The sequence below is a fragment of the Cervus elaphus genome, chromosome 9, assembly GCF_910594005.1.
Source record: "Cervus elaphus chromosome 9, mCerEla1.1, whole genome shotgun sequence".
NCBI lineage: Eukaryota > Metazoa > Chordata > Mammalia > Artiodactyla > Cervidae > Cervus > Cervus elaphus.
The window spans coordinates 108614808-108686896 of record NC_057823.1 but is presented as its reverse complement, the minus strand read 5'-3'; the positions used below and the strand labels follow the sequence as shown (position 1 = coordinate 108686896).

The window sequence follows — 72089 nt, the reverse complement described above, 5'->3', positions numbered from 1 at the left end:
CTCAGCAGGTTGTAGCAGAACAATTTGTTGTTGTTGTTCAGTTGCTCAGCTGTGTCTATTCTTTGTGACACCATGGACTGTAGCCTGCCAGGCTCCTCTGTTTCCCACTATCTCCAGAGTTTCCTTGAATTCATATCTATTGAGTTCAGTTCAGTTCAGTCGCTCAGTCGTGTCCAATTCTTTGTGACCCCATGGACTGCAGCACGCCAGGCCTCCCTGTCCATCGCCAACTCCCGGAGTTTACTCAAACTCGTGTCCATCGAGTCAGTGATGTCATCCAACCACCTCATCCTCTGTTGTTCCCTTTTGCCGCTTTCAATCTTTCCCAGCATCAGGGTCTTTTCCAATGAGTCAGTTATTCGCATCAGGTGACCAAAGTATTGGAGTTTCAGCTTCAGTGTTAGTCCTTCCAATGAATATTCAGGACTGATCTCCTTTAGGATTGATTGCTTTGATTTCCTTGCAGTCCAAGGGACTCTCAAGAGTCTTCTCCAACACCACAGTTCAAAAGTATCAATTCTTCAGCACTTAGCTTTCTTTATAGTCCAACTCCCACATCCATACATAACTACTGGAAAAAAACGATAGCTTTGACTAGATGGAACTTGTCAGCAAAGAAATGTCTCTGCTTTATAATATGCTGCCTATGTCGGTCATAGCTTTTCTTCCAAGGAGCAAGTGTTTTTTAATTTCGTGAGTGCAGTCAACATCTGCAGTGATCTTGGAGCCCAAGAAAATAAAGTCTGTCACTGTTTCCATTGTTTTCTATCTGCCATGAAGTGATGGGACTGGATGCCATGATATTTGTTTTTTGATTGTTGAGTTTTAAGTCAGCTTTTTCACTCTCTTCCTTCACTATCATCAAGAGGCTCTTTAGTTCCCCTTCACTTTCTGCCATAAGAGTGGTGTCATCTGCATATCTGAGGTTAATGATATTTCTCCCAGCAAGCTTTATTCCAGCTTGTGGGTCTTCCAGTCCAGCATTTCACATGATGTACTCTGCATAGAAATTAAATAAGCAGGATTACAATATACAGCCTTGACGTACTGTTTTCCCTGTTTGGAACCAGTCCATTGTTCCATGTCTGGTTCTAATTGCTGGTTCTTGACCTGCATACAGATTTCTCAGGAGGCAGGTCAGGTGGTCTGGTATTCCCATCTCTTTCAGAATTTTCCAGTTTGTTGTGGTCCACACAGTCAGAAGCTTTAGTGTAGTCAATGAATCAGAAGTAAATGTTTCTCTGGAATTGTCTTGCTTTTTTTATGTTCCAGTGGATGTTGGCATTACTTTGCCAGCATACGAGATGAGTGCATTTGTGCCATAGTTTGAGCATTTTTTGACTTGCCTTTCTTTGGGATTGGAATGAAAACTGACTTTTCCATTCCTGTGGCCAATGCTGAGTTTTCCAAATTTGCTGAAATATTGAGCGCAGCACTTTCACAGTGTCATCTTTTAGGATGTGAAATAACTCAGCTGGAATTCCATCACCTCCACTAGCTTTGTTCATAGTGATGCTTCCTGAGGCCCACTACCTCGCACTCCAGGATGTCTGGCTCTAGGTGGGCGATCACACCGTTGTGTTTACCCAGGTCATTATGATCTTTTTTGTATAATTCTTCTGTGTATTCTTCCCTCCTCTTCTTAGTATATTCTGCTTCTGTTAGATCCATACCATTTCTGTCTTTTATTGTTCCCATCTTTGTACTAAATGTTCCCTTGGTATCTCTAATTTTCTTGAAGAGATCTCTAGTCTTTCCCATTCTATTGTTTTCCTCTATTTCTTTGCACTGATCACTGAGGAAGGCTTTCTTACCTCTCAATGCTATTGTTTGGAACTCTGCATTCAAATGGGTATATCTTTCTGTTACTCCTTTGCTTTTTGCTTTTCTTCTTTTCTCAGCTGTTTGTAAGTCCTCCTCAGACAACCATTTGCCTTTTTGCATTTCTTTTTCTTGGGATTGGTTTGGATCACTGCCTTCTGTACAATGTTATGAACTTCTGTCCATAGTTCTTCAGGCACTCTGTCTATCAGATCTAATCCCTTGAATCTATTTCTCACTTCCACTCTATAATCATAAGGGATTTGATTTAGGTTGTACTGGAGTGGTCCAGTGGTTTTCCCTACTTCCTTCAATTTAAGTCTGAATTTTGCAACAAGGAGTTCATGATCTGGGCCATAGTCAGCTCCTGGTCTTGTTTTTGCTGACTGTATAGTTTCTTGATCTTTGGCTTCAAATAATAAAATCCATCTGGTTTGGTAATGACCATCTTGAGATCCATGTGTAGAGTCATCTCTAGTGTTGTTGGAAGAGGATGTTTGCTATGACCAGTGCATTCTCTTGGCAAAACTCTATTAGCCTTTGCTCTGCTTCATTTTGTACTCCAAGGCCAAACTTGACTGTTGCTCCAGGTATCTCCTGTTTTCCTACTTTTGCATTCCAGTCCCCTAGGATGAAAAGGACATCTTTTTTTTGATGTTAGTTCTGTAATGTCTTATATGTCTTCATAGAACTATTCAACTTCAGCTTCTTTGGCCTTAGTGGTTGGGGCATAGACTTTGATTACTCTAATATTGACTGGTTTGCCTTGGAAATGAATGGAGATCATTTTGTCTTTCTTGAGATTGTACCCAAAAACTGCATTTTGGACTCCTTTGTTGACTTTGAGGGCTACTCCATTTCTTCTAAGGGATTCTTGCCCACAGTAGTAGATGTAATGGTCATCTGAATTAAATTTGCCCATTTCTGTCCATTTTAGTTCACTGATTCCTAAAATGTTAACGTTCACTCTTGCCATCTCCTGTTGACCACTTCCAATTTGCCTTGATTCATGTACCTAACATTCCAGGTTCCTATGCAATATTGCTCTTTACAACATTGGACTTTACTTCCATCACCAATCATATCCACAACTGAGTGTTGTTTTTCCTTTGGCTTCTCCTCTTCATTCTTTCTGGAGTTATTTCTCCACTGATCTCCAGTAGCATATTGGGCACCTACCGACCTGGGGAGTTCATCTTTCAATGTCCTATCATTTTGCCTTTTCATACTGTTCATGGGGTTCTCAAGGCAAGAATACTGAAGTGGTTTGCCATTCCCTTCTCCAGTGGGCCACATTTTGTCAGACCTCTCCACCATGACCCATCCATCTTGGGTGCCCCTGCATGGCACAGCTCATAGTTTCATTGAGTCAGACAAGGCTAACTTGAGTTAGCAATGCTGTCTAACCATCTCATCCTCTGCTGCTTCCGTGTCCTTTTGCCCACTTTCCTTGTGGCTCGGTGATAAGGAATCTGCCTGCCAATGCAGGAAACACGGTTTTGACCCCTGGGCCAGGAAGATACCCTGGATAAGGAAATGACAACCCACTCAGTTATGCTTGCCTGGGAAATCCCACGGACAGAGGAGCCTGGTGGGTTACAGTCCACGGGGTCGCAGCATTGGACATGACTGAACAGCTAGACAACAGCAGCAAAGTGGAATCAGAGCGGCAAGTGCTGGCAACACTCATCCCTCATTTTCTTCCTGTCTGCGGCAATAGCTCTGTTGGTCTCTCCTACTCTGTTTTCTAGGTTATTATTAGTTTTAAGGTTTTTTCTCTCTCTCTCTCTTTTTTTAATCCCCATCAGGAAAACCCCCTATACTTAACCTCACCCACTCATTCACCCAGCTCAGATTTTTTTCACCCCCTAACATGTGTGTCAATGTCCAAGGCAAAAAGTGCTGGGTTCAAGCTGCCTGAGCCTTGTCTTGCCGTCTCCTGAGCTAACACAAACCATTGCTCCCCAGCACACCTGTAACCAACTTGCAGCATAGCTATAAACAATTTTCTGGACATTTTCAGCTGGGAAAGCTTTGCATTAGTAAATTCAATATCTAATATTTTACATATTTGTAAATTTTGTGTAGGTATTCATAATTAAGTTTTGCTTTTGTTTTCCTTTTTGTGATGCTCATGTTTGGTCTATGACATCAGCTGATTAAGTTGATTTTATAGAAGCTGAGTAGTTTTTCATTTCTTTGACTGCTCTGGAAAATGACTAGGATAGGAATGATATGCTGGTTGAAGTTATTCCAGAACTTTTTTTCTAAACATACCTGGATTCAGAGCTTTTGGAGTATAGATTTTTAAGTTGATTTTTAAAATTCGATGATCTCTTTACTGAATTTTTCATACATTTTGATAATTAACATTTTCTGAGCAACGCTTCCTTTTCTTTCTGAAGTTGGTTTCTGTTCAGTGGCACATAGCATTCCATCATAATTCAAATAATTTTCTCTGAGTTGGTGTTTGGCTCCATAATGGCAGAGATTGTAGGCTAAAGATCTGTAGATTTCAATACTGGCATTATCATTTTATTGCTTTGTGGCTTAAACACGTTTCTTAATGTTCTGATTTTTGTTTGCTCAGCTGAAAATTGGATTGCTCATGATATCTTTCTGATAATATAGTTTGTTCTAATGATTGCAGAACAGTCAACAAAGTTTCTTGGGCACATAACCATAAGTAGATTGTAGTTTTCATCATTATTTCTTATTCCAGTTGTGCATTTGTGCCTTTTTTCCTGTTTTTTTTTTTTTTTTATTACTCTTGCCACTTCATGTTGTATATTTTCCCCCAGTTCTTCAGCTTATATATTTACCCTACTAATTTTCTAATTTACTATTAATTTTGAAATTTAATTCTTTTTTATTTTTCTGCTTTGTGTGTGTGTGTGTGTGACCACATTTTGCTTTTCTTTCCCTACCTTCTGTTATTCTCAAAGATAACTTCTCTGTTTATTTTCTGTTTCCTCTGTTTTAAAATAGCCCTTTTGGGGGGCTGTGCGGTGCAGCATGTGGGACCTTGGTTTCCCGACCTGGGATCAAAGTCATGCCACCTGTACTGGGACTATGGGGTCTAACCCTGGACCACCAGGGAAGTCCCTAAATCTAATCTTAATGCTCTGAGTTTTTCTCTGAGTTCAGTTTTAGTATTTTTGTTGTTTTAACATCTAGATAATTTCTAATTCAATTTTGCTGCAGGACTTACTGAGTAGAGGAGCTTAATCTTATGTTCTACTGTTTTAATTTCTTTCTTTTTTTTCTGTATTCTTGACAAGTTTCTCATATTCAATGTTTCACTTGTCCAAGATTTTGATTTTACTCCTGACTTCCTCCAATTTCAGTTCAGTTCAGTTCAGTCACTCAGTCGTGTCCAACTCTTTGCGACCCCATGAACTGCAGCATGCCAGGCCTCCCTGTTCAACACCAACTCCTGGGGTTTACCCAGACTCATTTCCATTGAGTTAGTGATGCCATCTAACCATCTCATCCTCTGTTGTCCCCTTTTCCTCCTGCCTTCAATCTTTCCCAACATTAGGGTCTTTTCAAATGAGTCAGTTCTTTGCATCAGGTGGCCAAAATATTGGAGTTTTAGCTTCAACATCAGTCCTTCCAATGAACACTCAGAAGCGATTTCCCTTAGGATGGACTGGTTGGATCTCCTTGCAGTCCAAGGGACTCTCCAGAGTCTTCTCCAGCACCACAGTTCAAAAGCATCAATTCTTCTGCACTCAGTCCTCTTTATAGTCCAACTCTCACATCCATACATGACCACTGGAAAAACCATAGCCTTGACCAAATGGACCTTTGTTGACAAAGTAAAGTCTCTGATTTTAAATATGCTGTCTAGGTTGGTCATAACTTTCCTTCCAAGGAGCAAGCGTCTTTTAATTTCATGGCTGCAATCACCATCTGCAGTCATTTTAGAGCCTCCAAAAATAAAGTCAGCCACTGTTTCCACTGTTTCCCCATCTATTTGCCATGAAGTGATGGGACCAGATGCCATGATCTTAGTTTTCTGAATGTTGAGCTTTAAGCCAACTTTTTCCCTCTCCTCTTTCACTTTCATCAAGAGGCTCTTTAGTTCTTTTTCACTTTCTGCCATGAAGGTGGTGCCATCTGCATATCTGAGGTTATTGATATTTCTCCCAGCAATCTTGATTCCAGCTTGTGCTTCCTCCAACCCAGCATTTCTCATGATGTACTCTGCATATAAGGAAAACAAGCAGGGTGACAATATACAGCCTTGATATAGTCCTTTGCCTATTTGGAACCAGTCTATTGTTCCATGTCCAGTTCTAATTGTTGCTTCCTGTCCTGCATACAGGTTTCTCAAGAGGTAGGTCAGGTGGTCTGGTATTTCATCTCTTTCAGAATTTTCCACAGTTTATTGTGATCCACACAGTCAAAGGCTTTGGCATAGTCAGTAAAGCAGAAATAGAAGTTTTTCTGGAACTCTCTTCCTTTTTTGATAATCCAGGGGTAATTTGATAATCCAGGGGTAATTTGGTAATCCAAATTTGGTAATTTGGTAATTTGACCTCTGGTTCCTCTGCCTTTTCTAAAACCAGCTTAAACATCTAGAAGTTCACAGTTCACGTATTATTGAAGCCTGGCTTGGAGAATTTTGAGCACTACTTTACTAGTGTGGGAGATGAGTGCAAGTGTGCTATAGTATGAACATTCTTTGGGATTACCTTTCTTGAGGACTGGAATGAAAACTGACATTTTCCAGTCCTGTGTCACTGCTGAGTTTTCCAAACTTGCTGGCATATTGAGTGCATTTGCAGCACTTTCACAGCATCATCTTTGAGGATTTGAAATAGCTTAACTGGAATTCCATCACCTCCACTAGCTTTGTTTGTAGTGATGCTTCCTAAGGCCCACTTGACTTCACATTCCAGGATGTCTGGTCCTAGGTGAGTGATCACACCATCATGATTATCTGGGTCATGAAGATCTTTTTGTATAGTTTTTTTTTGTGTATTCTTGCCACCTCTTCTTAATATCTTCTGCTTCTGTTAGGTCCATACCATTTCTGTCCTTTATTGAGCCCTTCTTTGCATGAAATGTTCCCTTGCTGTCTCTAAATTTCTTGAAGAGATCTCTAGTCTTTCCCATTCTATTGTTTTCCTCTATTTCTTTGCATTGATCACTGAGGAAGGCTTTCTTCTATCTCCTTGCTATTCTTTGAAACTCTGCATTCAAATGGATGTATCTTTCCTTTTCTCCTTTGCTTTTCACTTCTTTTCTTTTCACAGTCATTTGTAAGGCCTCTTCAGACAGTCATTTTGATGTTTTGCATTTCTTTTTCTTGGGGATGGTCTTGATCCCTGTCTGCTGTGGAATATCATGAACCTCTGTCCATAGTTCATCAGGCATTCTGTCTACCAGATCTAGTCCCTTACATGTATTTCTCACTTCTACTGTATAATCATAAGGGATTTGATTTAGGTCATTTCTGAATGGTCTAGTGGTTTCCCTCACTTTCTTCAGTTTAAGTCTTAATTTTGTCTTAAGGAGTTCATGATCTGAGCCTCAGTCAGCTCCCATTCTTGTTTTTGCTGACTGTATAGAGTTTCTCCATCTTTGCCTGCAAAGAATATAATCAATCTGATTTCAGTGTTGACCATCTGGTGATGTTCATGTGTAGAGTCTTCTATTGTGTTGTTGGAAGAGGGTGTTTGCTATGACCAGTGCATTCTTTTGGCAAAATTCCGTTAGCCTTTGCCCTGCTTTATTCTGTACTCCAAGGCCAAATTTGCCTGTTACTCCAGGTATTTCTTGACTTCTTACTTTTGCATTCCAGTCCCCTATAATGAAAAGGACATGATTTTTTTTTTTTTTTTTTTTTGAGGTGGGGGTGTTAGTTCTAGAAGGTTTTGTAGGTCTTCATAGAACCTTCAACTTCAGCTTCTTTGGTGTTACTGGTCGGGGCATAGACTTGGATTACCATGACATTGAATTGTTGCCTTGGAAACGAACAGAGATCATCCTGTCGTTTTTGAGATTGGATCCAAGTATGCATTTTGGACTCTTTTGTTGACTATGATGGCTACTCCATTTCTTCTAAGGGATTCCTGCCCACAGTAGTAGATATATTATTATATTATGGTTTTAGTTTTTTTGAAATCCTTCTTTATCATGCTCATCTTCTTTTTCATCTTATTCTGTTCTTTTCCATTTCATTGTTTTTATTTTTTGTTTTAAATTTTTATCTAATTTTCATTTTGTTTCCTTTTTATTTCAATATTTTCACCTTTATATGTCCATCTCCCAATTTATAGTGGCTGGATTCTTTATTCTTTCTAGGATGTGAGCCAGGTTTGAAACATGTTTTTCTAACTCTGCTAATACATCTGCTAATGCCCTTCAGGATGTAGTTCCTTTTACTTTACACCAGTTTCCCTTCTACAGGTTTCTTATTAACTTGTTTTCCTTTTTGTTTCCTTGAAAAACATAAAATATAGCCAGACTCAATAAGAGCTAATGATTCTATTGAAATGGAAGTTGATCCTTGCCTTAAATCTTCAACTGAAGGTTGTGTTGATGGACAAAGCTTCGATTATATTTGTTTATAGGAGACTTTCACCTAGTTACCACTTCTCTGTTTTTTATCTGATCTTATTTCTACTCTTGTTGTTTAGTTGATAAGTCGTGTCTGACCCTTTTGTGACCGCTTGGACTGTAGCCCCCATGCTCCTCTGTCCATAGGATTCCCCCAGCAAGAATCCTGCAGTGGATTGTCATTTTCTTCTCCAGGGAACTTCCTGACCCAGGGATCAAACCCTCATCTCCTGCATTGGCAGGCAGGTTCTTACCACTGGGCCACCTGGGAAGCCCTGTCTATGTAATTCTTAATTCAAAGACGTGCTGTTACAATGGTTCTTCTTTTCTGCTTCCCTTTAAAGTGCTCACATTCCAGCCACCATAGCCATCAAAATCCCTGCTACATTTCCAGGTTCCTAAAAGGAGCCTTCCACTAGGCAGTTTTTGAAATTTGAAATATCTTCCAGGTGATACTACCCCTGAACTTGGGCAGGAGGCGGCTGTCCTTGGCTGTATGCTGTTGAGAGCCCCAACTGTGAGTCATTTCCAGCCAGACACAGGCCCACAGAGCTAGATGTCTGTGGGGCCAATATTAAGTGCAAACAAGAGAGGAGCAAAGAATGTTTCAGCCACTATCCAGGTCTGCAAAGGTCAACTGGTGGTAGTCATCAGCTGGCAGTGCACTCTGCTTCAGACAGAAGAGGTTAAGGCCGTGACAGCAGGAAGCACTCCGTGCTTTAGCCGAGAAATGAAAGACAATTACAGGATGCTCTGTGCTTTGGACAAACAGACGCCTTAGATAGGTGGATGTATTTTAGGAAGAATTTAAAGAACCCAGCTTCTTGCATCTTCCCATATGCACAGGAGCGCTAAGACCTTTCACTTTAGATATATGTTCTTTGTGACTGACAGTCATCTTTTATCAAGATTATACTTAGCTGCACATATTCCCTAGCCAAAAAGCAAATATATATATATATATATATATATATATATATATATATATATATACTGGCTTCCTCGCTGCCTCTTCAGAGCAGTTTCTCATATGAAAGGATGTCTCCTAAAGTATATAGTCCTAGTAAGACCCTCCACAAAGCTTGCCTCAGTTCTCGTGCTCCGTGCGTTTCTCCCGTGCAACAGCGGTAGCCCATCCGTCCTCTTGCGAAGCACACAAACAGTACTGGTCCCCAGACTTTCCCATCCACAGGCCCTGAGCCCTCCCCTGGGTTTGCACAGCTCTCTTCTCTGGCCCATCTTGCTGAGTGCTGGACTGTTCCACGGGCGTGTCTGTCCCTTGACTTTAGGGGTGTCCTAGGGACAGCAGCTGGAAGGGAGGTAAGTCAGGTGACCAGTCTGAGAGGTGAAGACTGGGGTGACCACCTCCATGAGCAAATGGTCCCTTGTGGTGCAGGCTGTGCCAGGATGTGGAAAAGGAAGGGAGGAGCCCTGGGCTGAGGGCCAGAAGCCGGATCTTCCCGTGTAGCCACGTCTCAATACAGAACTCTGAGGAAATCTGGATTTCTAAAATACAATCTAAACTTTTAGCTTATTGTTAAAATACATTAAAGTTTTTTCTTTTATGTTGAAATGTAGTTGCTAAGATACATTTTCTAGTGTATGAAAATATGACATATTGAGTTTTTATAGCTTGATTTATAATTTTTAAATATACATATGAGGGGCAGATTTTTAGGAGTCAATCCCATCAACTTTTATAATAGAAAGTTATTGAGTTGCTAAGTCATGTCTGACTCTTTGCAACCCCATGTTCTGCAGCATGCAAGATTCCTCAGCCTTCACTGTCTCCTGGAGTTTGCTCAAATTCATGTCCGTTGAGTTGGTGATGCCATCCAACCATCTCGTTCTCTGCCACCCCCTTCTCCTTTTCCCTTCAATCTTTCCCAGCATCAGGGCCTTTTCCAATGAGTCAATATTTCTCAATGAATGATATCAGATAAGTCTTTATGTTAAAGCAGAGAATGCAGTTTCTTTTCTGCCCATCTGGTATTCTTGAGAGAAGTAACAGATAGTAAAATAAATAAAATCAGCAGGATAGTTTGCCATACTATGAGATAATTCTCACTAATATCACACATGACTTCCCTGGTGTCTCAGATGGTAAATAATCTGCCTGCAAGGCAGGAACCTCAGTTTGATCCTTGGATTGGGAAGATCCCCTGGAGGAGGGCATGGCAACCTACTCTAGTATTCTTGCCTGGAGAATCCCATGGAGAGAGGAGCCAGGCAAGCTAAGTCCACAGGGTCGCTGAGTCAAACATGACTAAAGTGACTTAGCATGCATGCTTTGTGAAAGACTTTTAATTGCAACCCTCTTCATTGCTCTTTGCTGAATTATAGTTGACAGAGTATGTGCTCCTATTTTTGCTACTTCATTTAAAAAATATGAACACTACCTCTGGTCACATTGTTCTTCTCTAGAAATTTTCAATTGTTTGACATTGCCTACTCAATTAACTATAAATTACTGTAACATTCAAGACTTTGATAATGCATTGCCTATCTTCTTTCTAGCTTTATTGCTCACTTCTATTCTTATACATCCTGTGTTTTATCAGTACTGGATTACTTGCTGTTTCCCTACCATGTCTATACTTCGTTCATTTTTATCCTTTCTTTATACAGTTTCCTTTCACTATAAACAGTCCTTTCAATCCTGAAATCTTTCCACCTGAAACCTCAATCTCTATTAAGACGTGACCTTCTCCACAAAGTCTTTTTGAATCCCCTCTACTGATTTTTCATTCTATGGAAACTTCATGAGACATTGTCTCCAGTTCTCTTGAGGAAAAGTCTTTTGTCTTTTATTGTATTTTCTTTTTCTGACCTCTCTTTGAAGGTAGACTCTAACTCTCTGTGGTACCTTTAAAACATGTTTCTTTATTTGACTGTGTCAGGTCTAAGTTGCAACATGCTGTGAGGGCAGGGCCTAGAGTGTGCAGACTTCATAATTGTGGCTCGTGGGCTAAGTTGCTCTGTGGCATGTGGGATCTTACTCATGTCCCCTGCATTGGAAGGTGGGTTCTTAACCACTGGAACACCTGGGAAGTCCCTTGGAATTGTTTTTTAATTCCCTATATGTATTGAATGCGAGCTGTGACTAGATCAATATGAGATGAACCAACAAGAAGTGCTATTTGGAAGACCTGAACATGCCTGCTATGGACTAAATATTTTTGTCCCCCCAAATTCATATGTTGAAATGCTAACCACCAATGTGACTTTATTTAAATGAGGCCTTAGGGTGGGACTCTGATCTGCTGGAATTAGTGTTCTTATAGGAAGAGTCACTGAAACTCGCTCAGCTGTGTCTGACTCTTTGTGACCCCACGGACTGTAGTCCATGGAATTCTCCAAGTGGAGTGGGTAGCCTATCCCATGGAACCACCCCATATGATCTTCTTGAAAGCCCTCACTCTTAGCTTTAAGAGTCTCACCTTCAGTATATGAAGGAGTTTCTGGCAAATCCATCTGAGGAACTAGGGTGGCCACCCTTACTAGGTCATGGTTCTGTAACGCTGCTCTCTTAGCTGCCTGATCAGCTGCCTGGTTCCCTCGTGCCACTTCCATGCTCCCTTTTTGTGTCTTTCACAGCGGGAGACTGAAACCTCAGTAAGCAGATGGACTGCCTCCAAGAGCCTAAGGATTTGATCACCATATTTAATTGGGACCCTTGAGTGGTCAAGTGGCCTCTTTCTTTCCAAATAGCAACATGTACACGTAGCACCAGAAAGGCATACTTGGAGTTAGTGTAAATGGCTATTCTTTTTCCTTTTCCCAGCTCTAAAGCTCGAGTCAGGGCTATTGGACTTCAGCTAATTGGGCTGAAGTACCTGGTGACAGAGGTTTAGCCTCTATGGTCTGGAGGCTAAATTGGAGATTACTGCATATCCGGCTCTTCTTTTCCCATCCAAGACAAAGCTGCTTCCATCAGTGTACCAGATTTCCTCAGGATTGGTCAGAGGATCTTCTGACAACCCCTCTTGGGGTTTTCTCCAGTGGTCTAAGGTTTCTAGACAAGAGTGAAAGGGGAGAGAGCCCTCTGGGGTAGGCTGGGTTAAGAACTTCACAAGAGGATATAGTCAGGCCTGGATTTTCCATCAGCACTTCTTGCTATCTGAGGATTCTTTGATCAGACATCCATAAATGGCCTCTCCCACTTAGGAGTTGTTTCACTTGGTGGCTTGTAAAAATAGTTTGCCTCCCAAAGAGAGTTTTAAAGCATCTTCTATTAGGATTGCAATAGCAGCAAGATTTCAAAGGCAGGGAGAGGTTTCTTCCCAGTAAGGGAGGACAGTCAGGGACCACTAGAAACTGGTGGGAAAATATTTGTCCATCCAAGCAACAAAGAGCTCAAGTGAATCTTTTTGTAATTGTTTTTCCTGTAGCATCCCAAATGGCACAGATTTGGGAGGGGAATGCTCTGGAGTAAGAGGTCAGGAAAGAGTAGGCATCCCCTGTGTCAACCAAGAAATTCTCAAGCTTATTTGCCACATCCAGGTGCACCCTTGGTTCCAGCCCTGGGATGGTTATCTGTGACAGGCAGCCTGGCTGGAGCAGACTGCTTAAGTCCTGTTGAACCATTGTGAGGGAAGGTTTGGTGCTTGACCTTGAGGCTCTTCAGTCCCGAGGGCAGAGTGCCACCCAGTGTCCCAATTGATGGCATTTGTAGCAAGCCGTTTTAGGAGATTTGTTTTAGGAGGTTTGGACACTCTTTGGCCCAATGCCCTGCCTGTCTACAGATTAGGCATTTGCTCCATGCCTTGTCCTTTAAGGATTCAGAGTTTTCCATAGGGCTTCCCTGGAGGGTGGCCAGCTTCTGAGCATGCCTTGTCTCTTTCCTTTTCTCCCTTTCCTGGGCCTTGGCCTCCTTCTTCTGTTCTCTGTTATAAAAGTTGTTGCTGGCTGTCTGGACCATCTCATCTAAAGAGGCAACAGGGTCTTGCTGCTGGAGCTGTTGTAACTATTCTGATGTCATTGGGACAGGAATTTGTCCTTTAAAATGACCTGTATCTTGTAAGAGTCTAAGTCCAGATTGGTAAACTTTTTGAGGGCCTCTTTTAAACTTTCCAGAAAGGCAATAGGGTTCTCATTGGGCTCCTGAGTTATTGGTGAGACTGGGCACAGTCCTACAAGTAATAGGCTTTCTTCTATTTCCATGTGTGGGCTTCCTTAGGGGTAAGTCTTTCTGAAGCTTATCCTACCCAGTACTGTTGCAACCCAAGAGCCAGGCATCCCTGGGTCAGGGAGCAGATCCTCAGGCAGGCTGAGGTGTGACAGCCTCCTGGAGATTGAATCACCAGGCAGGTTGAGGCAGGTTGGCCTCCTGAGAATTGAGTCCCTGGGCAGGTCGAGGCATGACGAACTCCTGGGACCCCTGGATTGGTGGATCCCTGAGCAGGTTGAGGCATGACAACCCTTTGAGTACCAGATCCCTAGGCAGGTCAAGGCAGGTTGACCTCCTGGGACACCTGGACTGGAGTTGGGTGTCCTCAAGGTCTCCAGCATGACCAGTGCTGGGTAGGATTAAGGAGCTGTAACCTTAACTCATTGCCAGTTTGTTCACCGCAGATGAGAATAGATACCCTGATGTAAAGCAATCTTAGCCTGAGCCGTGAGACTGGAAACCTGGTGAAACAGTCATAAGCCTTATCCTCTCACTGCTCTAAGGGATTGTAAGTCACTGATTTCCTCCCCTAGTCCTCCATAAGAGCAGGTTAGGGTGTCTCCAATGATAAACATTTCATTGTCATAGACCCACTTTAGGTAATAACAGAAGTAATGGCAAAGGAGTGGGTTATCTGGCCCTGTTAGGGGCATTAAAGTGTTTTAGTAATAGACTGGGTGGAGCAATGTCACCCACAAGCGGGCAGAGTCCTGGTTGTAAGAGTTAGCAAGTGGCTTAAGAACAAATTGATAAGAGACAACAGAACATATGTTCCATAAAAGCGGAGTGGAGATTTGATCCAGGGGTATGTTTGTAACTTTAGGAGATGGGTGGTAAGGGTTTGGGCCCAAACGGCCTGCAGGGCTGACTCCCAAAGAGGCAAACATTATCCCTGGAAGCCCAGTTGCCTTTGAAGGGATGCCGACAGAGGGACTTCTAGCAGGCACTGTGTGCCTGTTGCCCGCCCGAGCGGGTTCACTGGGAGATGCTGGTGTTGCACGTGTTGTAGGAAACATGGAAGATGAAGGCCTGAATATCTAGAGGGGTTGGATATTATACAGTATTTCCCTCCCAAGGGCCAGCTATTTCCTGGTTGTCCCTCCAGAAGACTGTAGAGGCAACATTGTGGGCCTGGACAGGGCTCAGGAAAAAAGCATGAAACAGGAGGGAAGGGGGCAGGGCACAACTTTTGAAAGAATGACATAGCACAAGGGCATAACATAAACTGATTAAAATCAGTTGTGTCCAAGATGACAAGTCAAATTCAAGTAAACCTTAATCTGTAAGCTAAATGACACACCCAGACCTGGCAGGACAGCTCCAAGGCACTGTCAGAAGACAGAGGACTGGGTGGTTCCCCAATGGTTGTGATGATCCTCCCACTCATTAGCATATTAATTCACCCAGCTCCCCCAAACTAGCCGGACCACATTCCATGGCTGAACCATTTGCCCTCTGCAATGGCCCACACCCTGCAGAGTGTGCTCCTCTCTGAATCCTAACAAATCCACCTCTTATCTATCGCTATGTCTCTCACTGAAGTTTTGCAATGAAACATCAGAGACTTAGCTTCATTAGGTCCTGAAGCCAGGCATCCTGGGTTTTGGCTGGGCTCAAGTCCCAGGAGAGAGGAGATGGAGAATGGGAGGAAAAATCAGTGAGAAAAACGTGCCAAGGAATCCCCTTCAAAGCCTGCTGGAAAATCTGCTAAATACCTGACCTGTGCTCACAGTTTTCATTGGCCTGATCCTTGGCACAAAGAAGATTAAGGACAGAAGAACCGCCACCGGCTTGGGCAACAGCTACTGGGGCTCAGCAGAGAGTGCCTTTGGGACATACCAAGGAGCAGCCTCTCCAGAGTCCCTCAGTGGCGCCCACTGGCACTTGCCTGCTCATGAAGGGTTCAAGGAAACAAGAAACGAGAGACTGCAAAGAAATTAAGATTTCCTTAGGCGTATGTCCCTCCAGCCATAGGAGCGAGGACCTCCTACCTTAACCAGAGGTCTTCTGGAATCTGAGACTGAGCAGTGTGAACTTTCTGCTGAGTTCGTTTTTCACTGTCCTGGTTTCTAGGACGCTGGGCTTCTTGTCACTTCCCCTGCGCTGGGTTTCCTGGGTTTCCTTTGCGTTATGCTTCCACCGCGGGAGCAGCGTTGGGCTCCTGCTGTGCTTGGCCTCCTCCTTGTGGGGACTGCACCGAGGTTGTTCCAGCCAGGTTAAACCCAAGTCACAGCACCTTAGATGTCAGGGGAGTGTAATCTCCTCAGTTCTGTCTTGTCACAACAAAAAATTTAAGCGACGGACATTAAAGCCCTCAGCGCATCACAGCTCTTGGACAGTGTTACAGCCCCGTGTTACAGCTCAGTTTTATTTAGAAGATAAAGGAAAAGACATCCTCAAGCTGTGAGGGCCTCCAACCAAAAAGATGCGAAGGCGAGAGAGAGAGAGAGAGAGAGAGAGAGAGAGATAGAGAGAGACCCGGTATTTTGGCTCCTCTTTATATAGGTTTTTTCTCCCCCTGGGTGTGCTCTTTGTGAACGGGGCTAGCCAGGAATGCTATTTGTTCTACCTGAGGTCCTCACTCTGGTCCTTGGGCCTTCCTTTGTTCTATTTTTGAGGGCTTTTCTCTTCCTTATCTTTTAGCCCCCGCCATTCTGGACTCCTTTTTCCTATTCTACCTGCCTAATACTGGCATATTGAGTGGAGCACTTTCACAGCATCATCTTTTAAGATTTGAAATAGCTCAATTGGAATTCCATCACCACTACTAGCTTCATCTGTAGTGATGCTTCCTAAGGCCTGCTTGACTTCACATTCCAGGATGTCTGGCTCTAGGCAAGTGATCACACCATTTTGATGATCTGGGTCATGAAGATCTTTTTTGTATAGGTCTTCTGTGTATTCTTGCCACCTCTTCTTAATATCTTCTTCTTCTGTTAGGTCCATGCCATTTCTGTCCTTTATTGTGCCCATCTTTGCATGAAATGTTCTCTAGTTTTCTTGAAGAGATATCTGGTCTTTCCCATTCTATTGTTTACCTCTATTTCTTTGCATTGTTCACTTAAGAAGGCTTTCTTATCTCTCCTCTCTATTCTTTGAAACTCTGCATTCAGATATGTATATCTTTCCTTTTCTCCTTTGCCTTTCACTTCTCTTCTTTTGTGACCTATTTGTAAGGCCTCCTCAGGCAACCATTTTGCCTTTTTCCATTTCCTTTTCTTGGTAATGGTTTTCGTCACTACCTCCTATATAGTGCTGTGAAATTCTGTCCATAGTTCTTCAGGCACTCTCTCTATCAGACCTAGTACCTTGAATCTCTTCAGGAACCATAGCCCTCCCATAAAATAATAGGCAATTAATTGTGTAGAGAAGCCTCCTGCCTTATGACAGTCCATTGTATCTAGACCTCAGCCTGCTGGAAGTATTGTAGGGCAAAGCAAATAAGCCAGTACTTTGGTATATGCCAGAAATTGTCAAATGTCCTCAGGTGATGAACTACCTAGGCAACACATAAATCATTTGTATTTCTCAGGCTGCACTAGTCACAACATAGGGCTGGTTTCAATTTCAGCAGGGTCATTTGCCCGTTTTTATATTCTACCATGGAAATTGTTGGCATTCTAGCCTCTATTTCAAAGATTCTTTCAAATAGTTCAGGAATTTCCCCAAGGAGATCTCAAAGATCATCTGCAATGAGTCCCTCAATTGTCCTGGCTTTTTAGTGACTCTAAACCCCAGTTCCAGATACCTTTGATGATGTTGACTCTTGCTCAGAGCTGATGCCAGCCATTGTGATGCAGATGTCAGAGCTCAGGAAACTGTCATCCACATTACCCCAAGTCAGTGTTCCTTGAAATGTAATTTAGAAGGTCTGCCACTTTCTTACATTTGTTGTTGTTATTCAGTGGCTCAGTCCTGTCTGACTCTTTGCAACCCCATGGACTGCACCACACCAGGCTTCCCTGTCCTTCATCATCTCCCGCGGTTTACTCAAACTCATGTTCACTGAGTTGGTGATACCATCCAAACATCTCATCCTGTGACATTCCCTCTCAAACTGCCCTCAATCTTTCCCAGCATCAGGCTCTTTTCCAAAGACTTGGCTGTTTGCATCAGGTGGTAAAAGAATTGGAGTTTCACCTTCAGCATTAGTCCTCCCAATGAATATATTCTGCATATAAGTTAAATAAGCAAGGTGACAATACACAGCCTTGACTTACTCCTTTCCCAATTTGAAACCAGGTCATTATTCCATGTCCAGTTCTAACTGTTGCTTCTCGACCTCCACACAGGTTTCTCAGGTGACAGGTAAGGTGTTCTGATATTCCCATCTCTTTAAGAATTTTCCACAGTTTGCTGTGATGCACACAGTCAAAGGCTTTGGCATAATCAACAAAGCAGAAGTAGATGTTTTACTGGCAATATCTTGCTTTCTGTATGATTCAACAGATATTGGCAGTTTGATCTCTGGTTCCTCTGCCTTTTCTAAATCCAGCTTGAACATCTAGAAGTTCTGAGTTCATGTCTGTTGAAGCCTCAGTTCAGTTCAATTCTGTAGGTCAGTCTTGTCCACCTCTTTGCGACCCGATGGACTGCATCATGCCAGGCTTCCCTGTCTGTCACCAACTCCCAGAGTTTACCCAAACTCACGTCCATTGAGTTGGTGATGCCATACAACCATCTATCCTCTGTTGTCACCTTCCCCTCACGCCTTCAATCATTCCCAGCCTCAGGGTCTTTCCAAATGAGTCGTCTCTTCCCATCAGGTAGCCAAAGTACTGGAGTTTCAGCTTCAACATCAGTCCTTCCAATGAATACTCAGGACTGAACTCCTTCAGGATGGACTGGTTGGATCTTCTTGCAGTCCAAGGGATTCTCAAGAGTCTTCTCCAACACCAAGTTCAAAAGCATCAATTCTTTGGTGCTCAGCTTTCTTTATAGTCCAACTCTCACATTCATACACGGCTACTGGATAAACCATAGCCTTGACTAGATGAATCTTTGTTGGCAAAGTAATGTCTCTGCCTTGTAATACACTGTATAGTTTGGTCATAACTTTCCTTCCAAGGAGTAAGTGTCTTTTAATTTCATGGCTGCAGTCACCATCTTCAGTCATTTTGGAGCCCCCCAAAATAAAGTCTGCAACTGTTTCCACTGTTTCCCCATCTATTTGCCATGAAGTAATGGGACCAGATGCCATGATTTTAGTTTTCTGAATGTTGAACTTTAAGCCAACTTTTTCCACTCTCCTCTTTCACTTTCATCAAGAGGCTCTTTAGTTCCTTGCTTTCTGCCACGAGGGTGGTGTCATCTGCATATCTGAGGTTACTGATATTTCTCTGGCAATCTTGATTCCAGCTTGCAATTCATCCAGCCCAGTATTTCTCATGATGTACTCTGCATATAAGTTAAATAATCAGGGTGATAATATACAACCTTGACATACTCCTTTCCTGATTTGGAACCAGTCTCTTGTTCCGTGTCCAGTTCTAACTGTTATTTCCTGACCTGCATACAGATTTCTCAAGAGGAAGGTCAGGTGGTCTGGTATTCCCGTCTCTTTCAGAATTTTCCACAGTTTGTGGTGATCCACACAGTCAAAGGATTTGGCATAGTCAACAAAGCAGAAATAGTTGTTTTTTTGGAACTCTCTTGCTTTTTTGATAATCCAGCAAATGTTGACAATTTGATCTCTGGTTCCTCTGCATTTTCTAAATCCAGCTTGAGCATCTGGATGTTCATGGTTCACGTATTGTTGAAACCTGGCTTGGAGAATTTTGAGCATTACTTTATTAGCGTGTGAGATGAGTGCAATTGTGCAGTAGTTTGAGCATTCTTTGGTATTGCCTTTCTTTGTTATTGGAATGAAAACTGACCTTTCCCAGTCCTGTGACCACTGCTGAGTTTTCCAAAGTTGCTGGCATATTGAGTGCAGCACTTTCACAGCATCATCTTTGAGAATTTGGAATAGCTCAACTGGAATTCCATCACCCCCACTAGCTTTGTTCGTAGTGATGCTTCCTATTTGACTTCACGTTCCAGGATGTCCGGCTCTAGGTGAGTGATCTCACCATCATGATTATCTGGGTCATTAAGATGTTTTTTATACAGTTCTTTTGTGTATTCTTGCCACCTCTTTTTAATATCTTCTGCTTCTGTTAGGTTCATACCATTTCTGTCCTTTATTGAGCCCATCTTTGTATGAAATGTTCCCTTGGTATCTCTACTTTTCTTGAAGAGATCTCTAGTCTTTCCCATTCTATTGTTTTCCTCTATTTCTTTGCGCTGATAGCTGAGGAAGGCTTTCTTCTATCTCCTTGCTATTCTTTGGAACTCTGCATTCAAATGGGTATATCTTTCCTTCCCTCCTTTGCTTTTCACCTCTATTCACAGCTATTTGTAAGGCCTCCTCAGACAGCCATTTTGCTTTTTTGCATTTCTTTTTCTTGGGGATGTTCTTGATCCCTGTCTCCTGTACAATGTCACGAATCTCCATCCATAGTTCATCAGGCACTGTGTCTGACATCTAGTCCCTTAAATCTATTTCTCACTTCTACTGTATAATAGTAAGGGATTTGATTTAGGTCATTTCTGAAGGGTTTAGTGGTTTTCCCTACTTTCTTCCAGTTAAGTCTTAATTTTGTCTTAAGGAGTTCATGACCTGAGCCACAGTCAGGTTCTGGTCTTGTTTTTGCTGACTGTATAGCGGTTCTCCGTCTTTGGCTGCAAAGAATATAATCAATCTGATTATGGTATTAACAATCTGGTGATATCCATGTGTAGAGTCTTCTCTTCTGTTGTTGGAAGAGGGTGTTTGCTATGACTAGTATGTTCTCTTGGCAAAACTCTGTTAGCCTTTGCCCTGCTTCATTCTCTACTCCAAGGCCAAATTTGCCTGCTACTCCAGATATTTGTTGACTTCCTACTTTTGCATTCCAGTCCCCTATAATGAAAAGGACATCTGTTTTGGGTGTTAGTTCTAGAAGGTCTTGTCAGTCTTCATAGAACCATTCAACTTCAGCTTCTTTAGCATTACTGGTCAGGGCATAGACTTGGATTACTGTGATATTGAGTTGTTTGTCTTGGAAACTAACAGAGATCATCCTGTCGTTTTTGAGATTGGATCCAAGTATGCATTTTGGACTCTTTTGTTGACTATGATGGCTACTCCATTTCTTCTAAGGGATTCCTGCCCAGGGTAGTAGATATAATGGTCATCTAAGTTAAATTCACCCTTTCCAGTCCATTTTAGTTCACTGATTCCTAAAATGTCGACATTCACTTTTGCCATCTCCTGTTTGACCACTTCCAATTTGCCTTGATTCATGGACCTAACATTCCAGGTTCCTACGCAATGTTGCTTATTACAGGCTCGGACCTTGCTTCTATCACCAGTCACATCCACAACTGGGTGTTGGTTTTTTCTTTGGCTCTGTCTCTTCATTCTTTCTGGAGTTATCTCCCCACTCTTCTCCAGTAGCATGTTACCTACTGATCTGGGAAGTTCATCATTCATTGTCTTATCTTGTTGCCTCTACATACTGTTCAAGGGGTTCTCAAGGCAAGAATACTGAAGTGGTTTGCCATTCCCTTCTCCATGGGACCACATTTTACTAGAACTCTCCACCATGACCGGTCCATCTTGGGTGGCCCTACATGGCATGGCTCATAGTTTCATTGAGTTAGACAAGGCTGTGGTCCATGTGGTTAGATTGGTTAGTTTTCTGTGGTTGTGGTTTTCAATCTGTCTGCCCTCTGATGCGGAAGGATAAGATGCTTATTGAAGCTTCCTGATGGGAGAGACTGACTGACAGGGAAACTGGGTCTTGTTCTGATGAACATGGACCGTGTTCAGTAAATCTTTAATTCAATTTTCTGTTGATGAGTGGGGCTATGTTCCCTCCTTTTATTTACCTTGGGCCAAACTGTTGTGAAGGTAATAAAGATAATGATGACCTCTTTTGAAAGATCCCATGCATTTACTGGTACATTCAGTGCCACCAGCCCTGCAGCAGGCCATCACCAACCCACACCTCTGCTGGAGACTCCTGGACACTCAAAGGCAAGTCTGGGTCAGTCTCTTGTGGGGTCCTTGCTCTTTTCTCCTGGGTCCTGGTGCACAAGTTTCTGTTTATGCCCTCCAAGGATCTATTTCCCAGTCCTGTGTAAGTTCTGGCAGCTTTATAGTGGGATTAATGGCGAGCTTCTCCAAGAGGGCTTATGCCATACCCAAGTCTGCTACACCCAGAGCCCCTGTCCCTGTAGTAGTCCACTGCTGACTTGTACCTCTACAGGAGATTACCTTGGAGAATTTTGAACGTGTTGAAGCCTAGCTTGGAGAATTTTGAGCATGACCTTGCTAGCATGTGAAATGAGTACAATTATGTGGTAGTTTGACTATTCTTGGGTATTGGCCTTCATTGGGATTGGAATGAAAACTGACCTTTTCCAGTCCTGTGGGTACTGCTGAGTTTTCCAAATTTGCTAGCATATTGCGTGCAGCACTTCACAGCATCATCTTTTAGGATAGCTCAGCTGGAATTTCATCACCTCTACTAGCTTTGTTTGTAGTGATATTTCCTAAGGCCCACTTGATTTTGCACTCCAGGATGTCTGACTCTAGTGAGTGATCACACCATAATGATTATCTGGGTCATTAAGATCTTTTTAATAGACTTCTTTTGTGTGTTCTTGCCATCTTTTCTTAATATCTTCTTCTGTTAGGTCCATCCCATTTCTGTCCTTTATTGTGGTCATCTTTGCATGAAATATTCTGTTGGTATCTCTAATTTTCTTGAAGAGACCTCAAGTCTTTCCCATTCTATTGTTTTTCTCTATTTCTTTGCACTGTTCACTTAGGAATGCTTTGTGTATACAGACCTATCTATACTCAGCTGGAACTAATGGCAAAGGCAGCAGAAAAAAGGAGGAGGTGTTGCAGAGGTGGCCCTAATTTATTCGTTTTACCAGCACCTCTTGACCGGTTTTGTAAGTAGGGATTAAACAAGACAAACTAGATCTTTTTCTTCATAGACTGATAAGAGTCCTTGGACTTGGTTCTAATGCAGTCCAAAATTTAGGTGTCAAATGAGATGAATCAGTAATGGAGATTTCTCAGGGTTGCCAGAGATGGTGGGAAAATACCAGTGAAATTTTGTCACAGAATCTGAAGAAGAGATTGGTTAACTAAGTAAGTTGTTACTAAGAAGAAGCTGAGTTAATAAGTATAAAAGATAAAATACCATTCTTTGAATTTGGTAACTTGTATGTTGCTGATATGTTTGATGAGCAGTTTCAAAGAGCAGTGGTGATGGAAGCTCTCCAGCAATGGTTTATGCAAGTAGAGAGAGAGGATAGAAAGCTGTATATTGGTTTTCCATCAAGAGGATTGATCAATGGATCAATAACTGAAAAGGCTATGATGCCAAGTTACTGTGTGTGTGAATACATGTGTGTGTTTGTTATGACATAAGGGAGTATTTCCATGCTGATGAGAACGGTCATGCAAAGAGAGTGAAATTAAAGATTCATTAAAGAGTAGAAAACTTCACAGAAAAGGTAGGGCTAGAGAGGGATCCAGAGGATAAATGGAAGGTTTGAGTTTTATAATAGCCAGGATTCATCTTCCTTCAAATCCGGAGGCAGGTCAGAGAGGTTAGGTGCAGATTCAGGTTGGTTTGTAGAGCCATGCTGGTGGTAACAGGAGAGGATTTTTGCCCAGTGACTTCCTTTGTCTTTCCTTGAATTATGAGGTTAGCCTATGTTTAGATCTCACTTTCCAAAATCTGAAACAGAGTTATTTCCTTGGAGGTATCTGTAAATTTAATGGGAATATATTCCATTCCATTCATTCAAAAAAATGTTCTTAAGGGCCTACTGTGTGCCACGAACTGTGTTAAGCTCTTCAGATAGAAAATGAATGGGACATATACCTTTTTCCCCCCTCTGATTATGAAACTCAAGGGTGCAAATCTGGTTTAGGAATATATAGTCACAATTTAGGAGCCCTTACCTCTTTCTGGGTACTGGATCTGAAAATAAAGTGCACTATGAGCAGGAGACTGATGATATCTTAGTCAAATTCCTTTTGATCACAAGTAAACAATAAACAGCAAATTTGGAAAACTTAGCAGTGGCCACAGGACTGGAAAAGCTGTTTTCATTGCAATCCCAAAGAAAGGCAATGCCAAAGAATGTTCAAACCACCGCCCAATTGAACTCATCCTACACACTAGGAAAGTAATGTTCAAAATTCTCCAAGCCAGGCTTCAGTAATACGTGAACTGTGAACTTCCAGATGTTCAAGCTGGATTTAGAAAAGGCAGAGGAGCCAGAGATTAAATTGACAACATCCACTGGGTCATAGAAAAAGCAAAAGAATTCCAGAAAAACATCTACTTCTGCTTTATTGACTATGCCAAAGCCTTTGACTGTGTGGATCACAACAAACTGTGGAAAATTCTTCAAGAGATGGGAATAGCAGACCAGCTGACCTGCCCCTGAGAAACCTGTGTGCAGGTCGGGAAACACCAGTCAGCCAGGCCCTGACACAGCCGTGTCTCCGGAGGGCGGCACTGCCACAGAACTGGGCCTGGTGGTGAGACCCTGGTCCAGGCGCCAGTTCAGAGGGAGGTCTGGGCACACGCCCCCCACTGTCCACCCCGCTGGGGACGTGTCTGTGCACATGGTCTGGGCAGGTCTCTCCAGGGCTCCCTGCCCTACGCGGACCAGCTCCAGGAGCGGGGCGCTCTCGCCGCCTACGGGGCCCCCACCCCCGCCTGCCACCGGCTCCTGCAGGAAACCAGGGGCCTTCCCGGCTGCCGCTGACCTGAGCAGGTCCCGCAAGGGCACATCTGCGGGGGGCAGCCACTTCAGTGGGCAGGGTTTGTTTTGCTTTGGGGAAGTTGTGCTGTGGCTCCTGAGAACTGAGTGCATCCTTGAGAGCACCTTTGACTGCTCCCTGACCATTTTTTAAAAAATTATTTATTTTAATTGGAAGCTAATTATTTTACAGTATTGTAGTGGTTTTTGCCATACATTGACATGAATCAGCCACGGGTGTACATGTATCCCTGATCCTGAGCCCCCTCCCACCTCCTTCCCCATCCCATCCCTGAGGGTCATCCCAGTGCACCAACCCTGAGCACCCTGTCTCATGCATTGAACCTGGACTGGCGATCTGTTTCACTTATGATAATATGCATGTTTCAATGCTATTCTCTCAAATCATCCTACCCTCGCCTTCTCCCACAGAGTCCAAAAGCCGGTTCTGTGTATCTGTGTCTCTTTTGCTGTCTCTCATATAGGGTCATCATTACCATCTTTCTAAATTCCATATATATGCATTAATATACTGTATTGGTGTTTTTCTTTCTGACTTACTTCACTCTGTATAATGGGCTCCAGTTTCATCCACCTCATTAGAACTGGTTCAAATGCATTCTTTTTTAATAGCTGAGTAATATTCCATTGTGCATATGTACCACAGCTTTCTTATCCATTCATTTGCTGATGGACATCTAGGTTGCTTCCACGTCCTGGCTGTTATAAACAGTGCTGCGATGAACATTGGGGTACATATGTCTCTTTCAGTTCTGGTTTCCTCAGTGTGTATGTCCAGCAATGGGATTGCTGGGTCATATGGTAGTTCTATTTCCAGTCTTTTAAGAAATCTCCACACTGTTCTCCATAATGGATGTATTAGTGTTCATTCCCACCAACAGTGTAAGAGGGTTCCCTTTTCTCCACACCCTCTCCAGCATTTATTGTTTATAGACTTTTAGACGGCAGCCATTCTGACTAGCGTGAGATGGTACCTCATTTTGGTTTTGATTTGCATTTCTCTGATAGTGAGTGATGTTGAGCATCTTTTCATGTGTTTGTTAGCCATCTGTATGTTTTCTTTGGAGAAATGTCTGGTTAGTTCTTTGGCCCACTCTTTGATTGGGTTGTTTATTTTTCTGGAATTGAGCTGCAGGAGTTGCCTGTATATTTTTGAGATTAATTCTTTGTCAGTTGCTTCATTTGCTGTTATTTTCTCCCATTCTGAAGGCTGTCTTTTCACCTTGCTTATAACTTCCTCCACTGTGCAAAAGCTTTTAAGTTTAATTAGGTCCCATTTGTTTATTTTTGCTTTTATGTTCATTACTCTGGGAGGTGGGTCATAGAGGATCCTGCTGTGATTTATGTCAGAGACTGTTTTGCCTATGTTTTCTTCTAGGAGTTTTATAATTTCTGGTCTTATGTTTAGATCTATAATCCATTTTGAGTTTATTTTTGTGTATGGTGTTAGAAAGTGTCCTAGTTTCATTCTTTTAAAAGTTGTTGACCAGTTTTCCCAGCACCACTTGTTAAAGAGATTGTCTTTTCTCCATTGTATGTCTTGTCTCCTCTGTCAAAGATAAGGTGCCCATAGGTGCGTGGATTTATCTCTGGGCTTTCTATTTTGTTCCATTGGTCTACATTTCTGTCTTTGTGCCAGTACCATACTGTCTTGATGACTAGCTTTGTAATATAGTCTGAAGTCAGGCAGGTTAATTCCTCCAGTTCCATTCTTCTTTCTCAAGATTGCTTTGGCTATTTGAGATTTTTTGTATTTCCATACAAATTGTGAAATTATTTGTTCTAGTTCTGTGAAAAATACCATTGGCAGCCTAATAGGGATTGCATTGAATCTATAGATTGCTTTGGGTAGTGTACTCATTTTCACTATATTGATTTTTCTGATCCATGAACACGGTATATTTCTCCATCTATTTGTGTCCTCTTTGATTTCTTTCATCAGTGTCTTATAGTTTTCTACATATAGGTCTTTTGTTTCCTTAGGTAGATTTATTTATAAATATTTTATTCTTTTCATTGCAATGGTGAATGGAATTGTTTCCTTAATTTATCTTTCTGTTTTCTCATTGTTAGTGTATAGGAATACAAGGGATTTCTGTGTGTTACTTTTATATTCTGCCACTTTACTATATTCATTGATTAGCTCTAGTAATTTTCTGGTAGTGTCTTTGGGGTTTCCTATGTAGAGGATCATGTCATCTGCAGACAGTAAGAGTTTTCCTTCTTCTTTTACAATTTGGATTCCTTTTATTTCTTTTTCTTCTCTGATTGCAGTGGCTAAAACTTCCAAAATTATGTTGAATAGTAGTGGTGAGAGTGGGCACCCTTGTCTTGTTCCTGACTTTAGGGGAAATGCTTTCAATTTTTCACCATTGAGGATAATGTTCAGTACGGGTTTATCATATATGGCTTTTACTATGTTGAGGTATGTTCCTTCTATGCCTGCTTTCTGAAGGGTTTTTTTTTTTTTTTTTTTTTTTAATCACAAATGAATGTTGAATTTTGTCAAAGGCTTTCTCTGCATCTATTGAGATAATCATGTAGCTTTTATCTTTCAATCTGTTAATGTGGTGGGTGTATCACTTTTCACCAGGCTCTCACTGTCTTCAGCCACCTCGTGGTTTCAGTAAAGATAAACAAGCATTTACTCCGTTGTCACAATTTCTTCCTTGAGACTTGCCGCAGAAGTTAATGAAGAATGGAGTTGATTCCACACATAAAAGACTTCATAAAGCACAATGGCTCTGGCTGGTCCCTGAATGAGCTGCTCAGGATGGAGCTGGCTGTTTCAGACAAACTGCATGGGGACCTTCACATCAGGATGCCGCTGGACTTTCTGTCCATATTGCACACCCTGGTGGTCCTGCACTGGCCCCACATGAAGGAGCTGAGGCCTCAGAGGGATCCTCCTCTCTATGTAGAATCTCTGACCAGCCAGCTGCAGCTGTGTGTGGTGGGCCATCAGCTGCTGCAGCTCAAGGGTTCCACGCTGGCCTTGGTCATCACCACCTTCAAGCTGGAGAGGCTCATGCCAGACAGCTGTATTCCTGTACCTGACCTGCTGAAGAAGGCTTAGGTTGGAATTATGCAGTGGAATGGCTGCAAAGAGCATGTAAAACAGCAACTGGCAAGCCTTTTCTCATTGTCCTGCGTGGACACTTTGTGGCTCCCCTGCTGGCGTCTCTGTCTTACCCCAGGGCCTTTCACATCTTCGTGGCAAATCTCGACTTGAACTTCTCTATATTCTGGGCTTTATGGATCCTGTAACAAGAAAGCAAGAAGGCCTTGAAAGAGCAACTGAGAAAACACTCCTGATTCTTCAGGGAAAACAAATAAACAAACAAACAAAAGCAAAACAAAACAAAACAAACAAACAAACAAACAAACAAAAACAAGGGGGCAAAAGGGAAAGGTTAGTTTTATAAGTTAAACTCAAACTCCTGCCTCCCTTGCAATCCTGGGCCTGAGACCAGGGAGAGGGAATAAATGCTCACAGTGCAGCTTGCTTTTTCTTCCTTCCTCAGTGAGGAAGGAAGCTGCACTGTGAGGTCAGGGCAGAAGGGCCAGGCTGGTGTTGACAGACAGGTTTCTGCTGCTGCACCTGCCAGCACTGGCTGGGTCCTTCCAGCTTCCCAGGCTTGCACCAAAAGCACGTACAGGCTTCATGTCCCGAGTACTCTGCCCACCTCTGCAGAAACGGGACAGTCTTTCCAGGTAGGTTTACCCTGACTTGGCCAGGATCTAAGTCTTTCCTTTGTAAGGACTTGATTTATAAAGTGTGCTTTATTTCATATACACTAACCAGATCAAGCTTTAGGCATATTTCTCCTTGATTACTCTTAGCTTATAGGCTTAACTAGAGGAATCTCTGTGTTTAGAAAACGGCGCTTTGAGGTGATGCTTGTGTTGGGAAGGCACAGCTCCCAGGGTTTTGGTTGAGATGAGCGGGTCCTGAGGCTGAGCTCCCCCTACTGCAGGGAAGAGCGACCATGGGCATGGCAATGATGGAGAAGCCAGCTGCCCCTGGGATGTGGTGATGCTGGAGCCTTTCTCTAGGCAGTGGAGTCTGGCTGACAGAGATGCCAGCTGGGACTGTGGAAGTAGTGCTGGGGATGTGAATGACTGAGCCACGCACTCAGAGGTCATCTGTGAAGTCCTTCCATGGTGAACAGTTTTCTGTAAATGTGCTAAGCCATGGAAAGGGTGATCTGCTACTAGGTGCAAAGTAGCCAATACTAGCTATACTGTATCAGTGTCTGTGCTGAAGTCAGCACAGATCTCTGCCTTCTGCTGAGACAAATTTGCTTGTTGGAGCTTTTGTTCAAATACACTTGACTTCCATTCACACACACACACACAAAGCAACAGTTAAAACTGGACATGGAACAATGGACTGGTTCCAAATTGGGAAAGCAGTACATCAAAGCTGTATATTGTAACCTTGCTTATTTAACTTATACACAGAGTACATCATGCGAAACACCAGGCTGGGTGAAGCACAAGTTGGAGCCAAGATGTCAGGGAATAATACTAAAAACCTCAGATATGCAGGTGACACCACCCTTATGGCAGAAAGCAAAGAGGAACTAAAGAGTCTCTTGATGAAAGTGAAAGAAAAGAGTGAAAAAGCTGGCTTAAAACTCAACATTCAAAAAACGAAGATCATGGCATCTGGTCCCATCACTTCATGGCAAATAGATAGGAAACAGTGGAAACAGTGACAATCACTGCTGATGGTGACTGCAGCCATGAGTTAAAATTTTTTTTTTCATTTATTTTTATTAGTTGGAGGCTAATTACTTTACAGTGTTGTAGTGGTTTTTGCCATACAGTGACATGAATCAGCCATGGATTTACATGTGTTCCCCATCCTGATCCCCCCTCCCGCCTCGCTCTCCATCCCATTCCTCTGGGTCTTCCCAGTGCACCAGCCCTGAGCACTTGTCTCATGCATCCAACCTGGGCTGGTGATCTGTTTCACCCTTGATAGTATACTTGTTTCAATGCTATTCTCTCAGAACATCCCACCCTTGCCTTCTCCCACAGAGTCCAAAAGTCTGTTCTACACATCTGTGTCTCTTTTTCTGTTTTTCATATAGGGTTATCGTTACCATCTTTCTAAATTCCATGTATATACTTTAGTATACTGTATTGGTGTTTATTTTTCTGACTTACTTCACTCTGTATAATGGGCTCCAGTTTCCTCCATCTCATTAGAACTGATTCAAATGAATTCTTTTTAAAGGCTGAGTAATATTCCATAGTGTATATGTACCATAGCTTCCTTATCCATTCATCTGCTGATGGGCATCTAGGTTGCTTCCATGTCCTGGCTATTACAAACAGTGCTGCAATGAACATTGGGGCACACGTGTCTCTTTCAGATCTGGTTTCCTCAGTGTGTATGCCCAGGAGTGGGATTACTGGGTCATATGGCTGTTCTATTTCCAGTTTTTTAAGGAATCTCCACACTGTTCTCCATAGTGGCTGTACTAGTTTGCATTCCCACCAACAGTGTAAGGGGGTTCCCTTTTCTCCACACCCTCTCCAGCGTTTGTTGCTTGTAGACTTTTGGATAGCAGCCATTCTGACTGGTGTGTAAAGGTACCTCATTGAGGTTTTGATTTGCATTTCTCTGATAATGAGTGATGTTGAGCATCTTTTCATGTGTTTGTTAGCCATCTGTATGTTTTCTTTGGAGAAATGTCTGTTTAGATATTTGGCCCATTTTTTGATTGGGTCATTTATTTTTCTGGAATTGAACTGCAGGAGTTGCCTGTATATTTTTGAGATTAATGCTTTGTCTGTTGCTTCATTTGCTATTATTTTCTCCCATTCTGAAGGCTGTCTTTGCACATTGCTCATAGTTTCCTTTGTTGTGCAAAAGCTTTTAAGTTTCATTAGGTCCCATTTGTTTAATTTTGCTTTTATTTACAATATTCTGGGAGGTGGGTCATAGAGGATCTTGCTGTGATTTATGTCAGAGAGTGGTTTGCCTATGTTCTCCTCTAGGAGTTTTATAGTTTCTGGTCTTACATTTAGATCTTTAATCCATTTTGAGTTTATTTTTGTGTATGGTGTTAGAAAGTGTTCTAGTTTCATTCTTTTAAAAATGGTTGACCAGTTTTCCCAGCACCACTTGTTAAAGAGGTTGTGTTTTGTCCATTGTATATTCTTGCCTCCTTTGTCGATGATAAGGTGTCCATAAGTACGTGGATTTGTCTCTGGACTTTCTATTTTTTTTCCACTGATTTATATTTCTGTCTTTGTGCCAGTACCATACTGTCTTGATGACTGTGGCTTTGTAGTAGAGTGTGAAGTCAGGCAGGTTGATTCCTCCAGTTCCATTCTTCTTTCTAAAGATTGCTTTGGCTATTCAAGGTTTTTGGTATTTCCATACAAATTGTGAAATCATTTGTTCTAGTTTTGTGAAGAATACTGTTGGTAGCTTGATAGGGATTGCATTGAATGTATAGATTGCTTTGGGTAGTATACTCATTTTCACAGTATTGATTCTTCCAATCCATGAACACGGTATATTTCTCCGTCTATTTGTGTCCTCTTTGATTTCTTTCATCAGTGTTTTATAGTTTTCTATGTATAGGTCTTTTGTTTCTTTAGGTAGATATACTCCTAAGTATTTTATTCTTTTTGTTGCAATGGTGAATGGAATTGTTTCCTTAATTTCTCTTTCTGTTTTCTCATTGTTAGTGTACAGGAATGCAAGGGATTTCTGTGTGTTAATTTTATATCCTCCAACTTTGCTATATTCATTGATTAGCTCTAGTAATTTTCTGGTATAGTCTTTAGGGTTTCCTATGTAGAGGATCATGTCATCTGCAAACAGTGAGAGTTTCACTTCTTCTTTTCCTATCTGGATTCCTTTTATTTCTTTTTCTGCTCTGATTGCTGTGGCCAAAACTTCCAAAATTATGTTGAATAGTAGTGGTGAGAGTGGGCACCCTTGTCTTGTTCCTGATTTTATGGGAAATGCTTTCAATTTTTCACCACTGAGGATAATGTTTGCTGTGGGTTTGTCATATATAGCTTTTTATGTTGAGGTATGTTACTTCTATTCCTGCTTTCTGGAGAGTTTTTATCATAAATGAATGTTAAATTTTGTCAAAGGCTTTTTCTGCATCTATTGAGATAATCATATGGTTTTTATCTTTCAATTTGTTAATGTGGTGTATTACATTGATTAATTTGCAGATATTAAAGAATCCTTGCATTCTTTGGATAAAGCCCACTTGGTCATGATGTACAATCTTTTTAGTATGTTGTTGGATTCTGTTTGCTAGAATTTTGTAAGGGATATTTGCATCTATGTTCATCAGTGATATTGGCCTGTAGTTTTCATTTTCTTTCTTTCTTTTTTGTGGCTGCAGCCATGAAATTAAAAGACGGTTACTCCTTGGAAGAAAAGCTATGACCAACCTAGATAGCATATTACAAAGCAGAGACATTACTTTGCCAACAAAGGTCTGTCTAGTCAAACCTATGGTTTTTCAGTAGTCATGTACAGATGTGAGAGTGATAGCTTAGTGAATGGTGTTGGATTTGTGATCTTCAAAGATTTAACTTCAGGACCAGGGACCAGGCTTGATCACTCAAGAGCTTTTGTGTAGCAGAGTTTTATTAAAGTGAAAAGGCACAGAGAAATCTCCTGACATACACGTCAGAAGGGGGATGGAGAAATAGCCCCCTCACTAGTGTTAGCAAGGGAGTTATATACTTTTTAATGAATTATTACAATAAATTAAAAGAATGTCTCAAGTTTGTGAAAATTTTACCAGACCCACTCACACAATTTACATTTTAGGATAACAGGATTAGAACTTAACAATAGAAAGATTCTACTAGACCCACTCCCATAATATACCTTTTAAGATATCAGGATTAGTCAGAAGGTTTTCAGGAAAGAGAAACTGCCCTCAAGCAGGATACATTGTTGTTATATAATCCCTAGTATAGAGTTTAAACTGAGTTGTTTGTTGTGTAATCATCAGTCCTGGGCTTAAAGAAACAAATGTTTCATGTGACTAAGACTAAGGAATGTAGAGGGAAAAGAAGTTTTTCCTTTCCTCCTTCTTGAGAGTTCCAGATTCCTATCTCCTCCTTGAGAACACCAGGCCCCTCTCTCCTTGGAGACCCCAAACTGTTTATCAACCTGCCTAGGAATTGACTCTCTTATCCCCCTCTTTTCTTTTAGCAGAATTATGTTGCCAAGGGAAAGGGGCGTTGTTTTCATTCCATATCTACTTCCTGCTGTGATGGGGCACTGTCCCTCAACTGTTGAGGCAGCATATTCTGCTAACCCTCATATAGAAGGTCTCTGATCCAGGGGCCCCAAGCTGGAGGAGGCTGTGGCATTCGTAGGAGCCTGGACATTCATTTGTGACTTAAAAGCTTTGAAATTGTTAGAAACAAATCCAGTACACAGTTACAGATGTAAGGCAAAATAGTCATTAAACCAAGACAATGTATAAGCAAGATTAAAAGTCACATTTTGTCCATAGTTAAAATACAAAGTTTTGCACCAATCCATTTTAGGATTGCTAGATATCATGATTAAAAGAGAGGCATCACACGTGATTGTTGTTGGTGGAGATATTTATAGAGTTGAGGAAAGTCTTCTCCTTGAAATGGAGAAAGCCTCCATGGGAAGCCTTCAACTGATGAAGAGGGGAGTGCTGTGCAGACCCAGCAGTTAGACAGATTGTGGAATGCAGCGTAGGAATGAGCCCAGGACAGGAAGGCATTGTCTTGAGAGTCAAACGATAGACTCAGGACTTTTGGAGTCAACAGAAGCAGGCTCACATAGATTATCAGGCCCATCTGAAAAGTAAAATGTGAAAACATAGAGGATAAAGACAAAAAATGACATTGTTAATTTTGGTCAGGGTGCCACTTTTTAACTCAAGTGTGGTGCACCCAGGAATCAATTCCTGGCACCTTGACAGCTGTGGGAGAAGAAAGAATAACCTGATACGAGCCTTCCCAGAAGGGCTTGAGAGATTGGCCTCCAGACCCCAAAGTCTTTATCAGGACCTCGTTGCCTGGCTCAAAGAGTGGCTTGCTTGACTCAAAGGCTGGGTCGGGAGTCATGTTCCAGAGTTTCCGTAATGTCTCTTGAAAGGCTGAAAGCTGAGTCACATAGTTAGTTAATTATAAGGCCTCAGGGCCTATAACAATGTCTGTGCATAAAAAGGGTCTTCCATTGACACATTCAAAGGGGGACAGTCCTTCCTTTTTAGGGGCAGTCTGATCCCTCATTAAAAGCTATGGGTAGAAATTTTAGTCACTTCCACATCGCTTAAGTTAATTTATGCAAATGTCTCTTAATAATGTCATTAGCCTTTTCTACCTTTCCTGAAGATTGGTTTTTCCAGGAACAGGGTAAGTGATATTCTATTCCTAGAGCTTTTGACACCCCTTGAGTTACAGCAACTTTAAAGGTGGAGCCATTGTCACTCTGGAGACTCCATGGCAGCCCAAACCTGGGAATAATGTCATGTATTAAAATTTTTATAACTTCCTTAGCCTGTTCAGTATGTCAGGGAAAGACCTCAATCCATCCAGTAAAAGTGTCTACCCAGACCTGTAAGCAAGAAAATCCATTTGTTTTTGGCATATGAGTAAAAGGAACCACAGCCTCATTTATTATTTGTAAATCTTGAACTAGTCTCCGTTTATCATTTGACTTTTTCACACCCAAAATAGAAGTGTTGCATGGACTATTACAGGGATTTAATAGCCCCTGCTCCTTTAAATTTTCAATTATGGGTTTTAACCCTTCTTTAACCTAGGACTTTAGTGGGTACTGCTTTGATGTGGAAATAGGTGAGGGTCTTTGAGCTTGATAACAACAGGAACAGCATTTTGTGCTTGACCCACTGTCTTTCCATCAGCCCATACTCTAGGATTTACATTTTGTTCAATTAATGGGAGAGAAAGAGCAGGCTCCATATTCATGAAAACAGAGGCCTGGGCCTTGCTGGGTATATCCCTCCCCAGAAGGGGTGAGGGAAACCCCGGTACGATCAGAAACTCGTGAGAAAACAGCACAGAGCCCCAGTTGCAGCTTAAAGGATGACTGAAATAATAGTGTTTGGCTCATCCTTCCATTACAGTAGTGGACTGGGAGAAAGTGGACCAAGGGCTTCAGGAAGCACAGAGAATTGCCCCAGTGTCCAAAAGGAAATCAACGGATTGGCCCCCACAGTTATTAAAACCCGGGGCTCCTCAGGTGTAATTAGGTCGGAAGCTTGAGTGGGGACCCTCAGACACCTTCAGTCCTGATTGTCCTGAGAGCCCGACCCTGGGGCCTGTGCCTCCAGTGTGGTCCCTTGCAGACTTGATGGGGAGCTGGGTGCGGCTTAGACGCCTGAGGGCAACTTCGCTTGAGATGCCACTCCTTTCCACAGTGATAGCAAGCCCATCCCTTTTCATCAGGGTTCCTCTGGGCATTTTTCTCTTCAGGCTGATTCGTAGCAGTTTTCACAGCCGTCATTAGAACCTCGACCTTTTCTTTGGTTCTTTTCTGTCGCTGTTTTCCCCCCTCATATTCTCTATTGTAATATACCATCTGAGCTAGCTGTGGCAGTTTTTTAAAGGCTGACTTGGTCCAAACGCCTATTTTCATAACTTACGGCAAATATCTGGAGCCGAGTGAGAGATCTATCTTTTAAGATTATTCCTTCTCTGCACTTTCAGAATCAACATCAGTAAACTTGTGGAGGGCCTTCTGTAGTCTCCCTAGGAATTTACCAGGAATTTCCTTCTCTCACTGTTCTATGTAAGCCACTTGGCATAACTTAAAGTCTCAGCGTGAGCTTGCTTAAGCTTGCTTCCTTCAAGAATACATCCAGCAAAGTGGTTCTGTTATTGGAACCACTTGGCTCCCAGTAGGAAGCAGGATTATTTCGTGTTTCCTCAAGCCATTCATCTCCAAAAGCAGTAGATTTCCCCAAAACTTGAATTCTCAAATCAGAAGTCAGTGTCTGTCCCAAGACATGCATTGCATCTCTCCAAGAAAGCTCATAAAGTAAAATTAATCCCGTAAAGTCTTCTATGTACTTTTTGGATCCTCTAAATAGTCTTGACCACAATTGGGACTGTTGAAAATTCTACTGAGACCGAGGCAACCCCTCCTGGAAGGGTGCCCTGACTCTCAGCCTGTTCAGTTGGGAGGGAACCCTGGATACAGGGGCAAAGTAAGAGAACAGGAGGCAGCTGAAGGTTTCACACCCAAATCTGCATCCCTAGGACATAAGTCTGGCATGTCTCACAGAGAGATAAAGAGCAACACATATGGCACTTCTACCCATTTTTCTTGTTTTCTACAGAACCAGTCTAGTTGTAAAACAGTATCATAATTGAGAGACCCTTTAACAGGCCAGCGTTCCCCGTCTTCCAAAGGATACTGTGGCCATTGAGTATCTCAGAAGAAGATCAGGCATGTCCTTTTTAAATTCTGTGGGTCAAATATATCCCAGTTTTTCAGGACAAAATTCAAGGGTGTGAGTCTGGAACTTTGAGTAGCTCCCATCTGTTAAAGAGAAAAAAACAGAGACCAGCACCTTTGCTTCCTTCCGCCAGGAGGCATCCTTCCCTGCTCTAGATGCGGTTGTAGACAGACTCTCCACCGAAGCTCCCCTTCCCTGGTCAAACTTAGTCTGCCCCTTACCGAGGCAGGCACCATACTGGTCCCTCCCAGTTCTACCACCGAGGCGGGGTGGAGATGTACCAGGGGTAGACCTGATGGCATCCGAATTGATTTCTGGTTCCATACCACCATGACCTTTGTTTGATTTGCCTGAGTGGTTTCCTGGAATGTTTCCGAAGCTAGTACTACTAGGGGAAGTGTGCCCGTTCATATTCCTGAGTACAGTCCTGACCTCTGTAGAAGCGGTGAATCATTGCCCCATCAGTAGAGTGTTATCTAGTCCGCTAAGAGCTACTACTATCAAAGGAAGAAGCCCAATACTCCCAAACTGGGATTCCTGACCTATCTTCTTAGAAACCTCATGCTCTCTAGGAGCGCTTCCATCCTTGTAGTTTGGAGTCACAGCTACGACAAGGACTCACTAGTTCCACTTAGTTCCTAAACATGCTCCTAGCAAGTCTGGGTTCCCATGACTACCAAGCTGGGAGCCCAAGTAAAAGTTCATAGTAACGGCATGAATCATAAGTCCATTGAAAGTCTATGATCCGACAGATTGGGCTAGTAGTTCTAATTCCCCATGCAATTATAGAATGATCAAAGAGACCAGGAAAAGCTGACCAAGAAACGAAAGTTCAGTCCACACGCTTCGCCCATTTCTGGTCGCTCCCCTCGCAAGAGGGACCTTAGGTGTCTCTTGGCTTTGGCAGGTGAGTATAAACTCCTGACAAGGTCCCCCTTTTAGGGGCTGCCTTCAGTCATTACAAGGCACCACAAAACCACAGAGCAGGGCTCATCACCTGCTTCATGCAGGGCGTGTCATTCATGCACATGAGCACACCAAAGAGCCAGTAAAGCAGAAAACGTGTATACTGAGAAATCAGAGAGGCTAGAACTCTGAGTGTTCTTACCTTGTCCTGAGGATCCCGGACGAGCCCCCAAGATGATAGCTAACCCTGAAGAGTGTCGGATCGTGATCTCCAAAGAAGAAGATTTGACTTTGGGACCAGGGACCAGGTTTGATCACTCAAGAGCTTTTGTGTAGCAGAGTTTTATTAAAGTGAAAAGGGACAGAGAAATCTGACATACACGTCAGAAGAGGGATGGAGAAATAGCCCCCTCACTAGTGTTAGCAAGGGAGTTACATACTTTTTAATGAATTATTACAATAAATTAAAAGAATGTCTCAAGTTTGTGAAAATTTTACCAGACACACTCATACAATTTACATTTTAGGATAACAGGATTAGAACTTAACAATAGAAAGATCCTACCAGGCCCACTCCCATAATATACCTTTTAAGATATCAGGATTCAGTCAGTTCAGTTTAGTCATTCAGTCGTGTCTGACTCTTTGCAACCCCATGAATCGCAGCACGCCAGGCCTCCCTGTTCATCACAAACTCCTGGAGTTTATTCAAACTCATGTCCATCGAGTCAGCGATGCCATCCAGCCATCTCACCCTCTGTCGTCCCCTTCTCCTCCTGCCCCCAATCCCTCCCAGCATCAGGGTCTTTTCCAACGAGTCAACACTTCGCACGAGGTGGCCAAAGTATTGGAGTTTCAGCTTCAGCATCAGTCGTTCCAATGAACACCCAGGACTGATCTCCTTCAGGATGGACTGGTTGGATCTCCTTGCAGTCCAAGGGACTCTCAAGAGTCTTCTCCAACACCACACTTCAAAAGCATCAATATTCAGCGCTCAGCTTTCTTCACAGTCCAACTCTCACATCCATACATGACCACTGGAAAAACCATAGCCTTGACCAGGCAGACCTTTGTTGGCAAAGTAATGTCTCTGCTTTTTAATATGCTATCTGGGTTAGTCCTAACTTTCCTTCCAAGGAGTAAGCATCTTTTAATTTCATAGCTGCAGTCACCATCTGCAGTGATTTTGGAGCCCCCAAAGATAAAGTCTGACACTGTTTCCACTGTCTTCCCATCTATTTCCCATGAGGTGATGGGACCAGATGCCATGATCTTAGTTTTCTGAATGTTGAGCTTTAGGCCAACTTTTTCACTCTCCTCTTTCACTTTCATCAAGAGGCTTTTTAATTCTTCTTCACTTTCTTCCATAAGGGTGGTGTCATCTGCATATCTGAGGTTATTGATATTTCTCCTGGCAATCTTGATTCCAGCCTGTGCTTCTTCAGGATTAGTCAGAAGGTTTTCAGGAAAGAGAAAGTGTCCTCAAGCAGGATACATTGTTGTTATATAATCCCTAGTATAGAGTTTAAACTGAGTTGTTTGTTGTGTAATCATCAGTTCTGGGCTTAAAGAAAAAAAATGTTTTATATGACTAAGACTAAGGAATGTAGAGGGGAAAAAAAAAAAGTTTTTCCTTTCCTCCTCCTTGAGAGTTCCAGACCACTATCGCCTCCTCGAGAACCCCAGACCCCTCTCTCCTCAGGGATCCTGGACTTCTTATCAACCTGCCTAGGAATTGACCCTCTCAAGAGCTGGACCATAAAGAAAGCTGAGAATCGAAGAACTGATGTTTTTGAACTGTGATGTTGGAGAAGATTCTTGAGAGTCCCTTGGACAGCAAGGAGACCCAACCAGTCCATTCTAAAGGAAATCAGTCCTGAATATTCATTGGAAGGACTGATGCTGAAGCTGAAACTCTAGTAATTTGGTCACCTGATGTGAAGAACTGACTCATTTGAAAAGACCCTGATGCTGGGAAAGATTGAAGGCAGGAGGAGAAGGGGACGACAGAGGATGAGATGGTCAGATGGCATCACTGACTCAGTGGACATGAGTTTGAGTAGACTCCAGGAGTTGGTGATGGACAGGGAGGCCTGGTGTGCTGCGGTCCATGGGGTCACAAAGAGTCAGATATGACTGAATGACTGAACTGAAGTGACAATAACTCAGGTTAATTTAAGCCAGAGAAATGGAAATTATGACGTGTATATCCAGGGCAGTAGATCAAGCTGTCTACTTCCCTCAATAGAGCAAGAAATCCTGGGGTAGGAAAAGTTCCATCACAGCTAAGCAGTGGAAAGAGTCCGATATTCGTGCTATGTTTTCCTTCTTCTATCTTCTTTTCTTCTTTCACCCTGATTTTTGGAGCTTTTCCACAGAAATGGCCACCTTACAGCTTGCAAGTTTATGTTTCCTCTGTTCAAGAGTTAAATGCAAAGTGACCAGCTTTTTCCAAAACACAAATTTTAAATTTTTAGGAGAGAGATTATGAGTGACCCAACTGCAGATAGGTGTCCATGCCTGGTTCAATCAGTGGCAACTAGAGAGTTTGGATTATATGATAACAGATCCTATACAGCAGGAGGAAGCAGTTATTAAAGAAAGGTTATCACTGTCAACTGTACATTCTCCCCCAAAAGTGTCTACTCCTGGTGGTCTTTGGCTATGTACTTGTGATTGAAAAATGGACTTCTTGGGAGGTTCAAGAGGGAGGGAACATATGTATACCTATGGTTGATTTATGTTGATATTTCACAGAAATCAATGAAATTTGGTAAAGCAATTATCCTTCAATTAAAAAATAAATTAAAAATGGACTTCTCGTTGGCGTGGTTCATCTCATATTTGCATTATATTTTGTGCTTTTATAGCAATTTATCACAGTAACTTTGTAATTCTTATTATGTTTTGGTTCTTGGAGTTAAAGTCCTATATGGTAGCAGTTTTATGCTACTCTGTGAATTTCTTTCTGTAGAGTTTTAGCTTGTTTTGCATAAGCCTCTAATGTTTCCTTCCAGGGACTTTGTAAGTGTCACTGAAGATAAGTGATTACAACCAGTTTATATCAGTAATTGACTGACTTATTTTCCCCTAACAGAAGGGGAAAATCCTTTTCTATCTTGTGTCCCATAAGGTACTATGTCCCCTTTTTGTGAATATAACATTCTGAAAATGTAAAAAATGATAGAAGGTACTCTCTACCTGAATTATTCCTGGTGTTTGGATCATCCTAAAATGGAAGACATAATCTCTTATCAAAGAAAAATATAAATTGAGTCGTTGTAGTTGTTAATAGGTACAGTGTCAGTAAACACTAGATCCAGGTGTAAAACTTGAGGAAAAGTTCATAAAAGGAAAGTTCTTCTAGTTCAATAGTCAACAGTCTGTGATTAGCATCTTCCCCATATAGTTGTTCGGGGAGGTACATATGTACTTAATTCTTCCCTCATACTTCGTGACTCCTTTTCTCCTGCTGTATTCAAGGTAGTATCATTTGAATCCATGTTACCCTGTATTTCTTGAAAATTTTGCCAGGAGAAAGCAGTATTAGGATTAATATAACAAGGAACCCAAGCTGAAGTAAATGTGTCAATACCTTTGAGCAGATAATTGAGTGAAAGAATGAAATCCAGAAATGTATAAAACTGTATATGTTTTCTTAACTCAAAATCATTCTAAACGTTTTCTTGCTAAAATGAAGGAATGGGTTTGTGTGTAGAGAGAAAGATAGGAAAAAATATTACTAAATGTTATTACCTTCACAGATTGGAATAGAATGCCTTTAGGTGAATAGAATGCCTTTATTTTTTAAGTGCTTTGATAAGTTCCTGGGATGAAGATAGGGTCTGTCAAGGAACCCCAAATATCACCAGATATTAAAGGCGGGGAAAAAGTGTTCTGCACCAGGAGGAAGAATTTAGAGCTCCCCGGAAAAACTAGGAGACTGAGGATTTGAAGTAGACAGATGAGAGGAGAAGGGTTGTCAAAGCGAGATGGTGGAAAGTAATGGATTGGGATGGAGTCTGCGTACAAGATGTTACACAGCAGAACTGCAGAAGTGGGAACAAGAGTTTTAGGAAAGGGATATGGAGAAGAGGAAGGCTGTATGTGAATTTAATTTTTTTTTACCTTTTCCATAGGATATGACCCCATCCTGCTCTCCTCATCTCTTCAGTGAAATCTACTTATCAAAAAATGAATAGTGTGTGTGTGTGTGTGTAAGCTTAAAAAGGAGAGTTATCTTCATATTGGGGTCAATATTATGACTATAATAATGGCATGTGTATACATGGAAATCAAGGGATCCTTAAGCAGATAAGTGCCTTAAGAAATAAAAAAAAGAGGAAAAAGTCCATAATGCAGTGCTTCTCAATCTTACTTGAGCCAGATATTTAGAGTAGGGGTACTCCCAGCCCTAGAGTTCTGTTAAGGAATTAAAAGATCAGAACAGGCATTCTGTTTTGTCTTTTCAGTTTTATTTGAACTAGAATTGTAGACTTGCTAAAAGTGTCATGATAAAACAAGACCAGAATATTTCACTAAATTTTAGAAAGATGCCAGGTTATCTATATTTGCCTTCACTAAAAGAAAAGAAGTTTTCTCAAACTTGCAGAAATGGAAAATAGAATGGTGGTTGCCATAAATGTGTGGTGAGGAGTGGATGAAGGTGGTTAAAAGGTGTAGACTTCCAGGATAGTCATAAAACAAATAAGTTCTGGGGATGTTAGGTACAGCATGACGAATATAAAGTGAAAGTGAAGTCGCTCAGGCATGTCCGACTCTTTGCGACCCCATGGACTGTAGCCTACCAGGCTTCTCCACCCATGAGATTTTCCAGGTAAGAGTACTGGAGTGGGTTGCCATTTCCTTCTCTAGGGGGTCTTCCCGACCCAGGGATCAAACCCAGGTCCCCCGCATTGCAGGCAGACGCTTTACCCTCTGAGCCACCAGAGAGTGAGCAATAAATATTTGTATGTTTGAAAATTGCCAGAAGAATAGATTTTAAATGTCCTCATAATAAGGAAAAAAAATTAACTATGTGAGATTCTGGATGTTAACTAAACTTATTATGGTTATCATTTTATGAAATATACATATATCAAATCATTGTGTTCTATACCTTAAACTAATATGATGTTTAATGTCAATTATATCTCAATAAAATTGGGAGTGGTGGGAAAAAGTAGTTTCTGAGAATACAGTCAAAAGAAAAGCTGCTCAAGTTCTTGAAAAACTCCACCTACTTGGCATCCCTCAACCTTGAGACATGTGCTTTGCCAAAGGCTTGCTTTCTTTTCTATTATTAAAAACATAAAGACATGACTGACAAATTTCCTGCCTCCAAGAATTTATTCCATTCTTTCTTCTGAACATGTCATTCAGGATGTTTTGAAATACCTAACTTTCTGTATTCTGAGCTGAAAGCATGAGTGATGCAATTTATTTTGCCTGAAACAAATTTATGCATTAATTGAATTTATATTAGGCAAGAAAGCATGGAAATTTTTCATAGGCAAATTAACATGATCTTACTCATGAACTGTTTTTTTGTGTTGTGTACGTGAGATTTTCCTTGACAAACTTACTGAGAAATGGGGTGGGGAGAAGTGACTCCTTGGGGGGAAAGTTAAAAGTGTTATGTTTCAGCATCCTCTGCTTTAAAATATTTCAAGTAAACTTTGCATTAAAAATTTTGGAGTCTAATGGGTTCTTTTCATTTTATTTTATTTATTTATTTATTCATTTTAAATTGGAGTATAGGTGTTTTTGCCAACTAAGGTCCATCTAGTCAAAGCTATGGTTTTCCCAGTAGTCATATATGGATGTGAGAGTTGAACTATAAAGAAAGCTGAGCATTGAAGAGTAGATGCTTTTGAACTGCGATGTTGGAGAAGACTCTTGAGAATCCTTTGGACTGCAAGGAGATCCAATGAGTCCATCCTAAAGGAAATCAGTCCTGAATATTCATTGGAAGGACTGATGCTGAAGCTGAAACTCCAATACTTTGGCCACCTGATGCAAATAACTGACTCATTGGAAAAGACCCTGATGCTCGGAAAGATTGAAGGTGGGAGGAGAAGGGGACGACAGAGGATGAGATGGTTGGATGGCATCATCGACTCAATGTACATGAGTTTGAGTAAACTCCGGGAGTTGGTGATGGACAGGGAGGCCTGGCATGCTGTGGTCCATGGGGTTGCAAAGAGTCGGACACAACTGAGTGACTGAACTCAACTGATAGCTGTTTTACAATGTTGTACAATAAAGCGAATTAGCTATGTGTACACATATACAGGGGAAACGGAGACTTCTGGAGGGCACAAGCAAAGCCTTGTGTGTACGAGGTCATAGGGAAAGCAGCAGTGACCTCATAGGAGACTGAGCCAGCCTTGCCTGGGTGACTGGGAGCCTCCGGCGGAGGTGTGGGTTGACACTGCCTGCTGTGGGGTCAGGGGCTCTGGCAGCAGTGGTCAGGAGGGCGGCATGTTGGCATAGGTCCTCTTGGAGGAGGTCACCATTAGCTGTAAGACAAAGCCTGCGGACTCCAGGACGGGGCGCCTCAGGGCAACCTGCAGGAAGGCACTGTAGCCCCCACACCAGAAAAAAAAACAGGTTCAAGGTCTGCTGAGCTTGGGCCTGCCCACCAGAGGAAGACCGAGTTCTGCTCACAGCCAGGCCCTCCCAGCAGGAAGCTTGCCCAAGCCTCTTATCCTCATCCATCAGGAGGCAGACAGAAGAAGCAAGAACTTCAAAACCATGGCCTCCAGAATGAAAACCACAATCACAGGGAACTAACTAAACTGACCACATGGACCACAGCCTTGTGTAACTTAATGAAAGTAGGAGCCATGCCATGTAGGGCCACCCAAGATGGACGGGTCATGGTGGACAATCCTGACAAAATGTGGTCCACTGGAGAAGGGAATGGCAAACCACTTCAGGATTCTTGCCTTGAGAACCCCATGAACAGTATGAAAAGGCAAAAAGATAGGACACTGAAAGATGAACTCCCCAGGTCAGCAGGTCCGATATGCCACTGAAGAAGAGTGGAGAAATAGCTCCAGAAAGAATGAAGAGGCTGAACCAAAGAGGAAATGACACCTAGTTGTGGATATGTCTGGCATTGAAAGTAAAGTCTGATGCTATAAAGAACAACATTGCATAGGAACCTCTAATGTATGGTACGTGAATCAAGGTAACTTGGAAGTGGTCAAACAGGAGATGGCAAAAGACAACATCAACATTTTAGGAATCAGTAAATGAAAATTGATGGTATAGGGCAAATATAATTCAGATGACCATTATATCTACTACTGTGAGCAAGAGTTCTTTAAAAAGAAATGGAGTATCCTTCACAGTCAACAAAAGAGTCTAAAATGCAGTACTTGGGTGCAATCTCAAAAATGACAGAAAGATCTCAGTTCAAATTCAAGGCAAACCATTCAACATCACAGTAATTCAAGTCTATGCCCCAACCACTAATGCTGAAGAAGCTGAAGTCAAATAGCTTTATGAAGGCTTACAAGACCTTTAAGAACTAACAACAAAAAAAGATGTCCTTTTCATAATAGGGGATTGGAATGCAAAAGCTGAAAGTCAAGAGATACCTGGAGTAACAGGGAAGTTAGGCCTTGGAGTACAAAATGAAGCAAGGCAAAGGTTAACAGTTTTCCAAGAGAACCCACTGGCCACAGCAAGCAACCTGTACCAACAATGCAAGAGACAAATCTACACATGGACGTCACCAGATGGTCAATACCAAATTCAGACTGATTAGAAGTGAAAGGCAAAGAAGAAAAGGAAAGACATACCCATTTGAATGCAGAGTTCCAAAGAAAAGCAAGAAATAATAATAGCAAGAAGGAATAGCAAGAAAGAATAAGAAACCTTTCCTCAGTGATCAATGCAAAGAAATAGAGGAAAATGATACAATGGGAAAGACTATAGTCTCTTCAAGAAAATTAGAGATACCAAGAAAACATTTCATGAAAAGATGGGCTCAATAAAGGACAGAAATGGTATGGACCTAACAGAAGCAGAAGATATTAAGAAGAGGTGGCAAGAATACACATAAGAACTATACAAAAAAAGATCTTTACGACCCAGATAATCATGATGGTGTGATCACTCACCTAGAGCCAGACATCCTGGAATGTGAAATCAAATGGGCCTTAGGAAGCATCACTACGAACAAAGCTACTGGAGGTGATGGAATTCCAGTTAAGCTATTTCAAATCCTAAAAGATGATGCTGTGAAAATGCTGCACTCAATCAGCCAGCAAATTTGGAAAACTTAGCAGTGGCCACTGGACTGGAAAAGTTGTTTTCATTCTAATCCTAAAGAAGGGCAATGACAAGGATGCTCAAACTACCACACAATTGCTCTCATGTCACATGCTAGCAAAGTAATGCCCAAAATTCTCCAAGCCAGGCTTCATCAATATGAGAACCGTGAATTTCCAGATGTTCAAGCTGGTTTTATAAAAGGCAGAGAAACCAGAAATCAAATTTCCAACATCCATTGGATCATTGAAAAAGCAAGAGAGTTCCAGAAAAACATTTATTTCTTCTTTATTGACTGTGCCAAACCCTTTGACTGTGTGGATCATAACAAAGTGTGGAAATGCTTAAACAGATATGAATTCCAAACCACCTGACCTGCCTCCTGAGAAATCTGTGTGCAGGTCAGGAAGTCACAGTTAGAACTGAACGTGGAACAACAGACTGGTTTGAAATCGGGAAAGGAGTATGTCAAGGCTGTATACTGTCACCCTGCTTATTTAACTTATCTGCAGAGTACATCATGAGAAACGCTGGGCTGGATGAAGCACAAGCTGGAGTCAAAATTTCTGGGAGAAATATCAATAACCTCAGATATGCATATGAAGCCACACTTATGGCAGAAAGTGAAGAAGAACTAAAGAGCCTCTTGATGAAAGTGAAAGAAGAGAGTGAAAAAGTTGGCTTAAAGCTCAACATTTGGAAAACTAAGATCATGGCATCCAGTCCCATCACTTCATGGCAAATAGGTGGGGAAACAATGGAAACAGTGACAAACTTTATTTTCTCATGCTCCAAAATCGCTGCAGATGGTGACTGCAGCCATGAAATGAAAAGATATTTGCTCCTTGGAAGAAAAGCTGTGACCAACCTAGACAGCATATTAAAAGGTAGAGACATTACTTTGCCAACAAAGTTCCATCTAGTCAAAGCTATGGTTTCTCCAGTAGTCATGTATGGATGTGAGAGCTGGACTATAATGAATGCTGAATGCTGAAGAATGCACGCCTTTGAACTGTGGTATTGGAGAAGACTCTTGAGAGTCCCTTGGACTGCAAAGAGATCCAACCAGTCCATCCTAAAGGAAATCAACCCTGAATATTCATTGGAAGGACTGATGCCAAAGCTGAACCAATTCTTTGGCCACCTGATGTGAAGTAGAGACTCATTGGAAAAGACCCTGATGCTGGGAAAGATTGAAGGTGGGAGGAGAGGGGATGACAGAGGATGAGGTGGTGGGATGGCATCACTGATTCAATGAACATGAGTTTGCATAAACTCTGAGACTTGGTGATGGACAGGGAGGCCTGGCGTGCTGCAGTCTATGGGATCGCAGAGTTGGACATGACTGAGTGAGTGAATTGAACTGAACTGAATACTGTACTCCATTGTGACTGTGCTAATTTACATTCCCACCAACAGTGCAAGAAGGTTCCCTTTTCTCCACATCCTTTCCTGCATTTATTATATGCAGATTTCTTTGATGATGGCCATTTTGAGCAATGTAAGGTGATACGTCATAGTAGTTTCAGAGAGACAAAGACACCCAAATATTCAATTCAGTTCGGTTCAGTTCAGTCCAGTCGCTCAGTCGTGTCGACTCTTTGTGACCCCATGGACTGCCAGGACTCCTTGTCCATCACCAACTCCTGGAGTTTACTCAAACTCATGTCCATTGAGTGGGTGATGCCATCCAATCATCTAATCCTCTGTCGTCCCCTTCTCCTCCTGCCTTCAATCTTTCCCAGCATCAGGGTCTTTTCAAATGAGTCAGTTCTTCGCATCAGGTGGCCAAAGTATCAGATGGAGAACAGTATGGAGGTTCCTTAAAAAACTAAAAGTAGAATTATGATATGATCCAGCAATCCCACTTGTGGGCATATACTCTGAGAAAACCATAATTCTAATAGGTTCTTAAATCTGGGTCTTGTGTATCAATTATGGAATAATATGTTTTAATTAGAGATACCCAGCTAACTGACACCTAGCAGTATATTTGCATAAAATACTTATGTATATGCAAGTTCTCAGCTTGAGCATAGGTGAACATACTTAAGAGGAGCATAAGTGGACATATTTAAGAGGACTTTCACTGAAAATACTTTCCTGTTTCCATCACAGCCATATTTACACTAGACAGATTCCCCCTCCTGAAGCATTTCAAGATCAGATGCAGACCCTTGACTAAATGAACCAAAAAAAAGCTCCTTGCTTTTTTGGAACAATATGGCTTTGGAATTTGGCAGCAAGTCTCTGATAGGGCTTGACCTGAAAAAGAACATGCATTGGCAAACAGACCAAAAAAGTCAGCTTGTTAAGAAAGATAAGGATCAAATAAGGGAACAGAGAGAGACAAGGACTAAGAAGAGAGATAGAATAAGTTAATGTTTTGTGTTTTTTTGGGGAAAGCCATCCAAAACTTATGCATTTTTATAATAAATGCACTCTATTTTTTATTGAGATATAACTGATATGTAACATTACATTAGTTTCAGATATACAAAATAAAATTTAATATTCATATTGTGAAGTGATCAACACAGTAAGTCTAGCTAACAGCCATCACTGCAAATAGTTACATTTTTTTTCCTTTGTGATGACAACTTTTAAGATATGTTCTCTTAACAACTTTCAACTACAAAATACAATAATTATTTATACCATTCAACTAGTTTTTGTATGGAATTTTGTACTTGCGTTTCATGGCTAAGACATCTCTCTTTCCTGACCATCTTCACTCTGGCCCTTGAAGTTTCGCCATGTGAGTTTTACAAATAACTGTTCCCCTAAGATCTTTTTAAAGACACTTTTAATGTCCTACTTCAGGGGCATTTTTAAAAAAGTGTTATTTCAATCTTTTCATTACTGATAAGAGAGAAACCAGAATCAGAACTATAAAAGTGGATAGGTATGATGCCTGGAATAATTGATCTTTTGATATTATGCCATAAATCATTTTCACTTATTATTTTGCATATCAGTCATAGGATGACCACTTTCATTTTAAGTTTAGGTTGATGCTGGTAAATGTCTGCAGTTAAAAGAAGGAACTCTGTTAAAATTCTGTACTGATATCACTGACCACAGTGCCCCAAACAATAACCATACATTAAATATTTGTCAAAAGAAGAATTTGACTGTACATCCTGTGTGAATAATGGCATTTCATGGTAAAGGAAGGTAAAGTTTGAGTCTCAAATAATTCACTTTTCTTTTGTAGTAACTAGGGATGAAATGATAATAATTCCTTATAATTTATGAGCAATATTTCATAGCATTGAAAATGGAAAGTAAGGTACTGACATTTTTCCCAGTGAAAGTCAGGTTAGACATCCCTTAAATGAAAACTATAGACATCTGCCAAATAAAATGGAACCACACATTGAGTTATGATTGATTCTTGAATAACAATAAGATAAAATAGAGCACAGAGAGTAATAGAACTTTTCAGTCAGTAAGTGAACTCTTCCTTAAATAAGGAAAACAAAACTTTATTAGATGAATGGGTGAAAGTTTTTGTCATAGCAGAAAACCTTATTAAAGGCAAAGGGTCACCAGCTCAAATGCATAGAGAAAATAAATTTTTTTTTTTTTTTGGCCAAGAGCATGTGGGATCTTAGGTCCTCAACCAGGGATCAAACCCACACCTGCTGCATTGGAACTGAAGAGTCTAAACCACTGGTCTGTCAGGAAAGTTCTTAGAAATTTGACAAGCACATATATTGGTGGATCAGGCCTGGTCTAGATAACAGGAAATGATAATGACTGAGAACATGGAGAAACATGTCATTCTTAAAGAGGTTCAAACAACAAGACAGACTAATACTGTGCTTGGGGGAAAAGTCCCCAAAAAGCACTGACAAGACTTCTTTTGCCCAGACTTGGCCATGGCCATCTATTATATATAATATAATATATATATTCACCTTTCTGTGAAGCCAGTAGGCACACTTCTAACCTACATACAGCAGAATTGGTGTCTGATGTCCTTGTGTTCCTCAGAGGCTGGATCTCAAACAACTTGATACTCCATTTCCTTAACTTCTTGGCTGCTGACACTCTGCTGTGTTCTCCTTTTGTTACAGAAGATGGTTAGTGCTGTGGAGCTCATGTTTCCACAGATGGGAGAGCTCCCGTTCTGCTGCCCAGAGGGGTCAGTACTGGATGAAATGCTTCTGGTCCGCCTCTCCACTCTCTTCATCTGTCCATCAGGAGGAGCACACAATCTTGATAACAGCCTGTTTCTTGGTGGGTGGAGTTGGCTTGTTGAAAATTGTGGTCCAGCCTGGTAGAGTTCTTTCCTTGTTCTGAGCTGAGACAAGATAGAATTTGTCTCCTTTAATTCTTGATGCCTGAATGTGCCCAAATGCTCTGTAGTTTCACTTCTACCCATATGTGGATCCCAGATCTAGACTTGAAAGTAGCAGAAAGCTGCCATGTTGACTATGGATCCAAGCTACACCCACCAGTTAAATTTAGTGAGCCACAAAGGAGGTAATGAATTTAAACTCAGACTTGGCTCTTACTCTGTTTATTACCTGGTTCAGGTATTTTAGTGAAAAGTGAAAGTGTTAGTCGTTCAGTCGTGTCCAACTCTTTGTCACCCCATGGCCGTAGCCCACCAGGCTCCACTGTCCATGGAATTCTCCAGGCAAGAATGATGGAGTGGGTAGCCATCCCTTTCCCCAGGGGAACTTTCTGACCCAGAGATTGAACCCCAATCTCCTGGTTGACAGGAGAATTCTTTACTGTCTGAGACACCAAGGAAGCTGAAAAGTTATCAACCTAGGGGACCTTACAACCCTGCCTTAGCAAACCAAGGGGCTTTTCTTGACCATCTGTCATGTTACATTTCTTTCTTCAACTCTGAGCACAAGGATTAAGAGAACTTTCAAAAAATAGTGAAGAAAGCATGGACTAGGTCTTTCTATTTCTGCAAGATAAGGGTGATTTAGGTAAGCTGTAACCAAGATATGGGACAAAAATACCTGTGGTGTTCTTTTGTCTTAATATTCTAGGCTTTATCATGGTAATTTTTACCTCCTTGTTGTCTTAGTGTATCTCATATAGAGAATAAAGCTTCCCAAGTGGCTCAGGAGTAAAGAATCCACCTGCCAATGCAGGAGCTGCAGGAGACATGGGTTCCATCCCTGGGTCAGGAAGATCCCCTGGAGGACAAAGTGGCAACCCACTCCAGTATTCTTGCCTGGGGAATCCCATGGACAGAGAAACCTGGTGGGCTACAGTCCATGGGGTTGCAAAGAGTCGGATGACTAAGCATGCACAAGTAAGACAGAGAATAATGGAAGTCTATTTCTTGATGCCTTAATGATTAAGGAAAAGTCATCAGACACAATTACTCTAAACTGTTGTTTATAAGTGAGTAAGCAAGCTTCCTTAAGGAGGAGAAGCAGCATGCAGGTCACATCCATAGAAGTTTGTTTACCTCACTTAAACCAGACACTCTGAATCATAACTATCGAGAACTAGTTTTAATGGACAGCCAGACCTCTGTAAAGTCTGTTACTAGGGTACTAGTGAATACTGGTAAGGACACTTCCCTAAATATTGTTCTGTAAGAATTGGGGGCTCTGGAGGAAATTAGTATGTTATATACTTACTCTTCTTATGGAGAATAGGTATTAACAATTGGAGATTATGATAACACAAACTTGGGAGGTGGTGTGGGGACATCTCAACCAAAGAAAACTATAAAATAAGGAGTCAGGGAAGACAGTAAAGAGGATCCCAGTACTGCCAGCAGAGCAGCAAAGCGGGTTTCCTCAATCACTCCCATAGTTAGATTCCCACTGAAATGTATCAGCTCCACCTCAGATCATCAGGTGTTAGATCCTGGAGGCTGGGGACTCCTTGCATTAGATGTATTAAAAGATCACCACTTTGGGTAATCACGGATTGTCTATCTGAGTGTAAGTATTTAAGAACAACAATATGTTCAAATGTTTCAGGAACTGCAGGACTGTATAATTCTAGGAAACATGGATTTGAAGAGGACTAATTTGACCATTGAAGGATACAGAGAAAAATACTTGAATTATAGGGTTGTGTTAACATTACAAGTTGGCTACAGAGGACCAAATGTATTTCTTAAGATGGATTTACCTTCTTTTGAGTGTGGTGGTTGAGTCGCTAAATCATGTCTGACTCTTGCGAACCCATGGGCTGTATAGCCCGCTAGGCTCCTTTGTCCTTGGGATTCTCCAGGCAAAAATACTGGAGTGGGTTGCCATTCCCTTCTCCAGGGGATCTTCCTGATCCAGGAATCGAACCGGGGTCTCCTGCATTGCAGGCAGATTCTCACCGACAGAGGTATAAAGGAAGCCCCCTGAGGGAAGTCCCCTCTCTGATTGTAGTTGTCATCTTTTTGGTGAAGAAGAAGGTCCCCTTGAGTGACTAGAGCTCACACCTAACAAAGTATAAGCAAGTAGTTCCTCCAAATGGGGAGGTCTGGAGCAACACAGACCCACCGAGATAAAATTCTGGAGCAGTTCCGGTTCCACAGGAAGTGGCGGCTCTGGCAGGGAAACTGGACAAACAGAAATGGGTCTGGGGATGAGTGGGTCCTGAGCCCCCCGAAGCCTGCTCTTCATTTTCCCTCCCTCTGTGAGATATTGACTCGGTGTCCTATAGTGAGGTAAAGGAAACGGGCAAGTGCTGTGCTTCGTGTGGTTTCTCTGCAGAAAGATTGCTAAATTGCACTTAATCACGAAGACGTTCTTTCCAAGAACAATACATTTTAATTTCCAGCAGTAGTTTGCCTTTACTTGGCAGTGTAAGTTTGTTTTCTGCTGTGCTACCACAGGGACCTATAAATCCCCCACACCAGGTCATAATCCGATAAATAGGATTTAAACAGTGTCTGAGTCTAACTCAAATATTGAATTAACAGCCCCACCAATGACATTTGGATCAGGAGTGATTCAGAAGGAATGGTGTAGACTCTCTGATTTCCCTTATTTATTTTATGACTGCAAGAAATAGATCATTAAATAGAAAACAAATTCAGGTGTTCACCCAGATGTAACGTTTCTGGGAAAACGAATTTGAGAGCCACCAGTATGCTGGAGATCTTGGTTTATGTTTCCATTTCCAGTCTGGTTCTCCTCATCCTATTTCTCCTAGTGATACCTTCCACTTCTCTCAGCTGGTGCTACAATTGCAAGGCTTCTATTTTTCTCAGGCTTCTGCGTCATGAATGGGTTTGGAAATTATTAAACTAGTTGCTCTGTTGAGAAGCAACACAATTTACAGTAAGTCTGATGACTCTGTTCTTGGTATTTACTACTCATGACGATGTAAGTACTTGATAAAATTAGCCATGGATATTAACTATTGTGCATACCCAGCCACACCTTTGCAAATATTTTCTAGTAGATATTATATTTCTCCAAGGAAGAAATTCAAAATATTCTACTTTAGAAAGTGGAAAGAAAATATTGAAATATATGATGATGATGATTGATATGAACGGACTACAAAGCAGACTCCAATGAATTGGTCGACCCCAAAGCAGTTTTGGGCAAATGCCCTGCATAGTATGATCTAGCTCTTTCTGCAGAATTTTGTCACATTTTCTGAAGGGGATTCCTTCATGTAGGACCAAGCACGCTGAATGAATAAAAACCCTGTTATTGTGAAAAATAAAAGTGTCCCATAGTGACATAGTGACACCATAGTGATGGTGAAGAATTCTGTACTACTTGTGAGATTTAGTTGCATGTAACAAAAAATCCTGAATAATCAATAGTTTATTTCTCTGAAAGTCTGGATGTAGGAAGCACGGGATTGTAGAGTCCATGGATATCAAGGGCTTCCCTGATAGCTCGGTCGGTAAAGAATCCGCCTGTAATGCAGGAAACCCTGGTTTTATCCCTGGGTCAGGAAAATCCACTGGAGAAGGGATAGGCTACCCATTCCAGTCTTCTTGGGCTTCCCTTGTGGCTCAGCTGGTAAAGAATCCACCAGCAATGCAGGAGACCAGGGTTTGATCCCTGAGTTGGGAAGATGCCCTGGAGAAGGGAAAGGCTACCTACTCTAGTATTCTGGCCTGGAGAATTCCTTGGGATCACAAAGAGTCAGACATGACTGAGTGAGTTTCACTTTCACTTTGGACATCAAGAACTCTGGCCCCTTCATTCTTGCTACTGAGGTCTTCATTTTCATCTTGCATTATGGCCCAAGACAGCAGCTGGATCATAGGCCATATATTCATACTTTTTTAAGGAGACTTTCTAGAAGTCTCACACAGTGTTTCCACTTTTATTTTGTTAGACAAATGCAAGTTTCGTGGTCAAATCTATCCACAAGGGATGGTAGGAAATATATTTTTCTATTAAGTGTTCAGCTGAGAAGCACACTTCAGTTACTAAGAAACAAAGGGAGAACGTTCAGGGACTTCCTTGGTGGTCCAGTGGTTAGGATTCTGAGCTCCCAATGCAGGAGGCCCAGGTTTGATCCCTGGTCAGGGAACTAGATCCTGCATGCTGCAAGGAAGACCCAGCACAGCCAAACACCAATAAATAGATAAACAAGTAAATGGAGAACGTTCAGAGTCAATTAGCAACATTTATCTCAGATGATATGAAGAAATATATATCTGTCACATCCAAGAGTCTGACTACTTTATTATAATATAAACTAAATTTCTCCAGACTTATCTCTGGAAATTAAAAAAAAAAGAGCCACATTAAAAGTAATAACTTATGTTTTATGGGTCCTTGCTCTTACTTGCTTTCCTATGTTCCCAGAATCTTCCACAACACTCTCTGTATTCTTAGGGGAAAAAATATGTTTTGTGCTTTCAAATAAATCTAATCAGCTTCCATGGGGCAGGCAGAAGGATTGGAAATATTTTATCAAGTGTTCAACTGAGATCTACAGTTCAGTTATTAAGAAATAAAGGGAGAATTAGGATTCAGAGTCAATTAGACATATTTTGCTTAGGTGATAGGAAAAAAGACTTTCTGCATGACCCTCTACTCACTGGACATAATGCATGTGCCATCATGCTCATTGTTCTAACTCCTACTTCAACTTGCGGGCATCATCCCTATCTGATTCTGTGCTTACTTTAAGGGGTCATAGCCCCTTAATTTAATTTAATTTAATAGCCCCATAATATTTCACACACATGCAAGAAGTGTTCACATACACAATGTTTGAGAGCAAGTTGCAAATATCAGTTATTTATCCCTAAATATTTCAGTATATCCTATGATCAGAAATATTATTCTACATAACCCCAATGTAGTTGTCAATTTCAGAGCTTCTCTGGTGACTCAGTGGTAAAGAATCCATCTGTCAATGCAGTTCGATCCCTGGGTTGGAAAGATCCCCTGGAGAAGGCAGTGGCAACCCACTCCAGTACTCTTGCCTGGGAAATCCCATGGACAGAGGAGCCTGGTGGGCTGCAATCCATGGGGTCCCAAAGAGTCAGACACACCTTAGTGACTGAACAACAACAACGATGATAATTTATTTTACCTCCCACATTCCAGCATTGTCAATTTACCCCCAAATGCCCTCTATTATAGCCAAGCTATACCTTTGGATTCCCCTTTCCTTACGACTTCCAAGTTTTCAAGTCTTTCCTCAGTCCCTTGGGACTTAAATTTCTAAATGCATGTATATACTTTCTTGATGTTTAAGAAATGTTTTTAAAGAGGAAAAAGTATTTTTAAAATAGTATTATTTTATAAGAAAACAATAGCAAGAAGTAAAACCAGAGAATATGTCTGAAAGAAGACCTGTTAAGAATTATATTCTGTACATTTTTTTTTTTTTTTTTTTTGGTATCATGGTACTCAGTTCAGTTCAGTTAAGTTGCTCAGGCTTGCCTGACTCTTTGCAATCCCATGGACTGCAGCACACCAGGCTTCCCTTTCCATCACCAACTCCTAGAGCTTGCTCAAACTCATGTCCATTGAGTTGGTGATGCCATCCAACCACCTCATCTTCTGTCATCCCCTTCTCCTCCTGCCTTCAATCTTTCCCATCATTAGGGTCTTTTCCAATGAGTCAGTTCTTCACATCAGGTGGCCAAAGTATTGGAGTTTCAGCTTCAGCATCAGTCCTTCCAATGAATATTCAGGACTGATTTCCTTTCAGATGGACTGATTGGATCTCCTCACAGTCCAAGGGACTCTTGAGAGTCTTCTCCATCACCACAGTTCAAAAGCATCAGTTCTTCAGTGCTCCGCTTTCTTTATAATCCAACTCTCATATCCATACATAACTACTGGAAAAACCATAGCTTTGACTAGATGGACATTTGTTGGCAAAGTAATGTCTCTGCTTTTTAATATGCTGTTCTCAGTTCAGTTCAGTTCAGTCGTTCAGTTGTGTCTGACTCTTTGTGACCCCATGAATCACAGCACGCCAGGCCTCCCTGTCCATCACCAACTCCCGGAGCTTACTCAAACTCATGCCCATAGAGTTGGTGATGCCATCCAGCCATCTCATCCTTTGTCGTCCCCTTCTCCTCCTGCCCCCAATCCCTCCCAGCATCAGGGTCTTTTCCAATGAGTCAACTCTTCGCATGAGGTGGCCAAAGTACTGGAGTTTCAGCTTCAGCATCAGTCCTTCCAATGAACACCCAGGACTGATCTCCTTTAGGATGAACTGGTTGGATCTAATATGCTGTCTAGGTGGTCCTTTTTCTTCCAAGGAGCAACTGTCTTTTCATTTCATGGTTGCAGTCACCATCTGCAGTCAAGAGTCCAAGAAAATAAAGTCTGTCATTGTTTCCATTGTTTCCTCATCTGTTTTCCATGAAGTGATGGGACCAGATGCCATGATCTTAGTTTTCTGAAAGTTGTGTTTTAAGCCAACCTTTTCACTCTCCTCTTTCACTTTCACCAAGAGGCTCTTTAGTTCCTCTTTGTTTTCTGCCATAAGGGTGGTGTCATTGGCATATCTGAGGTTATTGATATTTCTCCCGGCAATCTTGATTCCAGCTTGTGCTTCCTCCAGCCCAGTGTTTCTCATGACGTACTCTGCATATAAGTTAAATAAGCAGGGTGACAATATCCAGCCTTGACATACTCCTTTCCCTGTTTGGAACCAGACTGTTGTTCAATGTCCAGTTCTAACTGGTGCTTCCTGACCTGCATACCTTAAATCTATTAACAGAGTACACAGTCTGTCTAACCCCAAATTTCTTTACACCGAGCAATCCTTTCTTTTCCCAGATCAGTGGTTCTTAAGTTTCTGTTATAGAACCTTCTAGAGAGACTCTGAATGGATATAATCAACAAATTTTTGAGTGCCCAAATGTGTGCTGACTCTGTTGTGTGGAAAAGAAAACCATGCAATAGCTTGGAGCTGAGAGGTAACACAATAATTATTTTGACTGATCGCTCTAGCTTCAGTGCTGAGAATATACAATAGGGGGATTATGGGAAGCAGGAAGCAGTTGCAGAGTTATTGCACACCAGCCAAGTAAGACACAGTGCTGACTCTGATGAAAGTATAAATAACTGACAGGGTGAGATGTGGACAGATTCTGGATGTACTTTGATTATGCAGTCTATAAGGTTTGATGTTTGATTGCTTGCAGGTTTTGAGGTCAAAAATGCAGACTCCAAGATTTTGACCTGAGTAACTTTTCTCCATTTTTTAGCAATTAGAGTGGACAAATACCAAGTAAATATAATGACCTGCCTGATAGCCAAATTTATCATGATGTAGTTAGATGCATAAAAGTATTTTCTACTAAAATCTACTTTAAATAAAAACAGACCAAAAACCCCAAACAACTTGATTTAAAAAATGAGCCAAAGACTTTAACACACACATGCCAATGAAAATGTACAGATAGCAAATAAATATACAAAAGGATGCTCCACGTCATATGTCATAGTGAAATGAAGTGAAATAGCTCAGTCGTGTCCAGTTCTTTGCGACCCCATGGACTGACTGTAGCCTCCCAGGCGCCTCTGTCCATGGGATTCTCCAAGCATGAATACTGGAGTGGGTGGTCATTTTCTTCTCCAGGGGATCTTCCTGACCCAGGGATTGAACCATGGTCTCCCGCATTGCAGGCAGACACTTTACTCTGAGCCACCAGTGAAGTCCCATATATCATAAGGGAGACGCAAGTAAAAACAGTGGGATACTACTATACACTTAACCAAATGGCAGAAATCTGGAACACTCAACAGGAAAGGCTGAGAAAGATGTGGTATAACAGTAATTCTCTCTTGGTACTGATAGAAATACAAGATGGTACAACCGCTTTGGAAGACAATTTGGCAGTTTCTTATAAGGTAAAACATTCTATATGATCCAACAGTTGTGTTGTCTGGTATTTACCCCCCAAAATGGAAAGCTTACATCCACATGAAAACCTGCACATGAATGCTTATAGTAGATTTATTTTTAATTACCAAGACTTAGAAGCAACCTAGATGTCCATCTGTAGATGAATGGAAAATTAACTGTGGTACATTCAGGCAGTGCTATATTATTCAGTGCTCAAAGGAAGAGTTTTCAAGCCACAAAAAGATGTGCAGAAACTTTAAATGTATAGCCCTAGGTGAATGAAAGGGCTTTCCAAGGGTAAAGAATCTGCTTGCCAATGCAGACTCACAAGAGATGCGAGTTTGATCCCTGGGTCGGGAAGATCCCCTGGAGAAGGAAATGGAAACCTACTCCAGTTTTCTTGCCTGGAAAATTCCATGGACAGAGGAGCCTCATGGACTACAGTTCATGGGGTTGCAAAGAGTTGTACATGACTGAGCAACTGAGTGTGAACGTGCACACATATGCACACATAGATGAATGAAAAGACTATATGACATTCTGGAAAAGGCAAAATTATGGAGACAGTAAAATGGTCAGTGGTTGCCAGGGGTGGGTGTGAGAGGCGAGGGACGAATGGGATACAAGTGCTTTTGGGGGCAGTGAACACACTCTATGATACCATAGTGATGGGTGCATGTCACTATATGTTGGTCCAAATCCGTGTAATTAGTGATATAAGCTATGCACTTCAGGTGGTTATGGTATAGGTACATCACCTGTAACAAGTCCCCACTCTGGTGGAGGATATTAATAACAGGGAAGGCTTTGGGCGTGTGGAGGTAGGTTACCTTGTTCATAGTTTTGTTATGTACCTATAGTGTTACACACACACACACACACACCTCCTTAAGACTGCAAATCTGAGTAGATAAATCCTGAGTCTCTTGGCTATGGCAGGGTGGGAGAAAGGCTTAAGTCTAGTTTTTCATGAGCTTCTACATGGGCAGGAATCTTTGTTACCTGATTCTTCATATCAAGGCTCTGTTTCATACTTCCAGTGGTGGAGAGTTCAGTCACCAGCTACCTTTTGAATAGTTTGAAATGTAAAAAAATTTTCTGTGTTTCAGCAGAATTTACTTGTTTATAATTTTGCCTCTGCACCTGCATAGAATGGTTTTATATATTCTACCTCATGACAGCATTTGAATATTTGAAGAGACTGATACTTCCTCTGAAGTTTCTCTTCTCCAATGCCTCCAGGAGAATTCTTCCTTTATATCTATGTTAAACCAGGAAATTATGTCTAAATTTTATTGAACAGATACATATTTTGATTTTCTAGTTTTCCAACAGTCTTCAGGATATATTTTCAGATTTCTATATTGACTGGTTGGGCAATAGTGAAAGTAGATGTTGGCTTATGGAACTGCATCTAATAAGGCATAACTCATATCCTCTGCAAAGCTGTTTATGAGTCAAGGTGAATAAAGCTTTGTGTTGAGCCTGTATGAAAAGGAAGTTGTTAATTTTCCTCTTGTGTTGCTCTTTCCCTCTTTCCTCGTATTGTATATTTCTCTTCCTTTTCTTCTTTTCTAAAATATAACAGAATTGTGTAACTTCTTGGTGCTGTCATGAAGAACTGTTTTGAAAGCAGTAGTTCTGGTTGAACTATGGGAATTTGATTGGGTGGGAGGAAAGCTGATGTGAATTTACAGATTGTCAGATCGGTAGTGGAATTTTCAGTTGCGTGAGCAGAGGCTGAGTGGTTTGAAATATAGAAGTAACTGTGCATTCCTAACTTCCGGTCGGACACATCTGAGGCATGTCCGTTCGGACACGGAGATCCTTGGGCTGGGCGGACAGCGTGGGAGACGGCGTGTTTCAGCTCCTCATCATCAGCATTGCGGCTGTCTCAGCCCCTCATCATCCGCACTGCGTCAGCTCCAGAGAAGAGTGACTAGGAGGTTCTCCAGGCCTGCCTCTCGGGAAGAGTGTCCCCAGAGTGTGGAGATCCAGGACCGCTGCTGCGTCCCTCTGGGCTCCTGCCCCGGGCTGGGTCCCTGCTTGCTGCCCTGGTCCTTGCTTGCTGCAGGAGTCTTGGTGCTGTCTTATGCTAGCCACTGAAGCCTTTTGTCAGTTCATCATCTTTGTGGAGGGCAGAGTGTATGTGCTTTCCAAACCAAAATTTTTCAGATTTGTTAGGCAAGAATTTGTCTCTGTCATGAACAGGAATTATCTAGAGGCTGCCCTTGTTGCCCCAATAGGGACTCCGTAGGGGAGTTGCAGGGCTGGGTGCGCTGACTTGGTGGGTCCGTGGGGAGAGAGCAGACGGCCCTGTGCCCTGGGGTTCAGACAGATGTCTTGACGAGATGCGATTCCGACTTAGCACTGGAGTAGGAACCTTCACCTCTGAGCCTGGTTTAAGACTGTGATTTCAGGTTTTTCCCTGGGACACTGAAACTCAGTTCTGTCTCCATGGATAAAAGACTATCATTGGCAGTGCTATAGGTACGTGGACTTAAGATAATGACTGGTCTAGCCTTTAAAAAAAAAAGACTTAAGGTCAGAAGAATAGACTTTTATATGCCATTACAGGCCCCAAAACTCTGACCTGATTTGGAGGAAACCATCTGAGAAAAATAAACTAAGAAATATTGTCAGAGAACTAAAAAAATTAACTTTCCTTTCCAGTTTACTACATGATATTTGTGTCAGTTATCTTCTCTTGAGACTACTCACCTGAGCCTCCTATATGATTAAAATAGACTTGTCAAAATCAAACTCTGGTCAAACCTGCTATCTTGCAGGGTTGGGTTCCTGCATATCAGTGAGTTAATTGATCGTGTCCTCATTGTTTGTCATTTGATGCCTTGTTCTTAATACTATTGAGTTGTAATTAAAAGGATCTTAAAGACAGAATAAAGGAGATCAAACCAGTCAGTCCTAAAGGAAGTCAGTCCTGCATATTCTTCGAAAGGACTGATGGTGAAGCTGAAACTCCAATACTTTGGTCACTGATGTGAAGAACTGATTTGTTGGAAAAGACCCTGATACTGGGAAAGATTGAAGGCAGGAGGAGAAGGGGACGACAGAGGATGAGATGGCTGGATGGCATCACCGACTCCATGGACATGAGTTTGGGTAAACTCCAGGAGTTGGTGATGAACAGGGAGGCCTGGTGTGCTGCAGTCCATGGGGTCACAGAGAGTCGGACACGACTGAGTGATTGAACTGAACTGACAGACTAGGTGGGGCTAGCAGATGCAATCTAAATATATAGAATGGATAGCACAGGGAACTACATTTGATATTCTGTGATAAATCATAATGGAAAAGAATATGGAAAAGAATATATTTATGTATGACTGAATCACTTTGTTGTATAACAGAAAGTAGTACAGCATTGTAAATCAACTATGGTTCAATAAAATAAAAAAAAAAAGATGGAGTAGGTGGGAGAAATATCAGATATCTAGTAGGCTGGTGTGGGAGAATTTCAGTGTCATTTGATACATATCATCTTGTCAACTGCTTACACATCTTGAAAATCTCTCTCTGACTTGAGACCTCTTTCTCTTTGCACACCCCTTTCCACTGCTTTCCCTTAGAAGGGCAGCTGTCTTCTACAGGGGGGACAGTGAGGAGAGTGAGCAAGTGTAGTGACCTACACCAGCCGCCCTAGGCTCTCTCTGGACTATATTTGAAAGTGAACGTGTTAATCGATTGGCTGTGTCCAACCCTTTTGTGACCCCTTGGACTGTAGCCCACCAGGTTCTGCTGTCCATGCTACTCCACGGCAAATACTGGAGTAGGTTGCCATTTCCTTCTCCAGAGGATCTTTCCAACCCAGGAATCGAACCTGGGTTTCTTGCATTGAAGGTTGCATTTCAGGCAGATTTTTTTACCGTCCAAGTCATCAAGGAAGCCCCCTGACCTATATTTACTATCTCTAAATACAATGTCATAGAGAGGTTTATCTGAGAATAGTAGAAAAAAAGTTAGGAGTCCCATCTTGTGAAGATAGTCTGAAATTTTATTATTCTGTGAAAATATCTTTTGTCGTAGATAATAAAATAAGGACCTCCCTCCCCTGAACACATCACTGGGTATGTGGGCATTCTATACTCATCCCCAACCCCCCACCCCACCCCCAGGCTCCCAGCACGTTTCCCTAGATCCTGTCTGTTTCCTTCTCTGCTCTTTGCCCTGAAAGCCTGACTACTATGGATGGTGTCACTTGGACACCTTTTCTCTCTGGCTTCTGCTTCCTGAATGATGGGCGGTGCAGGTGGGATACATCTCATGCTGTGAAGGGGCCCCTCTCCTGGCTTCACCTCTCCCTGGACTCTGGGAGCATCATTTCTTCCCTCGCCTTCAGCCTATGAGTGGTAGCAGCTCCCCACATAGGTACTCGGGTACCTACGTGTCTGGTACTCTGAGTTAAATCTAAGAGTTAAACGCTTGGAATGGGGCATGTGTTTCCTGTTGACACTCTGCAGCAAGGGCTCAAGGAAAGTTTAGATCACTCTTGAATTCTTTCATCCATTCCCCACCTATATATCAAGCACCTTCTATTTGTACTCTCAAGCACCAAGGTGATGGTCAGTTGGGAGGGTCATTGGTCATGGAGGCTACAGTTAGCTTAACTACACTGTAGTCCATCTCCTTGTTCTGTTGGAGCCGGGCTTCTGACCTTGAAGGTGACTGGTCTGAGTCCCAAGTCCCTGTAGTTTGACTGATGGAGCTGTAACGGCCACTGAATGAGCTATTCTAGGTGTGTCTCCTTAAGCTAAAAGTTGTCCTACCATTTGAGGTGATGGCCATGACCCTGCATTTGTGAATGTATATGGTGGAATGAAAGGGTGAAAACTAAAGAATAATGGACTTCAAATTATCTTCCTTTAATCCATTCTCTTTCTATGTTGATGAGATATCTCTGAGACAGAGTAGAAGGGATTTATGCTCAATTAGAAAACATTTGGGATTACAGAGGAGTGTGATGAATAGAAAGTAGCCAGCCTTTAAAATTATATATTGATAGATCTGAAGTGGAACACTGAAACCACGGGGGTCAAGAGAAGGAATTACAGCTGTCTGTTCCCAGGGCAAGAAATAGAGAAATTAAAAATGGACTGAAAGTTGGGCTGTATTTGGATTGAATCCCAGCCCTGCCACTTACTAATTACATGGCCTCTGCTCCATTACTTAACCTTAGCAACTCAGCTTTTTCTTCAGTTCCATGAGGGCAATTCTACATACATTGCAAAGTTGTTGAAACATATAGCACTTGCCATCCAGTGATTGCTCAGAAAAGGATGGTTATTGTACAACATACCCTCACGCTTGTCTGCTCGATTCCCACCCCACCTTCCCCATCAGTACACGTTTGTGCTTTCATTTTCTGGTAGACAAGAAGTAGATATCTTCTTGTCTAATCTCCTCTGTTTGCCCGTAAGTGTTGCGAGGCTGGGGTTATGTCTTTTAAAGTAGTTCTGGAAACTCTCAGCAAATTTATAAATTGGAATGTCTAACTCTTAGCCTTTTGCATTCTGCTAAGCACATGTGTTTGCTTGGCTAATGTTAATCTTCTGGAAAATCATCATCATGCCTTTGGTGATGAGCCAAGAAGCCAAGTACTGGATACAAGCCTTTGAAATGAGGAAAGAATAAAGGTCAGATGCTGAGGATGTTGATCCGGAGCTAAATCCTGTCCATAAATGGCCTCTGTAAACACGTTTGGCTGGTGGTCACTGACCTCTTCAGGTTTTGATCCAGTGAGACTGTTTCCTGATCATTAGTTCATCAGACTGTGTATTCCTAGTTAGAGAAATCATACAAAAACCATATTTATTTACTGTATAGAACAAGTCCTTAATTAATACCTAAATATCTATGCTCAAATTAGTAAAGACATTGTGACCTCAGCCAGTTTCATTTAAAAAGAAAAAGTTTATACCCATTTAATAATACTTAAGCTTGTTATTTATAAGATTATGATTTGCGAGTGTAAGTTGTATTTGGTGAGGTCTGGCATTTTCCACTGAGGGCCAGAACTACTGTGCCTAAAAACTTGTTTGTGCAGAATGAGTTGAGGGACACATCATCTTCCTCTTGAACAAAAATACCTGCTGTTCCTCTAAGTCTGCACTAGTCTGCCTCGAGGCCTCAAATGATTAACCTTAAAAAAAAAAAAAAAAAACCTGAAAACCAACCAGCACTTTTAAAAAAGCAATTACTTTGCCATTAAAAAAATGAAATAATGCCATGTACAGCAACGTGGATGGCCCTAGGGATTGCCATACTGAGTGAATTAAGTCAGGTAGAGGAGAACTATTGGATGACATTCTTTATATGGGGAATCTAAAAAGAAATGATACAAATGAACTTACAAAACAGAAACAGACTCACAGACTTAGAAAAGGAACTTACGGTCGCTGGGGGGAAGGATGGGGGGAGGGATAGTTGGGGAGTTTGGGATGGACATGAACAGACTGATGTATTTAGAATGGATAACCAGCAAGGCCCTACTGTATAGTGCATGGAACTCTGCTCAGAGTTACATGCAGCCTGGATGGGGGTGAAGTGTGGGGGAGAATGGATACTTGTATGTGTATGGCAGAGTCCCTCTGCTGTTCACTTGAACTATCATGACAGGCTGCACTCCAATACAAAATAATGAAAATATACAGAAGATTCACATCTTCAAGGAAATTGCAATTATGATTTAAAGCATTTTTTGGTAAAAAGTTTCCATTCTTTTATTTGCAAGAGTTTCCCAGATGGCTCAGTGGTAAAGAATCCACCTGCAAATGCAGAAGATGCAGGAAACACAGGTTCGATCTTCCTGAGTCGGGAAGATCCCCTGGAGTAGGAAACGACAACCCACTCCAGGATCCTTCCCTGGAAAATCCCATGGACGGAGGAGCCCGGCTACAGCAGCGGGGTCTCAAAGAGTCTGACACGACTCAGCACACTCTCAACTCAACAATACTCAAACACAACTGAAACTACCTCGGACCAAAAAAAAAAGGCAATTTGCTGGCTGATTTACGTGAACAGTGGGAAGGACAGCTGTTGTCTTGGAGCCTAAAAGCTGCCCTCATCTGTTCCTGTTTCTCTCAGAGTTGTCTGGGACAGCTTCTACCCTGTGCTCTGAAACTGGGGCCAATAGTCATGGGACTCTGATGAAATCAGCTTATCTCACACGGTTGGTAGGGCTGTGGGGTAAAAGCTTCTCACTGGAATAACTGAGTTAAGAGAAGTTTCCCAAAATAAGGCGAGTGATGCTATCATCACTAATAGCACAATATATACTCACCAGCCTCTTGTAAATCCCACGAATGATTGCTCTTTGTCAGCCGTTTGGAGAATGGTTAAGGCAGACAATGAGGCTAACAGAGAAAATGTATAGAGTAATTAGCTACTAGCTGATTTACCAACTTGAAAAACTATCAAAGGCCAAGGTGTCTGAAAAGAGAGTTGTTTTCTCTCCTAATTTTCTTTAATAACTGAATTCTATATGTTGATTAGCTAGAGATTTGAAGGTCTGTGTTAATTTAGGGAAATTGATTTAAAATCATTGGAAAGTTATTCTTATCATAAACTGCAAGTTTCTGCAATTTCAGGGAGTAGAATGTGCCTCATTTTAGCAAAATGCACTTTTTCAATCCTCCTGGTGTGTAGTTCATGTGCTGTCTCCGCGTCTGTCCCGCGCGCAGGAGAAACGCCTAGCAGGGTCCCCGCGGCGGTCGTCTGCTGCGGCCTCCTCACTGGATGCTCTTGACGAGAGCTTCTTTTAAAAAACTCATTACGGGTTTCCTTTTGGCAGTGCTGGGTCTTCGCTGTTGCTCGGGCTTCTCTCTAGTTGCGAGGAGCTGGGCCCTCTCTCGTCGCGTGCACAGGTCTCTCACTGCAGCGGCCTCTCACCGCGGAGCGCGGCCTCGAGGGTGCTTGGCTCGGTAGTTCTAACTCCAGGGTCCTGGAACACAGGCTTCGCTGCTGCGGTGCGCCGGCTTAGCTGCTCCATGGCATGTGAGATCTTCCCGGACTGGGGATCGACCCTGTGTCTCCTGCATTGGCGGGCGGGTTCCTGAGCCACAACGGAAGCCCCACTGACGAGCTGTTACTTCTCTCTGCCTTAGTTTTCTCTGTTGGAAACAACCATCTCTATAGTACGTTTTTAGCAAGATTGTGCTAAGGGTCTGAGATAAAGAAATTCTCCTTCTTGGTTCATCGGAAAGCTGGGTATTTGTTTGTTCTTGCTGTTTCGAAAAAATCTTAGCACTTGCTTGTCCCACCTTCCAAAAGAGGTGAGGAATGAGGAATTGAGGAATTATTCTACAGAAGGAGGAATTGCTCTACAGAAATGAGGATCTGTTATTCTTTCCATCAGCTAGCTTAAGGCAGGACAAGACACTGCTTCAAAAAAAAAGGTCATGAACCTGCCTGTTCTTGCAGAGACCTGCCTGGAGGAAGCCAGCTTTGGCTTAAGTAGGAGGACTGACATCACCAGGTGATCAGAGCACTGAAACTAAGTCGGTGCCTAAATGTTACCATGCTTCAGAGTACACTGAAATGGCTACTGCTTAATAGAGAAGTTTGTGTGTGACAAACAGGAAAATACGTGGAGAAAGAGTACCTTCCCTCTTGATCCACCCTTTCTGCAGTATTTGTGGTGTGAAGTGGTGAACTGGGTGCAAGGATGCATGAGACACAGGATTTTGCCTTAAGATTGCCATTTGGTTGAGAAGACAAGAGATACATTTATAAAAACAAAATAGGGTAAATTAAAAATGAAGGAGATGTACCAAGACTGCACTTGACTGAGAGAGACTTCAGTGGCTCAGATGTGTAGGGAGGAGGAGAAAGTCGTCACCGTGAGTTGGTCCATAATTGCTCATGTTCAGTACATCCTTTTGGTGATGAAATAATTGGCCTTCTTCACTTGCCAGTTAGGTACAACATTGATGGGAATAATTAATTTTAGGATATGAATAATAAAATTTGCTTTTTATTGAGTGTCTTTTAGATGTTAGATGCTTTGCATATATTAACTCTAATCGTATGGATAGCTTCATCTTTCATTGGTGGGGCAGAGGGGCAACAGAAAACATTACTGTCATTCAAAGCTGTAGGTAGAGTCATGATCATCATTATGAATTAACATAATCATTATCATCATCCTCAAGATGAAATATTATTACAAAGACATTGACAAGTTAGGGAGACAGTAAAAAAGACAAATATGTCGAGTATGGACTGTGTGATAAAATGTGAAAAGTCACTGCAGGCTGCCAGAGTTCTGGAAGGTGTTATAAAGGGAGGGAGAGATAATCTGGGCCTGATAGGCTTTGGATAAGCAGGAAAATCTTCCTAGGCAAGAGAGACAAAACTGTGGCAATAAGAAAGGCTATGTACATGGAGGAAAAATAAGTGGTGGCCAGTTTGGTTGGAGTTGAGGGTTCTTTATAATGGCCTGGAAGACCCTATTGTCTGCCTTCCATTATCTCTCTGACCTCATTTCATTTCAGTCTCCAACTCATTCATTCCCATGGCAGCCACATTTATCTTCTTCTCATCCTAAAGATCTTTGCAGTTGCTCTTCAATTACAAATATTCTTCTCGTAGTTATTTATTCTGTGTATTCTTCTAGACAGTACTCCAACATTCTTGTCAAGTCTTTCCTCAGATGTTGCATACTTGATGAGACCTGCCCTGATCACTCATTTACAACTAGAGACTTCTTTGACACGCCCCATCTTTTTTCCCTAACCCTCCCTTGCGCTGATTACTTTCTAATATACTACATAATTTACTTATTTTGTGTGTTTGGTTATTGTCTTTCTCTTCCTACTTGACAAAATTCCATGGAAGTAGGATGCTTTCCATTTCAGTACCTAGAACAGTGTTTGGGACATTGTGATTAATTAGTATATGTTATTGTTCATTTACATTGTTCTAGTTGCTGAGTTGTATCCAATTCTTTGTGACCCCATGGACTGTAGCCCACCAGGCTCCTCTGTCCATGGGATTTCCCAGGCAAGAACACTGGAGCGGGTTTCCATTCCTTCTTTAGGGGATCTTCCTGGCCCAGGGATTGAACCCACATCTCCTGAATTGGCAGGCAGATTCTTTACCACTGAGCCACTTGGGAAGCCCTGGTGTAGATTACTAGTGGGATTTAAGACTAGAAAAGTACACTGATGTGAGATGGTGAGTTACAGGAAGACCAGGCAGAGGAGACCAGCAAAGTGTTTGAGAGAGGGAATGACATGCATGGAGAGAAGTTTAAGGAAAGTAATCTGATAATGGTAAAGATTTTTTCAGGGAAAGAGTAGTGGCAATAGTTTAGAAGTTTATTAATCTGGGCTTATACAAGAGTATTGGAAAGAAAGGACTGGATTTATTTTTAAAAAGGGCATTTAAAAAGGAAGATCAGTTACATGTAGCACCTGATGAGACATTAATGTTAAGGATGCAGAGATGAGCCAGGGCCATGAAAGGTTCTGATTCCTCCCTCCACTGTCTTCCCTTTTCTGCCTGTTCTGTGCCATGGAATATAGACCCCTGTACTGTCTTAGATGTCACTGCTGGTTAGTCCTTAGGTGGTGTCCAACTCTTTGTGACTCCGTGGACTGTGGCCCACCAGGCTCCTCTGTCCATGGGATTTGTCAGGCAAAAATGCTGGAGTGGGTTGCCATTTCCTTCTCCAGGGAATCTTCCTGACCCAGGGATCAAACACCCAGGTCTCCTGTATTGGCAAGCGGATTCTTTACCACTGAGCCACCTGGGAAGCCCCATGAACTGTCTTACAAGAGCAATAAAGAGACAACCCTGAAGACCTTTAGAATACACAGGTTTAGGCAGTTCAGGCCTGCTGAGTTAACCTTTTACTGTTAACTCGGGGGAAGGGAGAAGACTAGAGTTCTGATTTGGCAGCTTGAAGTTTGAGATGCTTCTTTGATGTCCAAAAGGAAATGTCAGAGGTTAGAGGCACGGCTGAGGGAGTTTTTAGTAATCATGAGGCTGGAAGAGATTATCCAATGAGAGACTATAGGTTAAAAGGAGAAGAGAGCCAAGGACAGACATAAGCCTCTCCTTTATTTAAAACACTTTAAAACACTTAGAGTAGGAGAATATGCCAGCAAAGAGGATAGAAGGGAAATTAGATTACATCAGGCTTCCCTGGCTGGTTCAGATGGTAAAGAATCTTCCTGCAATGCAGGAGACCAAGGTTTGATCCCTTGGTCTGGAATATCCCCTGGAGAAGGGAATGATTACCCACTCCAGGGTTCTTGCCTGGGAAATCCCATGAACAGAGGGACCTGGTAGGCTATAGTCCATGAGATCATTAAAAGTCAGACACGACTGAGCAACTAACACATAGTCACATAAGCCATGAGCAGAAATTGAAGATAAAGGAAGTCAACTGCATTACATGTTAATGAAATTTTTGAAGGTGAACAACAGAAGATCATGGTTGTTGTAGAGGGAATTGATCTACTGAAGAGGCAGACATTGATGACGCAAAAGTGAAAAAAGGAAATTATAGGCGCGGGGCCCTAGGAACGGTCAGAAGGGATGGAGCTGTGCAATGCTTACACTGATCAGGAGAGAGAGCAGCTAACAGAGTTCACAGCTCGCAGCTTTAAGCATTTGGTGGGGAGAAATGGAAGGGCTTGCTGCCAAATTACTTGTAATCTCCCAGTGAAATAAATTCATTTTGAATTTGCATATTTTTTTCTTTCTTTGGATCAGCATAACTTTCTCAATCTAAGGAGAATGGTGAGGAAAGAGAAGAATGGTTGATAAACAACTAGAGGAATTCATCAACTCAGGATCTTGATGATGGGCAGGATCTATTGGGTTGAATGTAATAAACAAAGTGAACTGGAAAAACAAGAAGGTATAGTTTTAAAGGAGTTGCATTTATCATTTCAGTTGGGAAGTAACTGCATTTTAAAACAAGGCCCCACGATGTAGCCATGGAAATGAGTACATGACCTAAAAGTTGAGGAGAGGTCTGTAGGGAAAAGGAGGTGATGAAATCTAATGAGCAAAAATTTGAGATAAATTACCTTTGTTTCTGGAGAAGGCAATGGCACCCCACTCCAGTACTCTTGCCTGGAAAATCCCATGGAAGGAGGAGCCTGGTAGGCTGCAGTCCGTGGGGTCGCTAAGAGTCAGACACGACTGAGCAACCTCGCTTTCACTTTTCACTTTCCTGCATTGGAGAAGGAAATGGCAACCCACTCCAGTGTTCTTACCTGGAGAGTCCCAGGGACGGGGGAGCCTGGTGGGCTGCCGTCTATGGGGTTGCACAGAGTCGGACACGACTGAAGCGACTTAGCAGCAGCAGCAGCAGCTTTATTTCACTCAGAGTGATGACAGGAGTTAGGGAGGAGATAAAAGCTAGAAGTTTTGAGTTAAAGGAAGTGAGCATGGCTTTTGGACATAACAGTGAAGAGAAGGGTAGGAGGCAGGGTTTAACATGACAGCAAGAGGCGTAATTGTCCAGAAGTGACGGTGGAGATCACAAGGATCCCAGCGTCATCCTGGGATCTTGATGTAGTTGAAACATAGAAAAATGATTGAGTAAGTTCAGAAAATCCATTTTCCCTGGGGAGAGTGCAATTTCAGTAAATAAAAAGCATTTTAAAAACCCTGAGTGCAGCATATGAAGATGCAATCTTGGAATGGGAGATCCCAAAGGAGGACTGAGGGGTGAGTTTAGCAGTGGGAATTTTTACAATAGAAAAGAATCAGATAAAGAGGGAAGTACCGACAGAGGGTGAGAGGGTTGGATGGCATCACTGACTCGTGGACACGAGTCTGAGCAAGCTCCAGGAGTTGGTGACAGACAGGGAGGCCTGCAGAGAATGTAGGAGACAGAGAACCAGATTGGCAGTGACAAAAGCAAGCAACAACAAAAACCAGACTGGAGGTCTACGGACATTTTTGACTCTCCTGTGGCCAGGAATTATCCCAGTGAACACGAAGCACAGTCATTCAGAGAGGAACCCATTCAGGACGAGCCCAGGGAGAAATGCCTCTTTATAATTCTCTTTATGGGTCTTTCTAAAATGTCAGTTTGATTCGAGGATCTCCTTCACTTAAAACCTTTCAGTCCCTCTCCACTCAGGATGAGGCCCTGGCTACTGATCCTTGAACGTACAGAAGGAGAAAGAAGGAACGATTTGCAGAGGAAGATGTTGAGAAATCAGAAGGAAAGCTGGAGACGTGCAGGTTGAGTTCTAGGGAGATGGAGAATAGATGAGGAAAAGAAGCAAGCTTGTATAAGTATAGAAACATATTTTGGGGGAAAATAAACGAACTGTATGACTTTTCTATTCTCAGGATATCAGCAAGAAATCCAAGAAGCTAAATCAGCATTTTGTTGCTCCCAGGCCTGCTCATTCTGGCTTTGTGCCTTTATTTTATTATTTATTTCCTGGTTTGCGGCTGGGCCGTGCGGGTCCTCGGTGCCTCGCAGGGGCTTTCTCTAGTTGCAGCGAGAGGGGCTGCTCTCCGCTGGGGCGCGCAGGCGTCTCCCTGCAGGGGCGCCTCTAGGGGGCGCTTCAGGGCTCTGGCGCTCGGGCTCAGGAGCGGCGGCGCCGGGCTTGGTTCCCCGCGGCACGTGGCACCTTCGTGGAGCAGGGATCAGACCCATGTCCTCTGCAGTGGCAGGCAGGTCCTCAACGCTGGCCCACCAGGGAAGTCTTTCTGTCTCTAAACCATGTCACAGCTAAGTGGAAGGGGAGAGAGAGTTAAGGAAACTCCGCCTGGTTTTTGGGTCAACTGGATTAATCTGAATTGGAGCAAGATGTTCTGATTGAAATTAGCCCTGACCGTAGACAGATCATTTAGCCTCTCTGAACTATAGATTTCTCCTTTGTAAAATGAGAAGAACAATATGTACTTCTAGGCTGCTCTGAAAATTAAATGAGGAAAGATGGCAAGACGCAGAGCATGGGGCTTGACAGCTCAGCCAGCGGCCGTTCTACCTTTCTCTCCAGACCTCTGAGCTTCCAGCATGGGTTTTGTGTTACTTCCATGATCACTGCCTCTAGTTTTCCTGACAGTTTCTCTTTCTACCTATTGAAGTTCAGTATAACCTTTGACTTGTTCATCTCTTTTCTTTAATGGTTCAGTTTGCTGTTTACTCTAATTACTAAATCTGTGATATTTACCTTGGTGTTTCAGTTTTCTCATGAGCACTTAGAACCTAGGATTACTCACTGCCTTCAGGAGATTTTACCTGAATGTCAATCTTCTGCCTGAAATTAAATGTCTCAGGGAATTAAGCTCCTCGTTTCTGTCACCACATGCAGCAATGCAGTCATCCCCATTTTGATACACGGGAGGATTGGCTCTCATATCCAGTCTGACTTCAGGTGGTGGACTGTTTCCTGAAGGATTACAATTTTGTTTTTCAAACGAGTTATACTCTTTCTTACCTCTAAGTCCTTCAGTGTTCCTGCACGAATTCATTCTCCCTCTGTCTAGTACAGGTAAGTCACTTCGGACTTCTGAGTCTCTTACGAAATAAGAGGTTGGTTGTTACTCTAGCTCAAACTGTATATGATTCTGTGAATAATTAGGGATAGTGCATCCTTTCCTGGAGGCCACACAGCGGTCAGTAGCAGACTTAGGAAGAGAACCCACACCTCCCAGCTCAGAGAGGAGGATGCTTTCCCACCAGCCCCACTTAACCACAGGGGAATAACGCCATTTGTTGCCACCTTTTCTCTTATTTTCTCATACAAAAA

At 42.1% G+C, this 72089-nt stretch overlaps 1 pseudogene; it reads left to right on the top strand.

Moving 5' to 3' along the window:
• Window positions 1-25252: 25252 nt before the first annotated feature.
• On the top strand, window positions 25253-65120 carry LOC122700839 (annotated as a pseudogene).
• Window positions 65121-72089: the final 6969 nt, after the last annotated feature.